The sequence below is a fragment of the Coenobita brevimanus genome, chromosome 77 (assembly GCF_032717465.1).
Source record: "Coenobita brevimanus isolate Jiangsu-jjx chromosome 77, ASM3271746v2, whole genome shotgun sequence".
Classification (NCBI taxonomy): Eukaryota; Metazoa; Arthropoda; class Malacostraca; order Decapoda; family Coenobitidae; genus Coenobita; species Coenobita brevimanus.
Window position 1 is genome coordinate 10,807,947 of NC_137030.1, and position 72,089 is coordinate 10,880,035.

General features: G+C 41.3%; 1 protein-coding gene across 1 annotated transcript; it reads left to right on the forward strand.

The window, feature by feature from the left end:
- The first annotated feature begins 17,299 nt into the window (after window positions 1-17,299).
- On the forward strand, window positions 17,300-34,955 carry LOC145408463 (uncharacterized). The gene is made up of 3 exons (XM_080279192.1): window positions 17,300-17,341; window positions 23,227-23,270; window positions 34,544-34,955. Exons 1-3 carry the CDS (start codon window positions 17,300-17,302, stop codon window positions 34,692-34,694), a joined length of 237 nt encoding a protein of 78 aa, XP_080135318.1. The 3' UTR covers window positions 34,695-34,955.
- Window positions 34,956-72,089: the final 37,134 nt, after the last annotated feature.

Sequence of the window (72,089 nt, forward strand, 5' to 3'; positions counted from 1 at the left end):
CCAGCACCCCTTCATCCCTCTCGTCGATCTCTCTCTCTCCTCTAATCTCCTCACCTCTTCTCCATCCCCCGCCACCATCCTTTCTTCTTCTCCACTCTTCCCCTCGTCCCTCAGTCCCTCAGTCCCTCTTTCCCTTTTCCCTCTTCTCACCATCCCTCTCCTCCGTCTTCCTCTCCCTTCCACTCTCTCTCCACCGCCTCCTCTCCAAACAAACTACTGTATGTTACCACCATCAGCCATGCTCCACGCACACACTCTATGTCTACCGCCAACATGGAGCCTCTGCTTATTCTCATCCTTATGTATTCATTTTGGTGAGTTGGATAGTTTAAGTGTGATTTCTCTCTCTCTTTCTCTCTCTCTCTCTCTCTCTCTCTCTCTCTCTCTCTCACTGCTCTGAAGGGGTTTATGTTGAGTTTCGTAATTTATCACATTGTAATATTCACACTAATTGGATTTTGAAGTATGTGGTAGCTGCATGAGTGAAGGTAAATAGATATACAATCAGTTCTGTGCACAAGTTAATGTTAAGAGTGCTTATGGATATCCTTCCTCTTCTCTGCTGTGCTGTGTGGGTGTCAGAGCAACAAATTGCAAGGTGTGTACACTTGTGTCATACAGCCTCAGGTGTGTGGAGGAGGTGTATGCTTATTTCTTTATCGGTTTGATTTATGTTGTTGTTGTTCCTGTTCTAAGGTGAAAGATTTGATTGAAACCTTCTCTGTCTGCACCTTAAAGGCCTGAATTGCTCATCTTTACGGCTGATTTTTGGGACATGCCTTCGTCGTATGACCCGGAGTGATTTCTCTTTACAGGAATAAACCTTTCGGAGCCTAGAAGAACCTGAAAGATCTCTTGTCAGAACTAAATCATGTACCATATCTCGAAAAAACATTTGTGCGGTAGAGCAGTTCTTTGGTATACGCCTTCTGACGTTACATAAATCGGTCTCTGCTGACCTGGCTCGATTCCATGGATGAGAAACGATGTGAGAGAACTGATCTGACAGAAACAGGTTTTGACCAATGGCACTAAGCTGACACGAACTGACATCACTGGGCATGGTGGAATCTTAAGTGACAATAGTGATCCCGACTGGAGCTAAGTTGACCCAGTGGACGTAGGTGACCCTGAATGGCCCTGGAAGGTCCCTGCCTGACTTGTCATAAATAAATCTGTACTGTCATTTATTCCTCTGACTAAACTGGGTTGGACGTGAAGGGTCTGTATGGATCTGAAGTGATCTAAATGAATTCTGTTGGATTTCAATGAAAGTAATTGGACTTGAATGGCTCTCAGCTAACCTGCACTGAACTGACCTGCATAACCTGACTGGATTGCTAACTAAATCTGAACTGACCTTAATGAATAAAAATTATTAAAGTGACCCGAACAGACGTGATTGGCTCTGACCGGATCAGAACATGAGCCTAATGACTGTAACCCCACTCATATCTATATAAGAACCCGGTGGACTGCAAGCCAAAGCTATGCCTTTTCCAAATTCCATCATCCATACTTCAATCAAACTTCCTCTTCTGGGGGATAGGGAGGGATGTGAGGGACGTGTGTATAACCGGGAAGCTCCACTGTCTGGTCATATCGGTGTCACCACGGAAAAGAAAGAAAACAGAAGTATCTTATGTGATATGATGGTCTGAGAGACGCACTTCTTTACTGTCTGTAATGGGAAGCCTGGACATCCCTTGGTACTAACCCGAGTGAGGCAATATTAATCTGGAATTATACGGGATTATACGGCACCTGGGATTCCCTCCGCTGAACCTTTCCTCTGTCCCTCTCAGTAACTCCATCTACCTCACCATCTAGCCCTCTTGAGCTATCAGAAGAGGCTTGATGACTCCGTCACTGATGCCTGTCCAGGATGCAGCACATCACCCCATACTATTAAGAACATTATGGAAGACTGCACTACACACAATCACCTGCACCAACACAACATAACGTCCTTGAGAGGTCTATGGGAAGCCCGGTCTCGGCCGTGACCTTCCTTAGGGATTCTTGGCTTTCTATAGAGTCTGGCATAAATCTTTAATTTCCAGACTTCCCTTTTACGGTTTCTATTCTTCTATCTGGGTCTTTATCTTAGCTTCCTTTCTGGCCATTCTATAGCAGCTGCCGTAGACGGCCACCATTCTTCTCTTAAAGCTGTCAATCGTGCTATTACTCAGGGCTCTGTCCTATCATAAACTCTATTATTTCATTAAAGACCCTCTATGCTGTACATCTAACCCTATCCACTCATACGCTGTTGATTCCACCCGTCACCTTTCCATTCGCTTCCCTCAGTGTCCATCTCAGCAGTTACGTCAATAAACAAGGGATGAAGCTAAAGCACACCTAATATCTGACTTAGTTCATATCTCTGATTGAGGTAAAACTAATCTTATTGTTTTTAGTGCACCAAAAACTCAGTTTTTACGTGGTTCAACCAGACAAAATCTTCCACATAGTATCCTCAAATTTTCAACAATATCCAGCTTAATCCTGCATCATCTTAAATTATGCTTAGGGTTTCAGTTTCTCAAGATTGATCTTGGGAAGAACATACTACCTCTCGTAAAATCTGCTTCCAAGAGATTAGGTGTGCTAAGCTGACTCCGTATCTTCTTTACCACTGCACGGTTGTTGACTTTATACACGGTTTTTATTCGCCCCTGTTCAGAGTACAAATTATGTGTGGGGAGGCTCCCCACATGCAGCTCCTTTCAACGAGGTCGAGCCAAAAGCTTTTCCCCTCATCAACTCTCCTCTTACTATCTCACTTCAACTACTGTATCTTCGCCGTACTGTTGCGTCGTTGTCTCTTTTCTATCGCTACTTCAGTGATCACTCCTCGTCTGAACTGTCTGCTTGCGTCCCTCCTCTACTATGACGGGCACATAGCACCCGTCTAACAACAAACTCTCATCCCTTTTTTGTCCAGCTCTCTGATGGAACAGTTAAGCGTTGCTTCCAGTCTTTCATGTAGGCAACGGGTCATCTCTGGAACTGTCTCCATCTGTCTGTATTTCCTACCGAATATGATCTCCAGTCTTTCAAACGCAGTGTGTTCATGAATCTCAAAATGAACAGTTCTTGAATTTTGGTACTCTTATCTTGTTTTTTTTTTTTTCTTTTTTTTTTTTTTTTTATCTTGGAGGCAACAATTTACAGGCTCCTGGTCTTTGGTTCCTTCTTCCTTGAATTAAAAAAAAAAGTATATGTGGCTCAAAATTATGGTTTTGTAAAACAACGTGTCACATTGCTCTCAAAAAGTTTGCAGATGGATTTCACAAGGCAAGAAAGAAAGTATTGAAATTAAAGTATTTGGGATGCAACCACAAAGCTTGTAGAATGGCAAACCCTATGACATTTAACCATGTAATTAATTGGCATAAGATACGGTTTGTATATAAAGTTGTTAAGTAACCTTGTGTGTGTTTTAACTGAAGTTTGCTGAACACATATGATGAAATGTTTAGGATAAGGGAAGTAAGGAACATATTTTTAACATTATATATATGATGTTGGGCGTTTAAGTGATAATGCTTTTGATGATAATTTATCTAAAAATATGTTTGTTCAAAACCATGGACCTACCATGAGGTAGTATCAAGATAATTAGGAACAGGTTGTACTTAGTTTTATTACTATCATTTTTTTTTTTTGTGTGTGTAGTAGTATGGATATGTGTTGTATATTAATATGTTGCCAATGTTGGTGCACAATTAAGGATGTATAAATTTAAGCACTGTATAGGTAAAAAGTTGTGTGTTCAGCCTTTTATGAAACAAAGAATTATGTCTGTCTGTCTGTCTATCTATAACCAGACGCCATAATCTTGAAAGGGGTGGTCGTTTGTCTTCGAGTGAATTGTTTTACGGGGAGGACCACTAACCCACCGACAAGCTACCTGCAGACACGTAGGGGTGGTTATATGGTTACCAACCAGTGTTCTAAAGGGTTTCTTCGCATACAGGAAACCAATTGGCTTGTCAGTCAATATAAAGCCAGCTGAAGAAGAAAGAACAGTAATAAAAAGTGAAGGTAAGAACCACAGATTCAGACATTATGACGATATTTGTGTACTTGTAATGCCTCGCGACGCATCCTGTCAACTGGAATTTTTCCCAGTCTCTAACCACCTTTCTTTCCACGTCACGCCACCCCTACCGGTATTTTTTCTTTCTGCTGTGTCACTACTTTAACGTTAATATCTACCGTCCGTATTGACTAATTGCCAGGGCTGCCTCATACAGGACTAGTGTATTGGTATTAGTTGGAGTGTTTTTAGTTGCCCGTGGGTTTTATGGTGGATCAGTAAGGACTGTTTTAAAGAAATACAATTAATTAAACTGCTCCCTGCCTCAGCCGGGAATCGAAGTCTCTGTCACCAGGCCAGTAGACCACCACCGAAATAAAGTGTCAACACAGTCTACATGAACAACATACAAGTTATTTTAAACCCCTGAATCAGATGGCATAGTGTACTGATTTATTCTTGCTCTCTCCAGACGATTTTATGTAACTTTGGATACACTTTCGACCTGATGAGTTAGATTTAATCCTTCATTACCTCTTCCAGAGTGAGGCGAGTTCCTCAGGCTGAATAAAATCGTCTGAAGGTTGCAAAAATAATACGGAAATGCTGTAAGTGGCCTCGGTGAAGGAGTTAAGCGCGTCATATGAGGAAAATTCGCTATTAAAAAATTTAGAAGCCTTCTGAAGTTATGAAAACAAAAACTTTTGTGTATCTTTGCCACCTCCCCCCCTCCCTCAGCTCCCTCCCCCAGCCCCCTTCCTTCTCCTCTCATCCCCCTCCCCCTTTCTTCCCCTCTATCATTCCCCACTCCCTTTTCCACCTTCCCTATCTTCCCCTTCAACCATTTCCTCCGTTATCCTGTTTTTCACTCCCTTCACTTAAACTCCTCATACCTATCCTTCCTCCTCTGCTTCCCGTTCCCCCTCTGTTTCTCATTCCAGTCATACGCTGGTGACTCCACCCTTCTTTTCTCTTCCCCTCTACCACTTTCCTCCCTTCCCCTGTCCTCTCCATTCACAACTCTTCCTTCTCCTTTCCCTTCCCCTTCCACTTCTCCACTCTCTATTTATCCTCTTCATTAATTTCACTGCCCCCTCTCTCACTTTCCCTCAAGGCCACTTCCCTCCCCCCTCCCTCACTCCGCATACACCCTATTTTCCAATCCCTCCATCCCTCTACAGTTCTAGCCCTCCTCTTCCCCCTCCCCCTCATCTCGCTCCCCATGTATTTTTCTGTAGCCTCGACGCGGGGAGTTCTTAAAAATTTTCTCTCCCCCCCCGTCTCTCTCTCTCTCTCTCTCTCTCTATAACTGTTCTGAAAGGGTTTATGTTGAATTTCGTATTTTGCCACTTTTTAATATTCACAATAGTTAGATTTTGAAGTGTTTGGTAGGTGCATGAGTGAAAATAAATGTATACAGAAACAGTTCTATGCTCAGGTTAAGCAGTGTTTCTGGATATCCTCCCTCTTCTCTGCTGTGCTGGGTGAGTCAGAGCAACTAATTGCAAGGTGTGTTCACTTGTGCCATACAGCCTCAGGTGTGTGGAAAAGGTGTATGCTTAAGAATCTATGGTATTGGTTTTTCTTGTTGCTGCTGTTTCTGTTCTTAGGTGAAAGATTGAACTGAAACCTTTTCTGTTTACACATTAAAGGCTCACCCATATGGCTGATCTTGGGGACAAACCTTCCCTGATATGACCAGGAGCGATCTCTCTTTACAGGAATAAAATTGACGGAGCCTAGAAGAACCTGAGAGATCTCTTGTCAGAACTAAATCATGTACCGTAACGCCAAAAAACAATTTTACGCGATAGGACAGTTATTTGGTAAACGCTTTCTGACATTACACAAATCAGTCTTTGCTGACCTGGCTCGATTCCATGGACGTGAAATGGTGTGAGAGGACTAAACTGAGGTTTTGACCAGTGATATTAAGCTGACACGAACTGACCTCACTGAGCATGTTGAAACCTTTTGTGACAATAATGATCATGACTGGATCTAACTGGATCTAATGAACGTAGGTGACCTGAATGGCCCTGGAAGGTCCTTGACTGACATGTCATAAAATAAATTTGAACTGCTATTTATTCCTCTGATTAAACTGGGCTGGACGTGAAGGGTCTGCATGGATTTGAAGTGATCTAAATGAACCCAGTTGGCTTTGAATGGAAGTAATTGGACCTGAACGGCTCTCAGCTAACCTGTGCTGATCTGACCTATGTAACCTGACTGGATTCCTAAATGAATCTGAACTGACCTTAATGGATAAAAATTTAAGAATACCTGAGCAGACGTGATAGGCCCTGACCTGGTCCGAACATGAGCCTAATAAAGTGACGTAGTAGTAGTGACTGTAATCCCATCCTCATCTAAATAAGAAGCCGGTGGACTGCAAGCCAAAGGTGTGCCTTTTCCGTACTCCATCATCCATGCTTCAATCAAACATCCTCTTCTGGGGGATAGGCAGTGTTTTGAGTGACGTATGTAAAACCGGGAAGCTCCACTGTCTGGTCATATCGGTGTCTCCAAGTGAAGGCGTCCCTCTCCAACACAACCGAGAAGAATGAAAACAGAAGTATCTTATGTGATATGATGGTCTGACAGACGCACTTCTTTACTGTCTGACATGGGATGCCCGGACATCCCTTGGTACTAACCCAAGTGAGACAATATTAGTCTGGGATTATACTGCACCTGGACTATATTCTCCCCTGGGATTCCCCTCGTCGAACCTGTCCTCTGTCCCGCGCAGCAACTCCATCCACCTCACCATCCCAACCTCTTGAGCTACCAGAGAGGCTGGATGACTCCGTCGCTGATGCCTGTCCAGGATGCAACACAGCACCCCATGCTATTAAGCACATAGTGGAAGACTGTACTGTACACAATTGCCTGCACCAGCAACACAACACACACTTTTTGAGAGTTCAGTGGGAAAGCCCGGTCTCGGCCGTGGCCTTCCTTAGGGTCCCTTGGTTTTCGATCGAGTCTAGCATAAATCTTTGATTTCAAAACTACCCTCTTACGGTTTCTGTTCTTCTGTTTGTGCCTTTATATCTCGCTTCCTTTCATGTCGTTCTATAGTTGCTGCTGTAGACGACCACTTTTCTTCTCTTAGAGCTATCAATCGTGGTGTTCCTCAGGGCCCTGTTCTATAACCCCCTCTCCTTCTTTTTTTCATCAGTGACCTAAGCTATACATCTAACTCTGTCCACTCATACGCTGATGTCTCCATCCTTCACCTTTCCATTCGCTTCCCACAGAGTCCATCTCAGCAGTTACTTCAACAAACAAGGGATGAAGCCGTGGCACGCCTAATGTCTCTTCCAAGAGACTAGGTGTCCTAATCTGACTCCGTGCCTTCTTTACCCCTGCGAGGTTGTTGACTTTATACCCAGGTTTTATTCTCCCCTGTGTAGAGTACAGGTCATGTGTAAGGAGGTTCCCCACATGCAGCTCTTCTCAATAAAGTAGAGTCAAAAACTTTTCCTCCTATCAGCTCCTCGTTTTTCTATCTCCCTTCAACCTCTGTATCCTCGCCGTAGTGTTGCATCGTTATCTCTTTTCTTTTGCTACTTCAGTGGTTACTGCTCGTCTCAGCTGTCTGCTTGCATCCCCCCTCTACTACAACGGGCATGTAGCAGCCGTCTAACAATAAACTCTCATCCCTTTTCTGTCCAACTCTCTAATGCAAGAGTTCACCGTTACTCCCAGACCTTCATGCATGCAATGGATCAACTTTGGAATTGTCTCCTTCTGTCTGTATTTCCTACTGAATATGATCTCCAGTCTTTCAAATGCAGTGTGTCCAGGCATCTGGAAATGAACAGTTCTTGAATTTGGCTCCCTTATCTTATTTTTTTTTTTTCCAGGAGGGAACAATTTACATGCTCCTCGCCCTTGGTGCCTTTTTCCTTCAAAACAAATAAAAAAATAAAAATAAATAAAAAAAGAAGAACTTATGGCTCAGAATTATGGTATTTGTAATAGAACGTGCAACATTTCTCTCAAAGTTTTAGTTGGAAATCACAAAGCAGTAAAGAAAATATTTAAATCAAAGTACTTGGAAAGCAACCATAAAGCATATAGAATGGCAAACTTTATCATATTTAACGATTTAATTAATTGGCATAAGATACGGTTTGCTTATAAATTTCTTAAGAAACCTAGTGTATTTTTAAACCGGAGTTTGCATAACACATATGATGAATTGTTTCTGGTAAGGGAAGTAGGAAACATATTTTTAACATTATATGATGTTAGGTGTTTAAGTGATAATGATTTTGATGCTATGTTTGTTCAAAACCATGAACGTGCTATGAGGTATTATCAGGGGAATTAGGAACAGCATATACTTTGTGTGTGTGTGTGTGTGTGTGTGTGTGTGTGTAGTTGTATATATATCGGTGTTTGTTATGTACATGTCTGCTATGTTAGTGCACCACTGAGGGTGTATAAATTTACGTGTTGTATATGTAAAGACTTGTGGGTTGATCTTTTTATGAAATAAAGAATTATCTGACTATCTATTTATCTATCTACTATAACCAGACGCCATAATACCGTAAGAGGTGGTTGTTTCTCTTTGAGTTAGTTATTATACGGAAAGGACCACTAACCCACAGCGAACCCACTTGCTGACACGTAGGGAACACCTATGGATTGGTTATATGGTTACCACTCAGCGTTCCACATGGTTTCTTGGCATACAGGAAACCATTCGGCTTGCCACTTAATGTAAAACCACCTGACAAAGTAAGAAGAGTAATAAAAAAGGAAGAGGCTAAGAAGTGCAGATTCAGACTATGGGACGATTTACATATACTGGCAATGCCTCGCGACGCATCCTGTCAACTAGAACTTTTCCCAGTCCGTAACCACCTTCCTTTTCAAGTCACGTCACCCCTACCGGTATTTATTTCTGCTGTGTCACTAATTTGGTGTTAATACCTACCGTCAGTATTGACTAAATGCCAGGGCTGCCTCATACAGGACTGGTGTATTGGTACTAGCGGGAGTGCTTATACTTGTCGGTGGGTCTTATGGTAGATCAGTAAGGTCTGTTTTAACGAAATTCAATTAATTAAACTGCTCCCTGCCTCAGCCGGGAATCGAAGTCGCGGTCACCAGGACAGCAGACCACCACCGAAGGAGTAAGTGTCAACACAGTCTACATAAAAAACATGCAAGATAATATCAAACCCCTGAACCAGATGGCATAGTGTACTGATTTATTTGTGCTCTCTCCAGATGATTTTATTTAATTTTGGATACACTTTTCTACCAGAGGGATTAGGTTTAATCTTTATTATCCCTTCCAGTGCGAGAGGTGTTTCTCAGGCTCAGAAATTACCTGAAGGTTGCAAGAATAATGTGGAAAATGTTGTAAGTGGCCTCGTTGAAGGAGTTAAGGTGTGTGATATGCGGAAAATGGACAAGTAAGAAAGAAGTTTGGAAGCCTTCTGAAGTTATGAGAACAAGAGCCATGATGTATCATTGCCACCTACCCCTTCCCTCTGCCCCCAGACCCTAACCCCTCCCTTCTCGTCTTCTCCCTTTCCCCCTTTCTACCCCTCTATCATTACCAACTCTCTTTTCCACTCTCCCCATCTTCATCTTCAACCATTTCTCCTGTTTCCTTGTTCATCACTCCCTTCCCCTAAGCTCCCCATGCCTTTCCTTCCCCCTCTGCTTCCCCTTCCCCCCTCCTTTCCCACTGTCTTCCTCTCCCTACCCCTCTATCACTCTCGTCCACTCCCTTCCCTCTCGATCCACAACTCTCCCTTCCCCTTCCCCTTCCCCTTCCTATCTCTCTATTAATCCCCTTCATTAATTTCACAGCCTTCACTCTCACTGTCCCTCCAAGCCACTTTCCTCCCCCCTCCCTAACTCCCTATACATCCTATTTTCCTCTCCCTCCCTTCCACTATAGTTCTATCCCTCCTTATCCCCCTTTCATCTCCCTCCCCTTGAAATTGTCAGTAGCCTCGATACTGGGAGTTCTTATAATTTTTCCTGCTTCCCTCCTCTCTCTCTCTCTCTCTCTCTCTCTCCCCTTCCCATTCCCCTGTCTTCTCCGCTCTCCTTTTTCCCCTCCCTTCTGTTCTTTTACTGTGCCCAACCTCTCTTTCATTTCTCCCTCTCTCCTCTCCTCCTTTTCTTCTCCATCCACTCCTTTTCCCTTGGTCTTCTGCAACATATTCAGTATTTGATGAGACCAGATCTGTTGACATTATATATCTCCATTTTCAAAAAGAATTTGATAAATTCCCCATAAAAGACTACTTCAGAAGTTGAATGCGCATGGGTTCAGAGGCAATGTGCTCGGGTGGATCGATATTTGACACATCTTTACAGAGGCAGGCAATACAGAGTGACCTCGATCGACTGTTTAATTGGGCCCAGACATGGCGGATGGACTTTAATACTAGTAAATGCAAAGTGCTAGGCAACGGAAATAGAAATGGAAAAACCAGTTACACCATGAACAGTATTCAAATAGATAATGTCAGTCATGAAAACGACTTAAGAATTATAAAAACATATGATCTTAAACCAAGCAAACAATGTACAGTGCCTGTTAAGAAAGAAAACTTAATCGGACTCATTGGCAGAGCCTTCGAATATTAATCAGATAATATCATCCTAACCTTATATAATTCTATAGTCCGCCCACACTTTCAGTATTGTGTCCAGTGCTGGTCGCCTTATTAAAAAAAAAAAAGTAGAGAAACTTGGAAGAGAACAACGAAGGGTGACCAAAATTATAACCAGATCGAGAAACAAATCGTACGTGGAGCGTTTAGAAGGCCTGAATCTCAATACTCTAACTAAACTCAGATTATGAGGAGATTTAATTGAAGTATTTAAAATATTCAAAGGACTCGATAACATGGGTCTCGATAAATACTTCACAGTTGTTCACTCGAATTACTCTAGAGGCAATGGAAATAAAATATCTAGCAAACGATTCCAGTGGCATGGAGCTAAGCATTTCTTCTTTAACACAGTTGCAAATATATGGAACATATTGCCCTCCATTGTAATAAAGTGTGATACAGTACTAACCTTTTAAAATATCTTGAACATGTATTTATCTTCTAACCCCCAACCTAATATGTTTACTTCTCAATCAAATATATATATATATATATATATATATATATATATATATATATATTGTTACATAGGCTATAATTTCATCATCCTTTGTGTAATTTTAACGCACAGTTGCTGCATGTTTGATCACGAGCGTGTTCTGCCTCAGTCCCCCCCTTCTACCGTTATAGTAGAGTAAGTCGTTCTCTCTGTTATTCAGAGCGGGATTTTCAGCTCTCTGTCCCCATGGCTTCATTTGTGCGTCCTTCTTACAAGTTGTATCAAGCTCTCCTGGCCCCTATATAATGAGCTCAGTCTCTGCATCATTGCCACTTAGATCTGCTCCTCATTTTGTTCACATCTCTGTCCTCCCCTGTACAGTTATTATTATTGTGAATTTCTCAGGAAGTCTCCAACCATCTAGCAGCTGTGTGATTTGAGTATAAGTGTTGTTGCATTTTTTCTTGTACTGTGTAGCATAAAGTTAATGCTTAGGCCTAGTGAGGTTTTTGATTAATGTTGGGTTTTATGTCAGTCATTTTTGATAATAGTTTGTATCTGTAATAATTTATCTGGCATTCACTGAGTATTATCTGGTATCTCATTTTATCAGGGCTGACTTAGATAAATTTACTCTTGCTAATTTCGTGTTAATAGAGGCTATTGCAGTTAACCATATATTTAACCTGTTTATTTGCCATTACATTATCCTTATGAGTCCTGAATGTATTGTTGTTAGTTTGAGCATTAAACTTTAACTTGTAATTTTACCTAACATCTTTTGTTTTGAACCTGGAACTTTACGGGACAGTAGTGATTTTTAGTATTCTCACATAAAATGTGTACATTATCTTTCTCTGTTCCGTAACATAAATTTGGCGACCTCGCCAGGATATTCAGGATATTATCATAAGGATATTGCTTGATATTTTGTGACTGTTACTTATTCATGATGTCTAGTATTACTACACTTGATAACGCCAAAGATTTTTTGTCAAATGTGCAAACAGTGTGTGATATAGAAAACAGAACAAAGAATGAACTTAAGCTTGTTGCTCAACAATTGGGAATTGCTGTTCGCTCTCATCATTCTAAAGATCAGATTGTTGACATGATTAATGAAAGCTTGTTTAATGTAACTCCTCCAAATGAGCAAACGCAGATTGAATTAGCTAAGTTACAGCTAGCCCTGCAGGAGGCTCGTGTGAAAGAAGCTGAATTTCAAGCACGTGCTAAGGAGGCTGAGTCTCAGGCTAAGGAGGCTTGTGTTAAGGAGGCTGAATTTCAGGCAAATGCTCGTATTCAAGAGGCACAGGTACAGGCTCAGGCACAAATTGAACTTGCCAGGATTCAGGCAGACCATGAGTATCGCATGAAACAAGGTGGAACTGGATCATCTAGCTCTGATGATTTTGATGTGGCTAAAAATGTTAAACTTGTCCCTCCTTTTAATGAATCTGATTTAACAAAGTATTTTCAGTTGTTTGAGAGGGTAGCTACAGGTTTTAATTGGCCCAAACAGAATTGGCCAGTACTCCTTCAAACTGTTCTCACCGGTAAAGCTCAAGTAACTTATGCATCTTTGCCTCAGGATCAATCTGATAATTATGATGTAGTTAAGAGCTTGATTCTTAAGGCCTATGAGCTTGTTCCTGAAGCCTATAGAGTAAAATTTAGGACAACTTACAAGCAAGATAAGCAATCCCATGTTGAGTATGCAAAAATCAAAGAAGATCTGTTAGAGCAGTGGTTAAATTCTAAGAATGTGGATTCTGATTTTGACAAATTTAAGCAGATGATTTTGCTGGAGGACTTCAAAAGGTGTATTTATAAAGATGTAAGCCTATATCTTGATGAGAAAAGAATAGATAATTTGTCTGATGATGCAGTTTTAGCTGATGAGTATGTTCTCACTCTCAAGAGATATTCTAGAGAAAAAGGGAAAGCTGAGAGTAAGTACGTTGCCTCTACTCAGAGTACAGGTAACAGGAAAGAGAATAAGGATGATGTTTCTCAGGAAGTAAATACCAGCTTCACCTCTAGATTTCAGAAAAGTAAATGTACTTATTGTAGTAAGCTTGGTCATACTACGGAGAGATGTTTCAGGAGACAGCGTGATGTGAACAAAAAGGAGTCTTTAAATATTCAGTCAATTGGTCTAGTGTCCACTCTTGAGAGTTCCCAGAATTCTTTAACTGAGTTAACTGAACCTGCTTTGAGGGGTAACTTAAATTCTCATGATGGAGCTCCTCTTTTGAGCAGTAACGTGGGTGACACTCTCATGAGTTCATGTGCTAATTTCCTGTCTGATGGTTTTGTCAGTCCTCTGGACAGTAATGACAGGAAATCAGTTCAAATATATCGTGATACAGGTGCTTGCCAATCTCTTATGCTGACCAGTGTTCTAGGCTCTAATGTTAATTCCTCTGATGAAACTGTAATCTTACAAGGTGTAGGGAATAATTACTTCTCTGTCCCTCTGTGCAGAGTGAATTTAGAGTCTGGTTTTGTTAATGGTTCTGTTATGGTTGGGTTGGTTGAGACACTCCCAATGTCAGGTGTAACTTTCTTACTTGGAAATGATATTGGTGGAAGTCAAGTGTGTCTAGCTCCTCAGTTGTCTAGTGAGCCAGTGGCTGCGTCCCAGGATTGTGATGTCCCTGATGTGTTCCCTGCATGTGCTGTCACTAGGGCTAAGTCTAAAGTTACTGGTGATTTAGAGGATAATGATGATGATGATGTTATCCTAGCTGACACTTTTCTTGCTAATTTGGACCACTCACCAGATGAGGCAGTACCCCGTAGTGTTGATAATTTGTCTCGTCAAGAGTTGGTTGAGTTGCAGGTTGCTGACCCTGAGTTGAAAGGTCTAGCTAACTCTGCTTACAGTGAAGAAGAGTCAGCCGGTGCTTCTACTTGTTATTATGTAAAGTCAGGAGTACTTATGAGGAAGTGGAGACCCCCAACAGCATCAGCCGACTGTGAATGGGAGGTTGAACATCAAGTTGTCATCCCTCGTGTTTGTAGGCAGGATATCATTAGAGTGGCTCATGATTCCAGTTTGGCAGGACACCTTGGAGTGAGGAAGACTGTGGCACGCATTTTGAAACACTTCTACTGGCCAGGTATCTTCAGGGATGTTTCCTGGTATTGTAAGTCTTGTCACACCTGTCAAGTTGTGGGGAAGTGTAATCAGACCGAAAAGGTTGCACCTCTAGTTCCCATTCCTCCTTTTGAGGCGCCTTTCACCCGTGTGTTGGTGGATATTGTGGGCCCTCTTCCTAAGACTTCTTCAGGATTTTCTTATGTGTTGACCATGATTGATATGGCTACTCGTTATCCTGAAGCCATTCCACTTAGAAACATCTCAGCAAAGAACGTGGTTAAGGAAATGCTAGGGTTCTTCACAAAGTTTGGTCTGGCCAAGGAGGTACAGTCAGACCGGGGAAGTAATTTCATGTCAAACGTTTTCAAGCAGTCTCTGAAAGAGTTGGGCATCACCCAGATCACGTCTTCAGCTTACCATCCCCAGACCCAAGGAGCGTTGGAGAGATATCATCAAACACTCAAATCGATGCTCAAGAAATACTGTTTGGAACATCAGAAAGACTGGGATAAAGGTCTTCCATTCGTTGTGTTTGCTGCAAGAGAATCTCCAAATGAATCACTGGGCTTCTCACCTTTTGAACTACTGTTTGGCCATGAAGTAAGAGGACCCCTTAAGCTACTCAAGGAATGCTGGCTGTCGGAGGAAGATGACGTCAACCTGCTGGAGTATGTGATGAAGTTCAAAGAACGGCTGTCCACTGCTTTACAACTGGCGAGAGAGAATTTAGGAGCTGCTCAGAAGAAGATGAAGACTTGGTATGATAAGAAGTCCAGGTTACGCCACTTTCAGCCAGGAGATCAGGTTTTGATTCTGCTACCAGTTCATGGGCAACCTCTTCAAGCCAAGTTTAGTGGTCCTTATTTCGTGGAGAAGAAACTCAGTGATGTCAACTATGTCATCGCCACACCAGATCGTAGAAAGAACAAGCAACTATGTCACATCAACATGCTAAAGTTATATCACAGGCGGGACGAAAATAATCCAGTCTGCATTGTAGCTGTTCCACCCGAGTCTGCAAGTGAAACTCTCCCATGCAGTATGAGCCTGAGTGATAGTTTGGGGAAGAATCCTGATATCATGAATGATCTCCAGACTAAGCTTTCTCATCTACCTCCCGAGGAAAGGCAGGAGTTTTCAGCATTACTGCAGGAGTACCCGCAAGTGTTCCGTGCCACTCCAGGAAGAACTACTGTGTTGATGCATGATGTCGAGGTTGGAGACGCAAAGCCAATTAAACTGCCTCCTTACCATGTGAACCCAGTGAAAGTTCCTCTCATCCAGAAGGAGCTTGGCTACCTGTTGGACCACAAGATGATTGAGCCCTGTCAGAGCGAATGGAGTTCTCCTGTCACTCTAGTCCCTAAGCCAGGTGGGTCACAGAGGCTTTGCATCGACTACAGACTTGTTAATCAGATAACTAAAACAGACACTTACCCTCTCCCTCGTGTGGAAGATTGCATAGACAAGATCGGAAAGGCTAGGTACATAAGTAAGTTTGATTTGTTAAAGGGATACTGGCAAGTACCTATGACTGAACGTGCTAGGGAGATCTCGTGTTTTGTAACATCAGGAAAGACTTTTGCATGTTCTGTAATGCCATATACAGATTGTTTTAAAGTAATAAGAAATTTCCTTTGTAAATTTCTTTTTTCTTTGTGGGGAGGTGTTACATAGCCTATGATTTCATCATCCTTTGTGTAATTTTAACGCACAGTTGCTGCATGTTTGATCACGAGCGTGTTCTGCCTCAGTCCCCCCCTTCTACCGTTATAGTAGAGTAAGTCGTTCTCTCTGTTATTCAGAGCGGGATTTTCAGTTCTCTGTCCCCATGGCTTCATTTGCGCGTCCTTCTTACAAGTTGTATCAAGCTCTCCTGGCCCCTATATAATGAGCTCAGTCTCTGCATCATTGCCACTTAGATCTGCTCCTCATTTTGTTCACATCTCTGTCCTCCCCTGTACAGTTATTATTATTGTGAATTTCTCAGGAAGTCTCCAACCATCTAGCAGCTGTGTGATTTGAGTATAAGTGTTGTTGCATTTTTTCTTGTACTGTGTAGCATAAAGTTAATGCTTAGGCCTAGTGAGGTTTTTGATTAATGTTGGGTTTTATGTCAGTCATTTTTGATAATAGTTTGTATCTGTAATAATTTATCTGGCATTCACTGAGTATTATCTGGTATCTCATTTTATCAGGGCTGACTTAGATAAATTTACTCTTGCTAATTTCGTGTTAATAGAGGCTATTGCAGTTAATCATATATTTAACCTGTTTATTTGCCATTACATTATCCTTATGAGTCCTGAATGTATTGTTGTTAGTTTGAGCATTAAACTTTAACTTGTAATTTTACCTAACTCTTTTGTTTTGAACCTGGAACTTTACGGGACAGTAGTGATTTTTAGTATTCTCACTTAAAGTGTACATTATCTTTCTCTGTTCCGTAACAATATATATATATATATATATATATATATATATATATATATATATATATATATATATATATATATATATATATATATACGGGGACGGTTAAACTGAGTGGTAAATACTGGGATTCCACTAGAATTCGCAGTTTCCCACCGAAGTTTAATGTCACGAGTTTATTCAAATATAGGACGCGCCGACTCGTGACAATATATATATATATATATATATATATATATATATATATATATATATATATATATATATATATATATATATATCCTCCCTACGTCCCTCCTTCATTTTTCCCCAGTCCCTCTCTCCCTTCTCTGTTCCCTCCTACCCTCCATCCCCTTCCTCCATCTCTCTCTCTCTCTCTCTCTCTCTCTCTCTCTCTTTTCACCACCATTTCTCCATCACCAGCCTCTATCCCTTTCCTCTTCTCCACTCTCCTCCTCCTCCCTCAATCACTCTCTCCCATTTCCTCCTTCTCTCCATCCCTCTCCTCCCTCTTCCTCTGCCTTCCACTCTCCCCCTTCACCCCTTCCTCTCCTAATAAGCTATATTACCCCCTCAGCCATGGTGCACGCACACACTCCACGTCTTCCGCCAGCATGAGACCTCTGCTTATTCTCATCCTTACAGCATTCATCTTGGTGAGTTGGAGAGTTTACGTGTGAGTCTGTCTGTCTGTCTGGCTCCCTAATTGTACTGAATGGGTTTATGTTGTTTCGTATTTTGCCACTTTTTAATCTTCACATTAACTGGATTTTGAAGTAGCTGCAAGAGTGAAGATAAATAGATATACAAAAAGTTCTGTGCACAAGTTAAAGTTAGGAGTGCTTATGGATATCCTTCCTCTTTGCTGTGCTGTGTGTGTGTCACAGGAACGAATTGCAACGTGTCTGCACTTCAGCCATACAGCCTCAGGTGTGTGAAAAAAGTGTATGCTTAATTATTCATCGTCTTGGTTTTTGTTATTGTTGCTGTTCCTCTACTAGGGTGAAAGATTTGACTGAAAACATTACTCTCTGCACCTTAACTGCCTGAATTGCTCACCCATAAGGCTGATTATTGGGACACACCTTCCCTGGCTCGACCCGAAGTGATCTCTCTTGAAAGGAATAAAACTAACGAAGCCCACAACCTAAGAGATCTCTTGTCAGAACTAAATCATGTACCGTATCGCCAAAAAAAAAAAAAAAAAAAACAATTTTACGCCATAGGACAGTTATTTGGTACACGCCTTCTGACATTGCACAGATCGGTCTCTGCTGACCTGGCTCGATTCCATGAACGTTAAATGATGTGAGAGGACTGAACTGACAGAAATATGTTTTGACCAATGGCACTAAGCGGACACGAACTGACCTCACTGGGCATGATGGAACCTTTAGTGACATTAATGATCATGACTTGATCTAACTGGACCTGTTGAACGTAGTTGACCCTGCATGGCCCTGGAAGGTCCTGACCTGACTTGTAAATAATCTGAACTGCTATTTATTGCTCTGACTAAACTAGACTGGACGTGAAGGGTCTGTATGGATCTGAAGTGACCTAAATGAACCCAATTGGATTTGAATCGAAGTAACTAGACCTGAATGGCTCTCAGCTAACCTGCGTTGATCTGACCTACGAAACCTGACTGGATTCCTAAATGAATCGGGACTGGCCTTAATGGATAAAATTTAAGAAGACCTGAGCAGACGCGATTGGCTCTGACTCGGTCCGAACATGAGCCTAATAAAGTGACCTAGTAGTAATGACTGTAACCCCACCCACATCTAAATAAGAACCCGGTGGACTGCAAGCCAAAGCTGTGCCTTTTCCGTACCCCATTATCCATGCTCCAATCAAACATCCTCTTCCGGGAGATATGGAGGGGTTTTGTGGACGTATATACAACCGGGAAGCTCCACAGTCTGGTCATATCGGTGTCGCCACGTGAAGGCGTCCCTCACCAACACCACCGAAAAGAATGAAAACGAAAGTATCTTATGTGATACGATGGTCTGACAGACGCACTTCTTTACTGTCTGACATGGGAAGCCCGGACATCCCTTGGTACTAACCCGAGTGAATCAATATTAGTCTGGGATTATACAGCACCTGGACTATATTCTCACCTGAGATTCCCCCTGTCCAGCCTGTCCTCTGTCGCGCTCATTAACCATCTGCCCCACCATCCAGCCCTCTTAAGTTATCAGAAGAGGTTGTATAACTCCGTCACTGATGGATATCCAGGATACAACACAGTAGCCCATATTATTAGGCACATTGTGGAAAACTGCATTACAAACAGTCCTCTGCGCCAACAACACAACATACCTGTACACTCCTTGAGAGCTCTGTGGGAAAGACCGGTCTCGGCCGTAGCCTTCCTTAGGGACTCGGGGCTGTTCGGCCAGACTGCCTAGGGGGCAACTACTACTACTATTACCTCACCAATACCTATTACTTTACTGTCTCATAACATATCTCTCTCACATACTTCCACCCACATGTATACTGTATGTACACTTACACCAAAAAGTATCGGTGCACACTTGACGCAATGCAATTTGAGACACGGCCGATGGCTACTGGGAACTGGATTTTGTCCCCACGCTGATAAACTTGCTCTCTCAAGGATGCAATATATATAGCTTGTTTATGACATTATCTAGTTCGTATTGTTATTATATGTATAGCAAAGTACTTACAAATAAATCTTACCGAGAATTCATGAGCAATAATGGCCATTTCAGATACCATCGTGCCTTACCTGCACGATACTTTTTGGTGTGACTGTACATGTAGATAGACAGATCGATTGATAGAAAGGTAGATAGACAGATAGACAGATATGTATACATTAATGGTCAGTAATACGGGCCATAGTGTTATCCGCTTCACTCCCCTCCCCCCCTTGCCCCATACGTGCCTGGATCTCAAGGTGACAGGCACTCCATTAAGGGGTTGTGGTGTTAGTGTTGGGGATATTGTGGTGGGGTGGGGGTGTTCGGTGGAGGTGTTGGGTGTGTTCTGGTGAGGTAGAGATGTTTGCTTGGGGTGGGGGTGGAGGTATTTCTGTGTTGTGGTCTGAGAGCTGGGAAAACCAAAGCAGCGCAGGATGAACGGCTGCCTGTAGAGGTCATACAAGTACATTACACTCGTCACAGCATCAAAAAGTGGGTGCCTGTCTGTACACATACATTCGCACATACATACATACATACATACACAGATACATACATACATACACATAAAATGTGTGTGTGTGTGTGTGTGTGTGTGTGTGTGTGTGTGTGAGGATAACCTGTGAATATAGGAGCTGGAGGATTAATGATTTGTCTATAGTGAATGTTTATCCTGATTTTATCTGCAACAACAACAACAACAAGATATTTTCGCAATGCTTCCATAAACCTGGCATATTTCGACGCAGGTAAAATCCCCACAACATAATTTCTGTTTTGTGGGTAAAATTAACTAGTGTAACGAGGATATGCATAAATAGCCCTGAGTTAACGGTCACTACTCATACTTTCGACCTGTGATGGGCTGTGGATCACTGAGGGTCCCTGTTAGTTAAGTGGCCACCGTTGGGATTTTTTTAATGTACCAGGGGTCACTGCTTCAGGAGGTGACTTGTGTGCTTGTCCCACATGGGAAAGTTCCTAGCCTCAGTGGACTGAACGGAGCTGGAGCATGATTGACTGCTGCCTACCTTCATAGTGCCAGGGAAGGCTGCCGCACCACCCCTGAACATCCACACTGTGCACTGTGCATATTCCATGCTGTGTCCGCAGACGCCCCGTTAACTCAACGTACTCGTACATAGTGTCATGCGTTAGTTAGTTATTTATTCGATTATTCATTTTACTTTACTACTTTCTTTTTCAGGTTATTCATACATATAGCTTACAGATAATGTATTATAGAATGTAACTTTTCCTTTCAGTCTTTCCTATGAAATTTCCATGTCAGTTTTTCCATGCTGCATGGTAGTTTTTCTCAAGTTTTCTTGCCAGTTTTAACTGGAGGGTTTGGAGGCGGGGGAAGCCTTCTTGCTTTACTATCCTTATCCTTCAGCATGTAGAGTTAAATCTCGTAGTCATAGTCTACTCTGTAACAAACAGCCTCGAAAGGACCATAAGGTCTGTTCCTGTTTGCTTTCCTTTGTACTCATTTGTACTCTACACCACTGCCCTCCCCCTCCACCCCAAGCCTCTAGCACATCTCTGTATTAAGAGGGTTGCTATATAAAGGAAAGAGTTGAACAGTAACATAATTTCTGTTTTGTGGGTAAAATTAACTAGTGTAACTTTGACTCAATATAAAATCTTCAATTTTGAACGAAGACAAAGCTGCCATTATAATTTGCAAGGTGAAGGATATTTACGTGGTTGAAATTACAGGCAGCTTTTTGTGTGTATTACTTTTATGATAAAGGTGGAGGCGAAGGACAAGGGGGGTGACGGGTTGCATGTCACCCTCACTCCTCTCTCCCTTCCTTCTCCCTCCTTCCCTTCCCCCATCATCACCTCCTTCCCGTACCTAATTACCTTACATTTCTCTCTCTCTCTCTCTCTCTCTTTCCTTGGTTTTTGGTAGGTGGAGGCACCCACCGTCCTTCCTGCATTTCGATCCTTGCCCTTAACTAATAGAATTGATTTGTTAGTTACAACCTATACCAAACAGCAACGACAGGACCAACAGGTCTGTTGCTGTTCGCTGTCCTTCATACTCCTTTGTACCTTTGTACTCAGCTGATGTAGTCTACAAAGGAGTACAGAGGAAAGCGCACCGAGTAACAAATCAAATGTTTTCTGGTAACCACACAACACAGTGGACGCCTGGTGGTCTAGTAATTTAAGGCGCTCCAACCAAATGTGACCCAAAAGGATTTACATCCGAGGAAAGGTTAGGGCTTATTGCTCATATAATGCCACTCAGGGTGTAGTAACTGATCACACTGGTATTAAATGTCGGGAATAAGTAGCTTAGTCCCGGGCACTATGCTTATAGGGTAATATAGGACTGGATGATAAACAGACGGAGATTTTTCCTCTTGGTGTTGTTTTCATTCTTCTTACTGACGCTCGTGGTGTCGGATGGTTTAATTCATCTTATAAAAGACTTACTTCCCTTGAAGGGGGGTCAGTAGGAGCCTACATCAACACCTTCAGGTCTACACCAATAAGGGTCCTTCCTAAGTTGACTAAAATTGTATATTAGCAAAAATATCATTAATAGTAGACCGTTGGACTGAGTTTGGACATTATTATTATTATTATTATTATTATTATTATTATTATTATTAAGTGCTTGAAAGGGTACAACAAGGAGGAAAGGTTGCTGGTTCCTTGAAAGCAGTGATAAGAAGCAGGGAAATGAGCATGGAAGTGAAAAAGTTACTACATGACAGTATTGTGATACCAACTCTAACGTATGGAAGTGAAGCTTGGACGTTCTTGGAAGGACATAAATCAAGAGTGAGAGCAGTGGAAATGAGTTATTTAACAGGAGCCTGTGGAGTCACATGGAGAGACAGGCTGACAAATGAGGATATAAAGGAGCGTTGTGGTGTGGATGTGGATGTGATAGGAAGCGTTAGGAGGAATACACAGAGGTGGTTTGGCCATGTGGAGAGGATGGAGGGTGAGAGACTGACGAGGAGAGTGTATGTGAGTGAGGTGGAGGAGGGGAGAGGGAGGGGGAGGCCGAGGATGAGATGGAGGGATGGGGTGGAAAGGTATATGTGAGAGGGGGGGGTGAGCTGGGAGCAGGGCAGTGAAATGGCGGGGGACAGGGCGACGTGGAGGCGATAAGTTTGTGGCCACCCCTTACGGGATTGAGGCGTCTGGCAATAATAGATAGATAGATTATTATCATTATTATTATTGTTATTATTGCTATTATTATTATCATTATTATTATTATTATTATTGTGGTAGGTGGTGGCGACCATCATCCACTCACTTGATGTAGTGCTGTGTACTTCCTTAGCTTTTATCATTCTTTTTCTCTGCCTGCCCTCCTCTCTTCCTATTTCTCCTATCTTTCCTGTCACTTCTTATTCCTTTTCTTTCCTTTACAGGTGGCTTTACATTGAGTGACAAGCCAGATGGTTTCCTGTAAGCCAAGAAACCATTTACAACGCTGGGTGGTAACCATATAACCAAACCATACGTGCTTCCTACGTGTCAACAAGTGGGTTGGTGGAGGGTTGGTACCCCTCCCTGTAAAACAACTAACTCAGTGTCAAATGGCCACCCTTTGCAGGATTATGGTGTCTGGCAATAGATAGATTATTATTATTATTATTGTTATTATTATTATTATTATTATTATTATTATTATTATTATTATTATCATCAGCAGTAGTAGTAGCAGTATTAGTAGTAGTAGTATAGTAATTGGTGTTGTTGTTGTTAGTAATGGTGGTGGTTGTGTTGTATTTATTTATTTATTCATTTATTTACTTCATGCTGTTATTTTCTTATCTGTCCACTTTTCACACAACGGCGTTAATGTGTTCCCTCTCTCCTTGCAGGGTATGGCCGAGGTGGGTCGTCCGGCAAACATCACCGATCCCACGTAAGTCAGTCAGTCGTCAGCAGGAACAAACACCTTACCACAACTTATATGTCCTTGAGATGTATCTGTAAACATTCTTGAGCCTAAGTTGTGTATAAGATTGTTTATACATATTCTTGCCTTCAGTCATATAGCTATAGTCTGTTTTCATACGACAATAATCTATCACCCCGTTTCAGCTCAGCAAAACCACTCTAGGAACAGCTTTCCAACGATTTGCGTAGATCCGCTGTAGCTTTGGTAACTTCCGAGATAACTTCATTTTTTTTTTTTTTGAGGCAGAGTTTGGGTCTTTTTTTTTTTTTTTTTAAAACTATTGTGGCGATTTTTGAGAAATTTCACTTACGTAATGCTTGTTTTTATTTTATTTCTCTTCTTTTTCCAACAATGTGAGTAGCTCCACTGTAGCCTTAATAGTCTCCGAAATAATCCACTTTTGATGTTTGGTGCTGAATTTGCTTTTTTTTTTTTTTTTTTTTTTTTTAGGTGGCGAATCGTCAGAAATGTCACTTAAATAACGAGTATTCCGGAACTTTTCATAAATTTTTCAAAGATGTACATACTGTATATTCCCTATAACTTTAACAGTGTTCGAAATAGCGTCTTTTGCGTGATGTGAGTGGTATAGCTGAAACCTACCTTTTTTATTAGTGTTCTCGTTCCCTTCGCTCGCTCCGGCAAGATGATCTCCCAAGTTTTACACACAGGGGTTCAGAACTAACAAAGCAAGATTCCAACCTTTTCATCTCGCTAGAATATTGCTGGTTAAGTAGGAAGATTCTGATTCTGATGCATTTTCGGAATGTCAAAGAACTGCTGACCGGAACTATACATTATTGCACGATGTATAAGTGTGAGTTGAGGGTTTTGGCGGGATGTCACTGCTGGGATGTCAGGCGGCTTTAATCTGTCTATATATATGATGTCTCTTTCTCTGCTTGTTTATGTATGAATGTATGTATGTATGTATGTATCTGCGAGTATGTTTGTATATATTTATGAATTTACGAATATGTATTGTTACATAGCCTATGATTTCATCATCCTTTGTGTAATTCTAACGTACAGAATGCTGCATATTTGATCACGAGCGTGTTCTACCTCACCTCCCCCTTCTACCCTTATAGTAGAGTAAGTCGTTCTTTCTGTTGTTCAGAGCAGGATTGTCAACTCTTTGTCCCCTATGGCTTCATTTGCACGTCCTTCTTACAAGTTGTATCAAGCTCTGCCGGCCCCTATATAATGAGCTCAGTCTCTGCATTAATTGCCACTTAGATCTACTCCTCATTTTGCTCACATCTCTGTACTGTATAGCATAAGGTGTTGATTCGTAGGCCTAGTAAAGTTTTTGTAATTCATATTGTCAGCCAGTGGTAATAATATTTTGTATCTGTAATAAAATATCTTGCATTCACTGAGTATTATCTGGTTTTCTCATTTTATCAGGGCTGACTTAGATAAATTTACTCTTGCTAATTTCGTGTTAATAGAGGCTATTGCAGTTAACCATATATTTAACCTGTTTTTTGCCATTACATTATCCTTATGAGTCCTGAATGTTTAGTTGTTAGTTTGAGCATTAAACTTTAACTTGTAATTTTACCTAACTCTTTTGTTTTGAACCTGGAACTTTACGGGACAGTAGTGATTTTTAGTATTCTCACTTAAAGTGTACATTATCTTTCTCTGTTCCGTAACATAAATTTGGCGACCTCTTATCAGGATATTCAGGATATTATCATAAGGATATTGCTTGATATTTTGTGACTGTGATTTATTCATGATGTCTACTATTACTACGCTTGATGAAGCCAAAGATTTTTTGTCAAATGTGCAAACAGTGTGTGATGTAGAAAACAGAACAAAGAATGAACTTAAGCTTGTTGCTCAACAATTGGGAATTGCAGTTCACTCTCATCATTCTAAAGATCAAATTGTTGGCATGATTAATAAAAGCTTGTTTAATGTAACTCCTCTAAATGAGCAAACGCAGATTGAAATAGCTAAGTTACAGCTAGCTCTGCAGGAGGCTCGTGTTAAGGAGGCTGAGTTTCAGGCACGTGCTAAGGAGGCTGAGTTTCAGGCTAAGGAGGCAGAGTCTCAGGCTCATATTCAGGAGGCTGAGTTTCAGGCACGTGCTAAGGAGGCGGAGTCTCAGGCTCGTATTCAGGAGGCACAGGCACAGGCTCAGACACAAATTGAACTAGCTAGGATTCAGGCAGACCATGAGTATCGCATGAAACAAGGTGAAACTGGATCATCTAGCTCTGATGATTTTGATGTGGCTAAAAATGTTAAACTTGTCCCTCCTTTTAATGAATCTGATTTAACAAAGTATTTTCAGTTGTTTGAGAGGGTAGCTACAAGTTTTAATTGGCCCAAAAAGTATTGGCCAGTACCCCTTCAAACTGTTCTCACCGGTAAAGCTCAAGTAACTTATGCATCTTTGCCTCAGTATCAATGTGATGATTATGATGTAGTTAAGAGCTTGATTCTTAAGGCCTATGAGCTTGTTCCTGAAGCCTATAGAGTAAAATTTAGGACAACTTATAGGCAAGATAAGCAATCCCATGTTGAGTATGCAAAAATCAAAGAAGATCTGTTAGAGCAGTGGTTAAATTCTAAGAATGTGGATTCTGATTTTGACAAATTTAAGCAGATGATTTTGCTGGAGGACTTCAAAAGATGTATTAATAATGATGTAAGCCTATATCTTGATGAGAGAAGAATAGATAATTTGTCTGATGCTGCAGTTTTAGCTGATGAATATGTTCTCACTCACAAGAGATATTCTAGAGAAAAAAGGAAAGCTGAGAGTAAGTACGTTGCCTCTACTCAGAGTACAGGTAACAGGAAAGAGAATAAAGATGATGTGTCTCAGGAAGTAAATACCAGCTCCACCTCTAGATTTCAGAAAAGTAAATGTACTAATTGTAGTAAGCTTGGTCATACTACGGAGAAATGTTTCAGGAGACAGCGTGATGTGAACAAAAAGGAGTCTTTAAATATTCAGTCAATTGGTCTAGTGTCCACCCTTGAGAGTTCCCAGAATTCTTTAACTGAGTTAACTGAACCTGCTTTGAGGGGTAAATTAAATTCTTACGATGAAGCTCCTCTTTTGAGCAGTAACGTGGGTGACACTCTCAAGAGTTCATGTGCCAATTTCCTGTCTGATGGTTTTGTCAGTCCTCTGGACAGTAATAACAGGAAATCAGTTCAAATATATCGTGATACAGGTGCTTGCCAATCCCTTATGCTGACCAGTGTTCTAGGCTCTAATGTTAATTCCTCTGATGAAACTGTAATCTTACAAGGTGTAGGGAATAATTACTTCTCTGTCCCTCTGTGCAGAGTGAATTTAGAGTCTGGTTTTGTTAATGGTTCCGTTATGGTTGGGTTGGTTGAGACACTCCCAATGTCAGGTGTAACTTTCTTATTTGGAAATGATATTGGTGGAAGTCAAGTGTGTCCAGCTCCTCAGTTGTCTAGTGAGCCAATGGCTGCGGCCCAGGATTGTGATGTCCCTGATGTGTTCTCTGCATGTGCTGTCACTAGGGCTAAGTCTAAAGTTACTGGTGACTTAGAGGATAATGATGATGATGATGTTATCCTAGCTGACACTTTTCTTGCTAATTTGGACCACTCACCAGATGAGGCAGTACCCCGTAGTGTTGATAATTTGTCTCGTCAAGAGTTGGTTGAGTTGCAGGTTGTTGACCCTGAGTTGAAAGGTCTAGCTAACTCTGCTTGCAGTGAGGAAGAGTCAGCTGGTGCTTCTACTTGTTATTATATAAAGTCAGGAGTACTTATGAGGAAGTGGAGACCCCCAACAGCATCAGCCGACTGTGAATGGGAGGTTGTACATCAAGTTGTCATCCCTTGTGTTTGTAGGCAGGATATCATTAGAGTGGCTCATGATTCCAGTTTGGCAGGACACCTTGGAGTGAGGAAGACTGTGGCACGCATTTTGAAACACTTCTACTGGCCAGGTATCTTCAGGGATGTTTCTTGGTATTGTAAGTCTTGTCACACCTGTCAAGTTGTGGGGAAGTGTAATCAGACCAAAAAGGTTGCACCTCTAGTTCCCATTCCTCCTTTTGAGGCGCCATTCACCCGTGTGTTGGTGGATATTGTGGGCCGTCTTCCTAAGACTTCTTCAGGATTTTCTTATGTGTTGACCCTGATTGATATGGCTACTCGTTATCCTGAAGCCATTCCACTTACAAATATCTCAGCAAAGAATGTGGTTAAGGAAATGCTAGGGTTCTTCACAAAGTTTAGTCTGCCAAAGGAGGTACAGTCAGACCGGGGAAGTAATTTCACGTCAAATGTTTTCAAGCAGTCTCTGAAAGAGTTGGGCATCACTCAGATCACGTCTTCAGCTTACCATCCCCAGACCCAAGGAGCGTTGGAGAGATATCATCAAACACTCAAATCGATGCTCAAGAAATACTGTTTGGAACATCAGAAAGACTGGGATAAAGGTCTTCCATTCGTTGTATTTGCCGCAAGGGAATCTCCAAATGAATCACTGGGCTTCTCATCCTTTGAACTACTGTTTGGCCATGAAGTAAGAGGACCCCTTAAGCTACTCAAGGAATGCTGGCTGTCGGAGGAAAATGACGTCAACCTGCTGGAGTATGTGATGAAGTTCAAAGAACGGCTGTCCACTGCTTTACAGCTGGCGAGAGAGAATTTAGGAGATGCTCAGGAGAAGATGAAGACTTGGTATGATAAGAAGTCCAGGTTACGCCACTTTCAGCCAGGAGATCAGGTTTTGATTCTGCTACGGTGCATGGGCAACCTCTTCAAGCCAAGTTTAGTGGTCCTTATTTCGTGGAGAAGAAACTCAGTGATGTCAACTATGTCATCGCCACACCAGATCGTAGAAAGAACAAGCAACTTTGTCACATCAACATGTTAAAGTTATATCACAGGCGGGACGAAAATAACCCATTCTGCACTGTAGCTGTTCCACCCGAGTCTGCAAGTGGAGTTCTCCCATGCAGCATGAGCCTGAGTGATAGTTTGGGGAAGAATCCTGATATCATGAGTGATCTCCAGACTAAGCTTTCTCATCTACCTCCCGAGGAAAGGCAGGAGTTTTCGGCTTTACTGCAGGAGTACCCGCAAGTGTTCCGTGCCACTCCAGGAAGAACCACTGTGTTGATGCATGATGTCGATGTTGGAGACGCAAAGCCAATTAAATTGCCTCCTTACCGTGTGAACCCAGTGAAAGTTCCTCTCATCCAGAAGGAGCTTGGCTACCTGTTGGACCACAAGATGATTGAGCCCTGTCAGAGCGAGTGGAGTTCTCCTGTCACTCTAGTCCCTAAGCCAGGTGGGTCACAGCGGCTTTGCATCGACTACAGACGTGTTAATCAGATAACCAAAACGGACACTTACCCTCTCCCTCGTGTGGAAGATTGCATAGACAAGATCGGAAAGGCTAGGTACATAAGTAAGTTTGATTTGTTAAAGGGATACTGGCAAGTACCTATGACTGAACGTGCTAGAGAGATCTCATGTTTTGTAACATCAGGAAAGACTTTTGCATGTTCTGTAATGCCATATGGTATGAAGAATGCACCAGCCACATTTCAGAAGCTCATGAATGTTGTAATAGAGGGTTTGGCAGGGTGTGTTGTTTATATTGATGATGTACTAATCTTCAGTGACAACTGGAAAGATCACCTATGCCATGTCAGTAAATTTCTTGAGCGTTTGGTTCGTGCTAATCTTGTAGCTAATTTATCAAAGTGTGAGTTTGGTCAAGCTAAAGTTCAGCACCTTGGGTACGTAATTGGTGATGGACATGTTGTACCAGCAGCAGCTTAGGTTCAGGTTATAAGTGATCTTCCCAGACCTAAAAGTAGGAAAGAGCTACAAAGATTTTTGAGAATGGTAGGTTATTACAGGAGATTTGTTCTTAACTTTTCTATTCTTGTATCACCACTTACAGACCTACTGAAAAAGGGAGTTAAATTTGTCTGGACCGATAACTGTGAATCCTCTTTCAGCAAACTTAAAGCTATCCTATTAAGTCAGCCAGTGCTCACTACTCCAAATTTTGCTAAGCCTTTTAAGATGGCTGTTGATGCAAGTGATACAGGAGCTGGGGCTGTTTTGCTGCAAGAGGATGATCAGGGTATTGAACACCCTGTATCTTATTACAGTAAGAAGTTCACTTCACCTCAAAAGAACTACTCAACTATTGAGAAAGAGCTTTTGGCCTTGATTTTGGGTTTACAGCATTTTTCACTTTATTTGTGTTCTGGTTTTGACCCCATAGTCATTTATACCGATCATAACCCACTGAAATTCCTTAGTAAGTTTAAAGACAAAAATCAGAGATTGACAAGATGGAGTCTACTTCTTCAGAAGTATTCATTAGACATGCAACATGTCAAGGGGAAAGAAAATGTTATTGCAGATTGCTTATCTAGACTTTAGACAGATTGTTTTTAGAGAAATAAGAAATTTCCTTTGTAAATTTCTTTTTCCTTTGTGGGGAGGTGTTACATAGCCTATGATTTCATCATCTAACATACAGTATGCTGCATGTTTGATCACGAGCTTGTTCTACCTCACTCCCCCCTTCTACCCTTATAGTAGAGTAAGTCGTTCTTTCTGTTGTTCAGAGCAGGATTGTCAACTCTTTGTCCCCTATGGCTTCATTTGCGCGTCCTTCTTACAAGTTGTATTAAGCTCTGCCGGCCCCTATATAATGAGCTCAGTCTCTGCATTAATTGCCACTTAGATCTACTCCTCATTTTGCTCACATCTCTGTCCTCCCCTGTACAGTTGTTATTATTGTGAGTGCTCAGGAAGTCTCCAGCCATCTAGCAGCTGTGTAATTTGAGTATAAGTGTTATTACATTTTGTTCTTGTACTGTATAGCATAAGGTGTTGATTCGTAGGCCTAGTAAAGTTTTTGTAATTCATATTGTCAACCAGTGGTAATAATATTTTGTATCTGTAATAATATATCTTGCATTCACTGAGTATTATCTGGTTTTCTCATTTTATCAGGGCTGACTTAGATAAATTTACTCTTGCTAATTTCGTGTTAATATAGGCTATTGCAGTTAACCATATATTTAACCTGTTTTTTGCCATTACATTATCCTTATGAGTCCTGAATGTTTAGTTGTTAGTTTGAGCATTAAACTTTAACTTGTAATTTTACCTAACTCTTTTGTTTTGAACCTGGAACTTTACGGGACAGTAGTGATTTTTAGTATTCTCACTTAAAGTGTACATTATCTTTCTCTGTTCCGTAACAGTATATATGTATGTATCTACGAGTATGTATGTATGTATCTGCGATGGTGTATGTATGTATGTATATATCTACGATTACGTATGTATGTGTGTATGTCGGGTTGATAAGTGTAAAAACTGAGTCTTTGATGCATTAAAAACAACCAGATTATTTTTACCCCAGTCAGAGATACGAGCCAAGTCAGACATTAGGTGTGCCATAGACCCATCCCTTGTTTGTTGAAGTAACCGCTGAGATGGACGTTAAGGGAATCGAATGGATGGGTGAAGGGTGGAGTCAGCAGCATATGAGTGGATAGGGTTAGATGTACAGCTTAGAAGGTCAATGATGAATAAAAGGAAGAGAGTAGGTGATAGGACAGAGCCCTGAGGAACACCACTGTTGATCAATCTAAGAGAAGAACGATGGCCATCTACAACAGCGGCTATAGAACGACCAGAAGGGAAGCTATAGATGAAGGCACAGATAGAAGGATAGAAACCGTAAGAGGACAGTCTGGAAATTAAAGATTTATGCCAGACTCAATCGAAAGCCTTTGAGATGTCAAGTGCAATGGCAAAGCTTTCGCCAAAGTCCCGAAAGGAGGATGACCAGGTGTCTGAAAGGTAGGTGAGAAGATCGTCAGTGGAACGTCCCTGACGGAACCCATACTGACGATCAGAAAGAAGGTTGTGATAGGAAAGATGCTTTAAAATTATTCTATTAAGAATTGACTCGAATTTTGAGATACAGGATGTTAAAGCAATTGGACGATAGTTAGAGGGTTGGATATGGTCACCCTTCTTTGGGACTGGCTGAATGAGAGCAAACTTCCAGCAAGAAGGAAAGGTATAAGTTGATAGACAAAGGCGAAAGAGTTTGCCTAGGCAGGGTGTAAGCACAGAAGCACAGTTCTTGAGAACAGCAGGAGGGACTCCATCAGACCCATATGCCTTGTTAGTATTGAGGCCAGTGATGGCAGAAGAAACATCAGCTGAAGAAATTTTAATGTCAGCCATGAGGAAGTCAGAGGGGGGAAGTGATGGAGGAACAGCATCGGAATCGTCTAAGGTGGAATTGGAGGAGAAAGTCTGAGTGAAGAGATCTGGTTTATCAGTAGAAGAAATAGCTACAGAGCCATCAGAGTAGAAAAGAGGAGGGAAGGATGATGAGGTAAAGTTGTTAGAAAGGTTTTTGGCAAGGTGCCAGAAGGAGCGGGAAGAATTCGAATTGGAGAGTTGAGAGCATTTAGTACGGATGAAATTATTTTTAGTAGAGCGAAGAACAGACTTAGCACGATTCCGGACAGAAACGTATAAAGGTATATAAAGGTATAAAGGTATACCCACTAATGTTTAATAATATTCAGCTTAATCCTGCATCATCTTTGAACATGCTTGGGGTTTCATATACTCAGCAATTATCTTGGAAAGATCATATTAAATCTCTTGTAAAATCTGTTTCCAAGGGATTAGGTGTGCTAAGCCGCCTTCGTTCCTTCTTTACCCCTGCACAATTGTTGACTCTATACAGAGGTTTTATCTGCCCCTGTGTGGAGTACAACTCTCATGTGTGGGGATGCTCCCCTCATACAGCTCTTCTCAATAGGGTGGAGTCAAAGGCTTTTTGTCTCATTAACTCTCCTCCTCTTTCTGACTCCCTTCAACCTTCCGTCAGGGACGCTCCACTGGCGATCTTCTCACCTACCTTTCAGACTCCTGGTCATCCTCATTTCGGGACTTTGGCGAAAGCTTTGCCATTGCACTTGACATCTCAAAGGCTTTCGATCGAGTCTGGCATAAATCTTTAATTTCCAAACTGCCCTCCTACGGTTTCTATCCTTCTATCTGTGCCTTCATCGCTAGCTTCCTTTCTGGTCGTTCTATAGCCGCTGTCGTAGACGGCCATCGTTCTTCTCCTAGATCTATCAACAGTGGTGTTCCTCAGGGCTCTGTCCTATCACCAACTCTCTTCCTCTTATTCATCAATGATCTTCTAAGCTGTACATCTAACCCTATCCACTCATGCGCTGATGACTCCACCCTTCACCTTTCCATTTGGTTCCCGCAACGCCCATCTCAACAGTTACTTCAAGAAACAAGGGATGAGGCTATGGCACACCTAATGTCTGACTTGGCTCATATCTCTGACTGGGGTAAAAATAATATGGTTGTCTTTAATGCATCTAAGACTCAGTTCTTACACCTGTCAACCCGACAAAATCTTCCACAGGTATACCCACTAATGTTTAATAATATTCAGCTTAATCCTGCATCATCCTTGAACATGCTTGGGGTTTCATTTACTCGGGACTTATCTTGGAAAGATCATATTACATCTCTTGTAAAATCTGCTTCCAAGAGATTGGGTGTGCTAAGCCGACTCCTCTCTTTCTTTACCCCCTCACAATTGTTGACTATATACAGGGGTTTTATCTGCCCCTGTGTGGAGTACAACTCTCATGTGTGGGGAGGCTCCCCACATACAGCTCTTCTCAATAGGGTGGAGTCAAAGGCTTTTCGTCTCATTAACTCTCCTCCTCTTACTGACTCCCTTCAACCTCTGTCTCTTCGCCGCACTGTTGCATCTTTATCTCTTTTCTATCGCTACTTTAATGGTCACTGCTCCTCTGAACTGTCTGCTTGCATTCCTCCACCTCTACGACGGGCGCGTAGCACCCGTCTGGCAGCAAACTCTCATCCCTTTTCTGTCCAACTCTCTAATGCAAGAGTTAACCGTTACTTCCAGTCTTTCATTTATGCAACAGGTCAGCTCTGGAACTGTCTCCCTCTGTCTGTATTTCCTCCTGCCTATGATCTCCAGTCTTTCAAACGTAGTGTGTCCAGGCATCTCAAAATGATCGGATCTTGAATTTGGCTCTCTATTGTATTTTGTTTTTCTCTTGGAGGGAACTGTTACTGCGGGCTCTTGGCCTTTGGTTCCTTCTTCCTCGCATTAAAAAAAAAAAAAAAAAAAACCTCTGTCTCTTCGTCGCACTGTTGCATCTTTATCACTTTTCTATCGCTACTTCAATGGTCATTGCTCCTCTGAACTGTCTGCGTGCATTCCTCCACCTTTACGACGGGCGCGGAGGAACCGTCTAGCAGCAAACTCTTATCCATTTTCTGTCCAACTCTCTAATGCAAGAGTTAACCGTTACTCCCAGTCTTTCATTTATGCAACAGGTCAACTCTGGTACTGTCTCCCTCTGTCTGTATTTCCTGCTTCCTATGATCTCCAGTCTTTCAAACGCAATGTGTCCAGGCATCTCGAAATGATCGGATCTTGAATTTGGCTCTCTCTTGTATTTTGTTTTTCTCTTGGAAGGAACAATAATCGCGGGCTCGTGGCCTTTGGTTCCTTCTTCCTCACAAAAAAAAAGTGTATCTACGAGTATGTATGCATGAATATATCTACTACTATGTATGTCTGTACACGTATCTACGAGTATGTATGTATGTATGTATGAATCTAGGAGTGTACTGTATGTGTATGCATGTACTTATGTAGCCTCTCTCTCTCTCTCTCTCTCTCTCTCTCTCTCTCATCCAATCCTCTTTTCTTCCTAATTACAAGCGTAGAGGTCCAGGGCTAGGCTACAATGTCACCTATATTTATGGTGGTGCCAATCATCTCTGAGCTAAGGATATTAAAATAAACATTTACTGAATGCTATAAGGAGTGTTCTAACGTTTGTTGTAATTTCTGAACGCTCTAAGGAGAATGTTTAAAATCGATTGTGGAGCCAGGATCTCGTGGGCGTGAATGGTGAGTGGATGGGAGTGTTGTTAATGGGCACAATTTGATTATGTAATTTTATCGATTTTTTTTTTATCTCTGGCCCTCTAAACACTACTTCACACAGCTTGCGGGTTTGTGGGTGGGAAAGGTCTGGATGATGATGATGATGATGATGATGATGATGATGAGGAGGAGGAGGAGGATGTTCTCTGCACGACAATTTCTGAATGCTATCAGGAGATTATTTCTATGCTTTTCTTCTCCCCAGGTATGGTCTGTGTCCCGACCCTTACTCCTATGGAATCTACTGCATTTGGTACCACGACCAGTGCCAGTGCGACAGTGAGTGTTCCGACAAGGGGCCCGGGTACCGATGCTGTCTGGTTGCTGGGTGTGGCAAATGGTGCAGGGAAGTTTAGTAAGGTGGGGTATGATGACCCGCCTACGAGAAAGTATCCATGGTATCGAAACTATTCTTGTCACAGATATGGGACTATTATATCTTGAAGCACTCATGTACTCCCTGTCTATGCTGCATGTTTTCTATGGATGCCGTGATGAAAATTTAAAATTAGAATAATAGGGGAGCTTTTAATACCGTGGGTGGGCCAAAATGCCCTTTAACCCCTCACATCCCGAGGTTTTCCGCACCCCCAGTCCCGAGGTATTTTCGAAAAAACTTTTTCTTGGCTAAAACCTTCGCTTTTGGTGAGAAACATCGAAAATTCATAGAGAAATCGCTCACCTGAGGTTTAAAATACCGAATCCAGGTAGGAGTTCCTCCTTACCTGACTGGGTTTTCTAACATGCTGGCACCAAAGAAAACGAGTTCTATGGGAGGATAACTATTTTATCCACTCATAAACCGTATTTATTTATTTACTTGGTACGAATGTATATGTAGTATGAGAGTATATTGGTTTTCAAGCAGTAATAAAGGCATTATAAGCATTGTTTCACTCACTAACTAATCACCATACCTGACCTTTTTTTGCCATATTACCTGATCATTATTTCTGGCTGTTTCTTCTTCTAATGCTATGTAAACATTGTCCTCCACATTGTCATCGATTGGGGAATCATTCTGGCCCTGAATATCTTTACTAGCCAGGTCACTGGTAACAGGTCCTTTGCCAAGACAATGGCGTGAGGGGGGGAGGGGGGAGGTTATGCGGTGTAAGGCATTGTCCCTGCTTGGCATCTTGTAGAGGAATAGAGGAAGGTGTCCTGTGTATACATATGAAAAATCACGCACGAAATTTGAAAATTGTGCAAATTAGGGACCTTGCAATTGCACGACGTACTGGTACGTCGCCGGGACTGGCAAATGCAAATCGTTGCAATGTACCCATACGTCGACGGGATGGGGCGGGTTAAGGCCTTTTACCCCATCTTTCAAATTCTATGATTTCATTCAAGGAGATGGGTAAAAAATAGTGTCATCAACAAAATAAAGTTTTATTGACTCCCTTGGAAACTCCCCCCCCAAAAAAATAAAATCATATCCATTTTGGCTGAATGTGAAAATAAGCAACTGAAAAACACCCCATAATTAGTGATGAAAGTTGATAATGATTAATCTTAAGACAATCACATGAGTACGGCAAGTTTTTCTTATTTAATGAAAATCTACCTGTTTATAGCTTGGTGGAGAAGCCCTTTGAAATTCAGCAGGTAACAACAAAACCCCTAAATGAACAAAGAGAAAAGCCTGTGCTGTGATTAGGTTTATGTAAAAAAAAAAGGTTACAGTCCCTCAGGGAAATTCATGTAATCATGGTCATCACACTTGATGTGGACTTTCCTTGCTATTCCGCCATAAAGATGTACGCTGCTGATTTCAAGCAGGGCAGGGAGAGCACCGAAGATGACCCGCGCCCAAACTCAACTATGGATAATCAAGTGGAAACCATTCACCTCATGGTCTTGAATGACAACCGTTTGTCTGTGCAGCTAGTAGCTGACATCATAGGCATCAGTGCCGGCTCAGTGCACACTGTTTTGACTAACAACTTAGGTATGAACAAGCTGTCTGCACGATGGCTGCCCAGAATGTTGACACCAGACCAGAAATTGACCAGTTTGGAAACTCCAGAGACACTTTTGGTTCGTTTCCAGGCCGATGCAGCCAGTTTCTTCCGGAGATTTGTGACCCAGGTTGAAACATGGGTTTACCACTGTGAACCTGAACATGAGAACCAAAGGAAGCAATGAAACACCACGATTCTTCACCCTTCCCAAAAATCAAGCAAGTGCCACCTGTTGGAAAGGTGATGGCCTCAGTGTTTTGGGACACTGAGGCAGTTCTCACAACGGACTACTTTCAAATGGGTCAAACCATTAATGAGGCCTATTATGCATCAGCGGCAGTCAAGGAGAAATGGAGAGAAACGCTGCGAGCGGGCGTGCTGTTGCTCCAGGACAATGCTCCTGTCCACTCGGCACAGGTGGCAGTGACTAAAGCACCCAACTCTGACTTTGAACTGTTGCATCATGCTCCTTACCCACCCAATCTGGCTCCATCTGACTACTAACTGTTTCCCAAACAAAAATCTCATCTGCGTGGTCACCATTTTCGGAGTGACGATGAAGTCATCCATATTGTTGAGGCATATTTGGAAGCTCAAAATGCGACCTTCTTCCGCGACGGGATAGACATGCTTGAACGTCGGTGAACAAGTACTTGGAACTTAGGGGAGACTACATTGAGAAATAATACAAGAACGGTCGTTCTCCTATGACATTTTTGGGGTGAAGCAGAGAACATTTTGAAGGACACACGTTGTAATATGAAACAGACTAGAAGAGAGTATGAGAAGGAAGTATGTCTTTTGTCTCGTCTGGGAAGGAATGAGGAACATGGAAGGCAGAACACACTGCTGGCAGAAGATTGTCAGCAAACTTTTGCTCATGGCTGTATGTTTTATGATTTTTTTTTTCCTCAGCTTCTTTAAAAAACTGTCTTTGTGCCATTATCCTACATTAATTTCTTCCTATTATTTGTTATTTGTATTTTCTTTGGGCGTCTGAAACTAACCCCTTAGCATTATTTTCATTTATCTGAGTTCGTACAGTTATTATTATTATTATTATTATTATTATTATTATTATCATCATCATCATTATTATTATTATTACTATTGTTGTTGTTTCTTCATTAAATAATTCCGCGGCTATAAAAATAAACTTTGAAATTAGATCACCATAGGGATGGGATTCATAACCAAGGATTTTCAAGGGTACTTCAGATACATCCTTCATAAAGCCGATCAGTACGAGACATCTCTCCTTGACTAAGTACACCCCCTTAATGTGTCGCGCTGCATGAAGTACTTAGTATTTTGAAACGTAGACGAAGACCAGTGATATATTTGCTACCCTAGTGATAGTAGATCAAATGTTTTTTTCTTTGTATTTATTTTTACCCTAAACGTTCATAAAACGACGCAATGCAGGATGTTATATACGCAGAAATACAGCCACAAACAAAACTTTGCCGACACTTTAATCAAGGCTGTGGCAATGGAATGAATGCATGGCCAACTCTGACCTATTTTTCTGTAACATAAGAATGGCGTACAGTAAAAGACTGCGAAAAGAAAATAGTCTCTGCCGCTTGGGAAGGAAGGAGAAAATAATAAAGAATACAGGACACATTGCTGGCAAAGGATTACTGGCGAACTTTTGCTCATGGCTGTAGTGACGTACTTCATCCATGTGAAGGAATTTTATTCACTCCCATAACCATCCATCCCCAGTGGCGCTACTATGTTTTTTCCTTTTGCTGCGAGGTTTAGAGACCTCCCCCCTCTCTCTCTTTCTCTCTCTCTCTCTCAGTTAGTCCGCCACTCGTCGATCGTAGGTAAATCCAAAGTCCTGGGCGATATTGCGGATATGTATTTACACGACTACAGCACAAGTCTTGCCTCCACCACGCCACCCTTGTCTCTGGCATGCAAGCCGGCCCGCTCCTATCTCTCTCTCTCTCTAGAAAAAGACTGTAGGCAGAATCTCAACTAGACCAGACCTTAGCTAAGGTAATTAGATCACTCCCTACTTAGAACACACATACTACTAGTTGACAAGCGGTTTCAATTTTCCCTTCCGCTATGGAAAAAATGTGTCTCCTGACACAATGGTGTGAATATTATACAAGTAGCTTATGTATGCTGCGGGTGGAGACATGGAGACAGGATGTAACTGGATAGATAATATTGTCAACTGACTACAGTGGAGTATAACAATGAAAGGGGCAGAATGCTGTAATGCAAGTAGTTGGATCCAATAAATAAGGAAATATATTTGCAGTACATATCCATGTAAAAATTCAGTGAAAAGTTACAACTACTGCTGGGTGTAAAATTAAAAGGTAATTAATGTATTAATGTAAGTAAATAATTAAAAATGCATGGCGCATGTGATAAGTATAGTAACTATAGGAACACATAGCCTATTATCCTCCACAAGTTCACAATTGAAGTTCAATATATTGGGTTAGTACTGGAAACTATAATACATGGAATAATGAACATATAGCAGTTGAGAACACAACAGTTGATTTAACAGAAAATGTCATTGAGGGTAATGGCTCTTAGTTATTAACTTCCACACATTTGCTGTTCTATTTTTATGTCTGCTATACCGTTCTTTATGTTATTGATTCATAGTTCAGAGCTTATGTCAATATTATTATTTACCTTTGTTTCCTTTGCAACTATTTTCACTTACAACTGGTTTATGTGATATCCTTTTATCATCATATTACTTATTTTTTATTTACTATTCTGAATTGGTAGAGTTATCACTTATTTACAGTTATCTTTCTTTCAGTATAAAGTTACATGATCTTCACATCTTCAGCAGTCACACTGAGTGCCAGTAAGAACTGCTAGTATCCAAGTCTCGTTGTTGCCACACTAATCTTGTCGCAATGCGGATCTCGTGCAGTCTTTTATCTATTCGCTTAAAACAACAGTAAAGTATACATATAATAACAAAAAATCCGATTAGAGAAACTACCACTTGGGGAAACACAAAGATCGAATATACCCATGAACGGTTAAAGGCGGAAGAAAACTGGTCCATAACAAAATCACTCTCTTTAAGAAAACCCAACATGCGTAGGTTGTCTGACGTGATAGACCGTCAGCAGGCAGGTGGAATGTCACATAAATGGGTTGGAAGATTTCATATTTGTGGGAACGGAGTACAAAGTGATGATGTATAGTATAAGTAAGCACGGATTCTGATTTTACCGTACAATAATGAGGGACCTTGTACAAACCAGTTGCTGATACTGAGCAAACTAGAGTTCCAGGACAAATAGGACTAACAGGGATTGGGGTACTAAAGAAGAAATAGCGGATATGATTCAGACGAGGATGAAGCACTGGGAGCTTGGGGGCTGGAACAAAGGGACAGACAGATTGTACCAAGATTTTATGAATTAAGGCAGATTCGTATGGAACAACGCTACCAGGAAAGGTTGTGGGGAGATAGGCAGCACAAACTCGCAAGTTAGGTGTAAGAAAGCACACCTGCTGAGATCATTCGAGGATGTGAAGTCAAGAGAGATATGATCATGAGATAAGATGAAGCACTCCGAGGAAACAGTGGCCTGTAATAGGGAATTATTGTACAAGAAAAGAAAAGGAATCATGCGGGAGAAATCGAATGTGATAGAAGAATGAAGAAGGACATGAACAACAATATCATTAGTGAGGAAAGTGGCCTCACGTATTGGGTAGCTGTATTCTATCTATCTATCTATCTATAGCCCGACGCCCTAATCCCGCAAAGGGTGGCCGCAGACAAAACGCCTCCAAGTCACTCTGTCACCCACCATTTGACTCCCCTCCCCCCAACTCACCCCCCCCTCCCTCATATACCTCTCAACTCCATCCCTCCACCTCATCCTCGGTCTACCCCTCCCTCTCCCTCCCTCCACCTCACCTACATACACCCTCTTAGTCAGTCTTTCATTCTCCATCCTCTCCACATGTCCAAACCACCTCAGTGTATTTCTCCTAATCTTTTCAACCACATCCACATCTACCCCACAACGTTCCTTCACTTCTTCATTCGTCAACCTGTCCCTCCATGTCACTCCACATGCTCCTCTCAAGTAACTCATTTCCACTGCTCTCACTCTTGACTTGTTCCCCTCTTGCAAGGTCCACGCCTCGCTTCCATACGTCAGGGTAGGGATCACAATACCATCATGCAGTGACTTCTTAACTTCCATACTCACCTCCCTATTTCTCATCACTGCTTTCAGTGTGCCAACAACCTTCCTTCCCTGCTGTACCCTTTCACGTACTTCATCCCCCAAAGTTCCATCCTTACTCATCACACTACCCAAGTACTTGAATGCACTCACATTCTCCATATCCTCACCATCCAACCTCACTGCACACTCTGTGACTTCATTCCTCTCAAACACCATAACTTTACTTTTGTTTACATTAACTTTCAGCTTCCTCCTCCTACACACTGTCCCAAATTCATTCACCAAACCTTGCAACTCCCATTCATCTTCACTCAACAATACTGTATCATCAGCAAACAGCAACACCGGAAGCTTCCAAATCTCACCCTCATTCATTAGGGCCACCCCCACATCCACTGCCCTACCTTGTACCTCCTTTACGACCCCATCCATATATATATTAAACAGCCATGGAGACATTACACACCCCTGTTTCAGTCCCACATTGAGATCAAAGAACTCACTCAACTCACCATCCACTCGCACCGTAGCCCTAGCTCCCTCGTACATACTCTTCACAGCACTCAACAATTTCCCCTCCACTCCATATATTCTTAGTACCTTCCACATACCTTTCCATAGAGGAAAATAAAAGCACTGGAGACATGTCGAAGGCAGTGTGGGCCCATTCCAATGTAGAGTGGAGGTCAGTGACACGACCACCGACAGCATTAACTAGAATACGAACTAAGGTAGTAACCTGGGAGAGAAGAGAGCCCAGGGAAACTTGTAGCTGCTCCATGTGTAGTTTGACATACTGTACAACAATTCTGAGACAATATTGAGTTTTGACATCTCCTTTGTTAGAATTCCTGTGATGTTTAATGTGTGATCGACGTCATTTAACCTGCTAAAACTACTCGTACCTGATTGAACTCCCAGCCTTGTATAACCAACCATTACGTTACCACACTATACGCTGGCTTGGTGATTTAACCCCTCACATCTCCAACCGTCCCCACTACATTCAGCCACCATAACCTCTGCCACGCTCGGTAAGCCACCGCCATCCCACACCAAGCCGCCCTGATGTCACGATGGAAGGGGTGTGGCCAGTCATGGTGCTCTACATCACAGTTTTCCTCTCCTATCAGCTTCACGCACTGCCTGGTGCATGAGAGTCTCCCGGCTACGTCACACTCTACTCTGCCCAATCAACGCTTTCCATGGGAGGAGCAGTTTGCCCCCACATGCTACTGTCAGGACTCTAAAATATCATAAATAATAGCTAGTAGCACAGATGTAATCTAGAAGGTTAAATCAAAGTCATGGCTAGGGCCTGCAGGAACATCGTTTGCAAATTTCCCCTGAGGAATGCTGCATTCAGCACCTCGTGACACTTGACTGGAAAGCCATGATACATACACACATACACACACACAGGCATCTAGAACATTTCGACGACAGTATAGCCCACGTGATGGAAGTTCTTATATCCGGACAGAAAGAGGAGGAGAGTCATAAAGAATTAGGAGACTGGAGCGGGGAGAGAGCGAGATCGGGGGCCTAGCGAGAAGCTGGGAGAGAAATTAGCAGGTACAAAACCGCTCTCACCTCAAGACACTCTTGTGAGACAAACTTAGTATAAAATCTTGAGCTTTTTCCTTTTGAAGACAATAAAACTATAGTCAACCCCAGACTCATCTTTTATCTTCTCCCATCATCGACTACAAGTGAACTGAGGCTATTTCCTCACATATTTACTCACTATTTACCACATCTCGGCTACAAGTACTATATAATCTATCACACGACTGATATATATTTTTGGTGGCGTGAACGTATGAACCACGTCTACAGTTCTACAAGCCCAAAAGCCTACAGACCAACAAGTCAACGAACCAACGATTATAAGTCTACATTACCGAGACTGATAGGAAACAACAAAGCAAGATATAACCATTCTACAAGCAACCTTCAGGTAGGTGCGACGTATTCAAGATCTACTACAGTTCGCACCATACAGAAAGAAACTATAAGTAAACGCAGTAGAAGGAACCACAAGCATCTCAACAGGTCTACAATTCTGCGACCAAGTAACCACAGACGAGTATCCAGTAATAAGAACGAGAAACAAGTGAGAAAAAACAAGCAAATGAAGAGCGAGAGAAGACTAACTACCCACAATCACAACAACAACCACCTGACCCAACCCTTCTCTTCAACCTACCCTCCACCTCCACCAACATCATCATGCTGACGCAGGAGTGGGGAGGTCAACATGACGGCAGCAAATACCAGAGCCTTCACTCACCACTCACCATTACTCATCGTTACTCAGCTACTCAACACAGCTACCAGTGTGGGAACTCGACGTTATGGAGCTAAGCGTTGCTAAGGACACCGTCTCGGCAATGAACCCTGATCTTTCACCACGACCCTGAAGTGACCCAGAGTGGCATCAATCTCCCACGTTCGTGAGTGAATATACTTTTTACTTATTTCTTTCCAGAGCTTAAATTTCGTTACAAACACCACTTCTACATAATACGTTAGGTACACACACCTTCTTCACTTATTTGTATTAGGTCCATCATTCATTACCATTACAACCATGAACAATTATTATCATATATATACTTTATATCTTCCATTTATTAATATTAATTTTAGCTACCTATTCAGTTAACATATATATTAAGTGTTTCATGACAACATTTCCTAGCATAATGAGTTTTTATTTTAGTGCTTAGTGACATGACAGGAATATTATCACCACCGAATTTATTGCTGAATGAAACAGCATCTGCAGTACCTAACGCCGATTCCCAAATAGTAGAGGAAAGAGAAAACGTAACAAACACACTTATTTCTCCACGAACTAAAGGTAAGGAGACAAATACTTCACGGATCTTTGATGATGATGATGCTTCGATACCATGCCCAGATATAAACAGTGACGATTTTAGCTCTGTCTTACACACCTATGAAAATATTTTCACACGAGTTCATAGGTCAGGAAATAATTACCCAACTATCCTTTTTCCATAACGACAAGGGACTCCAAGTGAATTTAACGAGACAAACAAGTACCATGGCTAACGAAGGTAATTCAACATCCCCTCCCCATGGCTATGTTTATCATGAGGAAAAAAATCTCCCAAAATTCTCAGACACAGAAATGGATCGCAGTGACGTCGAGTTTGCTATCAGTAAGTGCGAGCAACTGTTTGTTAACCCTTACACCGCGGGCTTGTTTTGCTTTGACATGCGGCTCCCGCTGGCATATTCGCGCTCCGACAGACTCTCTAAAAATATTTGCCAAAAATCAGTTATTAGTCCTAGAATATTAAAATCATATATACTTATGGCACATAGCTTCAGCTTTCTCCTTGGGTGTTTGTTGAGCCACAAGTTTGTTGAGCCACAAGTCCTACGGTACTCGGTCGAGTACCGTAGGACTTGTGGAGACCTCTGAAGTTGGGTAACGAAGTCTCCACTTTACACTTCCCGACAACTCGTAATATGATTACCACAGCCTGATATTATCACTAGAAACACTAATCTATGATTCTCAAATAGTTTGGAATCCATACTCCCCCCAAAAAAACACTGTGAAAGCAATGAAAATTACGAGGGCGTATGACCATTCCACTTCCGATCGTTCGCCGCTAGTGTTGTCTATTATTCATAAAAACACTCACAGTTTATATGTCTGTTACTATATAACACTTATATATATCTACAGTCTTTATCCATAAGTTTCCTTCAGTAATAGTAGTTTATTGTCACTGTAGGGATTCAATTTCTATCAGTAAAATACGTAGCATTCACTTTCTCGTCCTGTATACTAGCATTGAGAGTGAATGTCACTTTCACCTTCACTCTCATAACTCATAGTATTCATACATGCTAGAGTGATACTTTCACTTTCATTACTCCTAGGGTATATACTCGTATTCTTATAATACTACTCATTTACATTTCTATTTACGTTCTCTATTTTATTTACGTTATTTACATTTCTATTTTATTTACACTGTTTTATGCACTGTCACTTGAAGTAACTTATAAAACTATTTTCCACTGTTCACGTATATTTACATTCATTACTTTCATTTGCTGTTTACACATTATTTACACATTATTTACAATTCCACTTGCACTGTTTTACTCAATAGAAAGATCGTAGTCACTCTTTTATCAATTGTCAGCCCTTTACCTCTTTCCACACGAGGTTTAGTAGGGGGTAAAGGTCACAAGGCCCTTTGCATGGGGGTGAAAAGTGGCTGAAGTTAGCAGGAGCAAACAGACGTACCTTCACATTGGAAGATGACAGTAAACTGATAGGGGTGGGCCGGGGTGGCCTACCTAGGGAAATGCATTACTGCCAACGTCAGCCTCTTGACAGCTGCTAATATATAGCAGTGAAATGATTGGCAGGAAATCTAGACAATACATTATAAATTAGGTAGTTCCAGGTGAATGTAAATATCACTTAAGCTTCTCCCTTCCCTCCTTATATGTATATTTATTACGAAAATAGATTATACGGCATATTTCAAGAGGAAATAAACAGCGAAAATTAGCGAACGAGTCCACGTGAGGTGTTGTCAGGTGATAATTAGCCAATTCCAGGTGTATGGCACTATCACTTACCTTATTTCTTTTTTGTATATATTATTTTGTATAAGAATAGGGCATAAGGCTTATTTCAATGGATGAAATCAGTGGAAAATTCCAGGGAAGATTTACTTAGTGTAGAATACAGTGTGGTGGCCTGCAATAATTAGGTAGTTCCAGGTGAATGTAAATATCACTTAGGCTTCTCCCTTCCTTTCTTATATACATTTTTATTACGAAAATAGATTATATAGCATATTTCAAGGGGAAATAAACAGCAAAATTAGCGAACGAGTACACATGAGGTGTTGCCAGGTGATAATTAGCCAATTCTAGGTGTATGGCACTCTCACTTACCTTATTTCTTTCTTGTATATATTATTTGGTATAAGAATAGGGCATAGGGCTTATTTCAATGGATGAAATCAGTGAAAAATTCCAGGGAAGATTTACTTAGCATAGCACGGCCGGGCAGGCGAGCGGATAGGGTAATGGAGGGGGGGTAGGGAGAGGAGTCAAGAACGGGGAGAAATGGCTAAATTGTCAACAATGGATGGGAGTACAGATGAGATTGGGAGTGCTGACTAGTGTTGGACATTGGCAGTACTGATAGATGATACAAGCCACCACTTGAAAGCCTGGGTGAATTCAAAATAACACAGAATCACAAAAGTGACGCCCCGCGGTATGATCCCTTGCTCCCAAGCGTCACGAAAGTGACACCCCACGGTTAAGGGGTTAAGAGACATATAACAGATGAAAATGAGAAAATAGCTATTTTTTCCTCATGGATTAACCAGGAAAGATGTCCAGCCAGTGACCTCAGATCCGATAAACTCTTACGAGCTCAGACCTATGAGGAGTATAAAACAGAATTCCTGAAGAAATTTTCTGGAGACATAAATTTCCTGCCAGGTATAATTCCAGAATTACATAAGATTGTGTATCTTATAAGAGAAAATACAAATCATGTATTAAGCGAAATACCGGCAGATGTATCAACAATTAAGAGAACACTTTTAGCTACTTTAGAGAACTCAAATTGGGTAACAGATGATGGGAAGATGTTGAAAGTCGTAGACATCCTTGGTTATGAAGCTGCCCTGTGTAAATTACCTGATAGGGTACTAAAGATTGCTAAAACAATTCCATACACCCCAGGAATGTGTTTGTTAGATTTTATGAGTGAGGTAGAGATGAATTGTAGCAAAGCAGGGGTGAGTGAATCACAAACCAGTACAACCAAAATGGGGGTTGTAGACACAGTGGTGGCAACGAACACTTGTACCAAAGAACAAAATCGATTGTGGCCCGAAAACAGACAAACCAAGCTAATCCAGGCGTCGAGACAACGTTCCCAAACACCAGGGTACAGACTTGCTCAAAAGTTTTCACATAGTCCAAGTGGAAATCGCACCCAGGGAAAACCTAAAAATGGAAAGTCATCTCGAGAATCACATTGGAGAGAGAGGTCCACACTATGCTAATATTGTGCAAATCCTGGTCACATACAAAAAATTAATGTTATATTAAGAATTAGAAGGACAAACAAAAGGCAAAAGGATATGACCCATACTATAGATATCATAGGTCGCCGGGCCACTGGACATCAGAATGTATGACAATGGAACAATTGGTTTATGTGTTTAGGGAAATGGACGTTGTTACTTATGAAAGTACAATTGTTTTTCTTAGTTTTGTTTGATTTTTTATTTGTTTAGTTACTTTATGTGAGCAGTAACATCCCAAAGTTTGAGTAACTTTGGCTGATTAGTTTTTACAGAAAAAAAAATAATATATGCGTAATACGCATAAAATAAAACACGCGAGAAATAGGGAACCAGGGGAAGTGGGTTCATCTGATCTCTATGTTATTTCATAGTTTTACTAATAAAACTCTCATTAATAAATTGCCCTAACAGTTTTTTTTTTTTTTTAATATTCTTCACCATTTCTGAATAAAAAAACAAAACAAAATGCCTCTGTCTTTATCCCTAATTTTATCCCCTTTTTGCCATGTTCAAAAAGTCATTACAGTCATGTTTGTCAGTCTCTGAAAAGAATATATGCACAAAATGTTCCCACTTCATTTCTCTTTTTGTAGGTATTTTGTTTTTTGTCTTATGTTCAAAACTAATGGAGTTATATCACTCCAAAGGACAATAAGCTTAGTTCCGAGATATCACTCGTTTTCTGTTGATTTGCAGGGTCTGTAAGATTAGAAACACGATTAGAAACAGCTTAGGTACTTTTTTTATTTTATGAGTTAGGATTAGGGATGGTTATGAAGAGGTAGAGGATGTTGGAGAAGACAAAGTTGGAGTAAAAGATGTAGAAGGTTGGGGGTAGTCAGGTGAGGTGGAGATGGGGGAGGAGACAGGTGAGGAGGGAGGCGGCGATGGTGGAGAAAGAATTGCTGCTTCCAACACGTTTTTCTCCCCTCGATATGGCGTAAAAATCTTCTCTGCTGATTTCCAACGTTGCAGTAGCTTCTTAGACCGTTGCCCCATCTTCAGAAAGTGTCTAAAAATGATGAGAAATGGCCAAGATTAGCGCAGACTGAGAACAGGTTGAGACCAAGGCTGGTGTACATCTTACCCCTCCCAGTGTCGCAGCATCTCTGGGCCTCTGGAGTTTCCTGCTTCGCAGGCTCGCTGCCATCCTCTACACACACACACACACACACACACACACACACACAACACACTCCCATTACCAGATGTATGACATAATATTTGCAGAATAAAATGGAAAAAAAATGGAAAAAAAGGGGGTCATATTATACATTGCATAGAAAACGGAGATTTCTGCAGGTAAATGACCCCAAAATTGGAATTACATAATAATTTTTTGGAAGGGGAAAGAATGGTCGTACGGCTGCCAAATTTTTGCAAAGAACGAGTGATACTCGGAGCTATTTTATGGCGTAACTTTCGCAAAATACCTTTGTCAGTCGAAAATCGGTTCCTGCTGGTGTCTACTCCCCTTTAATCGGGGGAATCACAAACCACGACAAAAAACGACCAACAATAAATAAACCTAAAGTGAACATAGGTTTGATTGGAAATGAGTATCTTAGTACCCGCATCATGTGAAGATCAAATTATTTCATTATTCTTAGATACAGGCTCCCCAGTGAATTTAATAACAAGAGGAATTACAGAGCATTTTTGGAAATAAAAAGGTAACTTTTTTTTAGAGGAGTCTGATTTAGACTTATATGCAGAAGATGGCAAACAAATCACCGTTAAGGGCATGATACAGTTACATATCAGTTTTGCAGAGACCACAAGACCGATATCTGCTCTTTTCTATAGAGTGGAAAATTTAGCTACTGTATAAGAGCCGACATATTAGTAGGTTTGAATACTATGAGAACAGAGAATATCATTCTACTCCCACATATGACTGGAATACATTACAACAATGAATTCATAGAGGAATTATCATCAGAATTATCACGCACCAACAGTAGAAAATCAAAAAGAGTTGGAATTATCAAACGACTAAACAGAACCACTCAATCGAACGAGGGTACACACACACTCACAGCACCCCTTCCAACCCCCTCATCCTCTCTGCCTAGTGACAGAACTGACAGCCAAGCAGTATTGTTTCCTGCCCATCTCACCAATGTTGTTGTTATTCCACCTAAGTCATATATGAAAGTCACCAAAAAGAGTAAATTGAAGAATAGTGCGGTCCTTGTCTTAGAGGAATTATGTAGAGTGAAAGGATTGTCGGTGGAAAACGCATAACGTCAAGTGAACAACGATGGGGAAACTCATGTGTTCCTCATTAATCAGATGAATGGGGATGCAAAGATGTAAAAAGGGACTTGTCTTTGTAGTTTAGAAACATGTCCTGCCCCTGTAAGAGAAACCGTAGCAGGAACTACAAGTAAGACAAAATCTACAGACAGAGAATGCATAAAGGAGAATTTGATTCACTCAGGACATTTTAACGAAGAAAAAGATCTTTTAGATTTATTAGAGAAACATCGACAAACGGTAGCATTACCTAGGGAACAATTAGGATGTACTAACCTGACTACACACAAGACTAACATACACCCGGGCACACAACCAATATTTATACCGGCCTATAGAGCTGCGCAATCACAACGCACCCTGGCAAATCAGCATGTTGAGGAAATGCTAAAACTAGGAATTATTGAACCATCTGTCTTCCCATGGAATGTCCCATTTTTTTTTTCGAGTCCAAACGAAATGCAGAAACGCATTACTGTAAATTAAATCAGGACACAATCCCTGACCGGTTTCCTATGCCAATTGTTAGGTGATGTCTTACAAAACATTGGACCAGAAAATAATGTATTTTCCACAATCGATTTGCTCAGTGCTATTACCATATAAGCCTTTAGCAAGAATCACGCAAATACACTACTTTCTCCACGAATATAAACGAATGCCATTGGGGTTGAGTACAGCACCAGGCACATTCCAACGATTAGTGAATTATGTATTGTCTTGAATAAAGGAATATTTGTCTATGTAGTCGACATTATTATCGCTACTCAAACTATAGATGAACATCTACAGAAATTAGACCAACTCCTACAAAAGCTTGCTGATGCTGGTTTAAAAATTAAGTTGTCCAAATGCTAATTTTGCTTTAAGGAAATAAAATTCTTAGGCCACAGACTAGATGCCCAAGGTATTCACACGTCTGGGGACAAAATACAGGCAGTAAGGGATTTCCCAGAACCAACAAATATAGACGAAGTAAGACAATTCTGGGGGCTAGCAGGATATTACCGCCCATTTAATAACCAATTCTCTCATATTGCACAGCCGCTATTCATTCTGCTAAAAAAAGGATGCCATATTCCAGTGGGGAGAGGAACAAATAATAGCATTTAATGAATTAAAAGACAAACTTACAAATGCACCTTGCTTGGCCTACCCTAATATCACAAAACCATTTATAGTTTGCACACATGCATCCCTTAAAGGACTAGGAGCCGTACTTATGCAAGAAGATAATCGTGCAAAAAATCAGCCAATTGCATTCGCTAGCAGACAAATAAAAGGTGCGGAGAAAAATGATTGCACCACAGACCTAGAAGCACTTGCAGTGGTCTTTGCATTACAAAAGTTTTGAGATTTGGTATCTGGTCACGAAATTCACTTATTCACCGACCATAAACCGCTCGTGGGTATTAAAATGCAGCAGGACATCGAAGTAGACAGCAACAATCCACCAGAAGGAGCCCACGGAGGAGTCTACACGGCGCAAATGAACTCCGGGTGGAAACGGCCCAAGTCCACCTGGGCCACACCCCTGTGAAACGGAACTCGCCCGCCACCACCATAGCAGGAATACAAGACGACCTGCCAGGCGACCTGCCCATCAATCAGACCAGGGTGGAACTGTTTCTCCAGTTCCAAACAGTACCCCTGAGATGGCCAGTAGCTGCTCATCCTTCTACAGGAGACGGCCTGAAGCCACTCTGGAGGAAACAAGGAGACAGCCTGAAGCCGCTCCTGCCTTCGTCAGTAGACGGCCTGCAGCCGCTCGGAAGGTGCCATACAAAGAGACAGCCTGTAGCAGCTCACCCTCCTACAGGAGACGGCCTGAAGCCACTCTGGAGGAAACGAGGAGACGGCCTGCAGTCGCTCGGAAGGTGCCCCTCGGAGAGACGGCCCGTAGCCGCTCACCCTCCTGCAGGAGACGGCCTGAAGCTGCTCCGGAAGTCAATAAGGAGACAGCCAGTAGCCGCTCCCGCCTTCGTCAGGAGACGGCTGGAAGCAGCTCTGAAGGTGCCCCTGGAGAGACGGCCTGTAGCCACTCATCCTCCTACAGGAGACAGCCTGAAGCTGCTCCAGAGGCTAATCAGGAGACGGGTGGTAGCTGCGCCCTCCTTCATCAGGAGACGGCTGGCAGCCACTCTGAAGGTGCCCTTGGAGAGTCAGCCTGTATCCTCTCTACCCTCCTGCAGGAGATGGCCGGAAGCCACTCCGAAGGTGTCCCGAGACAGCCACGGCCAGTAGCCGGGCCCTACAGCCAGACATGGCCTGAAGTCGCTCCTTTGTCAAGTGCTGAGCCCGGTCCACCCACCCATGATGTGGAGGGAACCCCCAGCCTGGAGGAGTTTTTTTTTTTTTTTATGTGTCTGACTCTGGGCATAGGCTTCACAGCCTGCTTTCAAGGCCCAGTAGTCCTCCCACGTACCGCACACCTCTACATGTCACCACTTCAGCGCTAACACCCACCATCCATATTGAATACATGCTAGGGCTGTCTCATACAGGACTGGTGTATTGGTATTAGCGGGGATATTTTTACTACATGTCGGCGGGTCTTCTGGTAGATCAGTAAAGTCTGACTTTTATGAAATTCATATCCTTAAACTGTTCCCTGCCCCAGTGGGATTTGAACCCGGGTCCGTTAGGACTGCAAGCCACCTCTCTACCGATTGAGCCACCACCAGGCTCTTCTCCCTACAGCCAGTGGAGACGCCCCTGATGGACCCTGATGCCAGCTGACACCCCAGCTCACTCCTAACGGTGTCCCCGAGCTTCAAGGACCACAGCTCCCGCAACTTCACGACTGCCCCTCAGACTCCCGGGCAGGACCTCCCTGCACCTAGACACCGGAGATACTCATCCTTCGTCAGGTGCTTGACTCAAAAGTTCAGGTGACTGTTTGGCCCCAGCCCAGAGGGTCAGACTCCCACCCCAAGCCTAGAAGCCTCAGACCCCTACACCCCCAGCAGCCCCAAACTAGAGAGGACACCCCTATGCACTGTTCCCTGCCCCCGGGACCTAGCAGCCCCTGGCGGATCCCAGCCCCGTCAGTAGGGAGGCTGACACTCTGCGGCCACCCCTGTGCCTGACTGTGACACGTCCGACCTGACAGTGAGTAAAAGTGAACACACACAGCATAAAGACAGAGTAGGAGTGACATAATAAAGTGAGCCAGTGGTTAGAGCATAAAAGAAAGTGGTGGAAAAAGATAGTGCAATAGTGAGACAGTGAAGGATGGGTCTACCATAGTGAACAGTGCAGCTGTATCACGTGAAGATCATACATAGGCCCCTGTGTTGAAATTCCCGTACCACCAGCTCCACCCGGGTACATAATGAAGTAGTGTAATAGTGATCTACGGGCCGAGGTAAAGTGAACACTCTATCCAACAGCAATGGCACATCTCGGTAAGACCACGCTTAGGCCCAATGTAAAATATTAACGTTACCCAGGGAAGTCAAACAACCACCACCACCAGCCTAGGAAATTAAACTCCCCCACTAACATAAGCGTCTGGCTCAAGTATTGTTCTTACTAACCAATCTGGTCCTGTACAGTATCCTGCGTGATACTATTATTCCATATCTGCAGCCCAAGAATTATAATTGTCCAGTTTAGTTGTATTTGTGACATCTGCTCGTTCCTGTGTAAAATTTAGTAATACACATGTAAGGTGTTGCCTTGAGTTTTGTGTCCTGCCTCTTTCTTATTTGCCTAAGCTCCGGTCTAGAAAAAGAACCCAGCTATTCCCTAGGTGCTCTAGGGACGGGAGGCCGACCCTAAAACACCTAGCATTAAAGAAACAGTGAAGCAATGGGAAAAACTGAGTATGAGTATGTCCAACCCTGTAAATATTGTAAATCATATATCTATCTATCTATTGCCAGACGCCTCAATTCCGTTCGCGGTGGCCACAAACAAATCGCCTCCACGTTGCCCTGTCCCCTGCCATTTCACTGCCCCACTCCCAACTCACCCCCCCCTCTCTCTTATACCTCTCCACCCCATCCCTCCATCTCATCCTCGGCCTCCCTCTCCCTCTTCCCCCGTCCACCTAACTCACATACACTCTCTTCATCAGTCTTTCACCCTCCATCATCTCCACATGGCCAAACCACCTCAGTGTATTCCTTCTAACGTTTCCTATCACATCCACATCCACACCACAATGCTCCTTTATATTCTCATTTGTCATCCTGTCTCTCCATGTGACTCCACACTCTCCTCTTAAATAACTCATTTCCACTGCTCTCACTCTTGACTTGTGTCCTTCCAGCAACGTCCAAGCTTCACTTCCATACGTTAGAGTTGGTATTACAATACTGTCATGTAGTAACTTTTTCTCTTCCATGCTCACTTCCCTGCTTCTTATCACTGTTTTCAAGGAACCAGCAACCTTTCTTACCTGCTGTACCCTTTCAAGCACTTCACCCTCCAAACGTCCATCCTTACTCATCACACTACCCAAGTACTTAAACGTACTCACATTTTCCATTTCCTCACCATCCAACCTCGCTGTACATTCACTGACTTCACCTCTCTCAAAGACCATCACTTTCCTCTTCCGTACATTCACCTTCAGATTCCGTTTCTTACACACTTTCCCATACTCATCCACCAAGCCTTGCAGCTCTCGTTCGTCTTCACTCAACAACACAGTATCATCTGCAAACAACAGTACAGGGAGTTTCCAAACACTACCCTCTCTCACCAGGGCCACTCCAACATCCACTGCCCTACCTTGTACCTCTTTTATTACCCCATCCATGTACAGATTGAACAACCATGAAGACATGACACATCCCTGTTTCAACCCAACCTTCAAAGAGAAAAATTCACTCAGTTCACCATCCACACGCACTGCAGCCTTAGCACCGTCATACATACTCTTCACAGCATTCAACAACTTCCCATCTACTCCATAAATTCTTAACCCTCTCAGTGTCAGTCACACGATTCGCGTTTGATGTGGATTGTTCTAAAGATCTTCAGTGACTCGAATCGCGTTCCTAAGCTCAAAAAAATTCGCCAAAAATTAAGTTTCTGGCAGATTTGCGTCAAATTTTGAAGCATCCTAGCGAATGCAGCACTTTCCAATGGCAAGGCATTGGCAACACTGAGCTGCCTCACGGGGCCCAGCACGTAGTGATAAACCTCAGTCTCTTCCAAGCAGCCAGGCGGTGAGGTTGCGTTGAGTGTACTGTCCCTTTAAACCCCTACTAATTCTCCCCTCCTGCCTGAGCTGAAGCCCCTATGGACTCAGTGTGATAATGCAATATTTGTGAACATATTTGTATGTGATATTGTCGATGGAACATAGATATATGTCACAAAACGGAATTTTGTCTGTTATCAAGCGTTAGGCTTAGAGGCGATATGCGTGTTCACTGTTGCGGTGTTTCTCCTCTCGCCCTCCCCAAGGCCCTGTGGCGTGATTACAAATACATATATAATGAAGCCAATGCCTAAACTGTATTTTGTGTGAAAGATATTGTGGCTGGCTTGGTGAAATTATGGAACCATAGTGTGGAATGGGGCAGGCATCACATACAGTTTTTATTGTCAGGAAGGAAGAATTAGAGGTGTTTAGGGATGGAATTATTGTGATTCTGATAGTGAAAATGCGTATGGAATTGTGTAAAATCTACGTCAAACATGCTGCGGGTGTTTGTGAAGGAGTGTGGTGTGTGCCAGTACAATAAAGTCGCAGCGAGTGTTCACAGAGAAATATTTCATGCATTGACTGACTTAGCTAAAACAAAGCACAAGTGTCAGAGACAAGAAATATGCCACAGCCACATATACATACATATGTCGTGCAGAGAATGTTCATGGAGAAATCTATTGTGTGCATCGCATGTGTTTTAGGCCAATGTATCACAAGGAGAGAAGAAAATACGCCACAGCCACAGACACACACACACAGGCACACACACTCACCCACACACCACCCACCCACACACACACACTCACCCACACATGCACACGCTCACCCACACATGCACACGCTCACCCACACATGCACACGCTCACCCACTACATAACTCCTCATCTTCAAGTTACTGCCAGCATCTCAACATCTCTGGAGGAAGTGAGTTATCCGTATTTTGTTGATCTGCATATTGACCTATTTCTATAGTTCAATATTTTTTACACAAATAAGTAATGTTTTTTACATACACACATATGAGATGGAAGAAAGTTCAGCTTCAGTATCAGAACCTAGCAAAAAGACTAGTGGTCATGTCGAGTTTCTGACAGCACTATCAAAAACCGTATGATATTTTACATGTATATTTTGAGTAAAAAAAGAAAATAGTAAAACATAACGAACGAAAATGTGTAGCCGTGGGTGAGGCAGGGAAAGAATGTTTTTTTTATCTTGCGTGTGGGTGAGGAATAGTATTCAATGGTTGTCATCCAGTTGCAGTACTCCAAAACTATTGGATGTATCGATTTCCCGTAAGAACCCTGATAAAGAGCAGTAAATTCTACGTATGTTTATTTGCAGAATATAAGCCTCTGGGAGCATTTTCTGTTGGAAAAGTTGGGGGAACAGACTGTTTTGGTAAAGTCGAAAGCACTCGGAAGAGTAATCTCACTTTGTTGGCCAATTGCTCGAAAACTATTGGATGTATCGATTTCCTATAAGAACCATGATAAAGAGCAGTAAATTCTACGTATGTACAAGATATAACAATGTAATATCCATGATAAGAATTCGTTGTTTCATTGACGGGAATATTGCATATGCTGTGCGCACATCACGAAAGTGACGTACGGACGTGAGTTCCAAGTCGTTTTTGACTTTCAGTTTTTGGCTATTTTCTCGAAAACCACAAATCGTATCAACACCGTATTTTCTCTTTAGAAAGCTGATGAAATTCTCTATCAAAACTTCTAATAACATTTTCCTGTTTGATGGAAAACATTCGAATGGTGATGTTGGGAAGTGAACGTGACATTGCAAAATGTTTATTCACGGCCGCCTAATGTTTTATTCGTGTTTTCCTGTTTTTTTGTTGTGCTAATCAGCTAGAACAAACATCGACGAATAAGATGACATAGGTTTCATGGCAGTATATTGATGTTTGGGTAGCGAAAATAAGGAGAGAACACATGTTATTTGCCGTGCATGGGCAGCTGGGCTGGGCAGCTTCCCTGAAAAAATTGTGCGCCAGAAAACTTACTGAAACTTTCCGTGCGCAAGAGGGTTAATACTTTCCACAATCCTTGTCTATCCACCCTGTCATATGCTTTCTCCAAATCCATGAAAGCCGCATACAACTTCTTCCCTTTTCTAGAAACTTTTCCTCTAAAGATCTAAGAATGAATATCTGATCTACACAACCTCATCCCTTCCTAAAGCCTCCCTGTTCTTCTCCAACTAATTCCTCTGTTCTTTCTTTAACTGTCAATAAGTATCCTACCATACACTTTTCCTATTATACTACGAAGACAGATGCCCCTATGATTACCACACACTTCTTTTTCCCCTTTCCCTTTGTACAAAGGGAATAATTATACCTGACTTCCAATCTTCCAGGACTCTACCTTCCTCCCAGGCCAATCTGCACATTTTCCACATCCATTCTACTACTATCTCTCCCCCATACTTCAGCATTTCGCCACACACTCCATCAATTCCTGGGGCTTTCCCCAATTTAACTTTCTTCATTGCTTCCACAACTTCTATCCTACTGATTTCTTCCTGTCTTCTCACCTCCCTCCTCCTCCCAGCCATTCCCCAGCCACTTATACTTGCATTACTTCCATCCTTTATGTTCAACAATTCCTTAAAGTGTTCTCTCCATCTGCTCACTTTTTCTCCCTTCTCCACTAGTAATCTACCATTTTTATCTTTCACTCCTCTGCTAACTTCCCTTCCACCCTGTCTTACTTTTTTCACCTCTTTCCAGAACATTTTCTTACAGTCACTCCACTTTACACTCAAGTTCCTTCCAAATTCCTCATCTGCTCTCTTCTTACTCTCTCTTACTAATCTTTTCATCTCTCTCTTTCTTTCTACATATATCTCTCTCTTCCGCCTCTCAACTTCTTCCACGCCCCTATTTCTCAGCCATTCATTGTATGCTTTCTTCTTTTGTGCCACAGCCTGTCTTATCTCTTCATTCCACCACGCTGTCCCTTGCACACCCCTCCGTCTTCTCTTCATCCCACACACCACATCACATGCTGCACATATTTCTTCTGTAAATATCCTGCACAGACCTTCCACGTCTCCCATCTGCTCCAATTCATATTTGCCCAATCGTTCCTCCACTTCTTTCTGATACTCTGCCTTTTTCTCATCCTCTTGTAACCTTTCCACTCTCCTTACAAATACTCCTTCTTCCCGTCCTTCCCTTCTTCTATTTCTCCATCCTAATTGGACCTTGATTCTGGCCACCACCAAGTAGTGGTCAGAAAGGCCACTCCCCCAACCTCTATAAGCTCTTGCATCCATTACACATTTTCGCATCCTTTCATCCACAAACACATAATCGATCATTGCCTTCCTTTCATTCAGTTCACCACCCACCTTTCTCATCACTCGCCATGTATACCTGTGGATTATCTTGTGCCTGAAGAGGGTATTGGCTATCACCAACCCCCTCCCAGCACAAATGTCCACTAACGCACTGCCATTCTCATCTATCTCAGCAGGCATACCACACTCACCAACTATTCCATCCACCTTCACATTCCCTACTTTACCATTCATATCACCAATCAAAAACACTCTCTCATTCCTTCCAAACTTTTCCATGCACACTTCCACATTTGTCCAGAACTCTTTTCTCACTCTGCTTGCACGATCTTGCATTGGCGCATACACACACACACACACAATCGCCCACATTTGTATTCCAACTTTCAATCTTACCCACACAATCCTTGACCCAACTGATCCATACTCTCTTATACCCTTCTTTCATCTTTTACTCACAACTATACATACTCCTTCTTTTGTCCTCTCATTCTCACCTACTCCTGCACATATACCCCGTCGATACTCCCATTCTCTCACACTCTCACCTCTCCATTTCGTTTCAGTTATTCCACATACATCAACTTTCGCACCCTCATATATATATATATATATATATATATATATATATATATATATATATATATATATATATATATATATATATATATATATATATATATATATATATATATATATATATATATATATATATATATAATAATAATTTATATATAATAAGAAAATTATGGGGTATCATATATATAATATTAATCTGATAATGAAGTATTGTTAACCAGTATACATCTAACCAATTGATATAACAATATTATATATATATATATATATATATATATATATATATATATATATATATATATATATATATATATATGTGTGTGTGTGTGTGTGTGTGTGTGTGTGTGTGTGTGTGTGTTCTTACCTAATTGTTCTTACCTAATTGTATCTTTACAGGAATGAGTCAAGCTCGTACTGTCCCGTGTCTTAAACCATATTTATCGTACATATCCTTAAATTTGTGAATTGTTTTGGCACACACTATTTCATTCGGTAGGGCACTCCATTGATCAATTGCTCTGTTTGGGAAACTGAATTTCCTTACGTCTTTATCACCTCTTTTCTTATGCAGTTTTTACAGTGTCCTCTTGCTGATGCTTCTCCATATGTTAAGTAATCATTTATGTCTATTTTCTCCTTCCCTGATATGCACTTATATAGGATTATCATGTCACCTCTTTTCCTTCTCTCCTGTAAAGTTGGTAGATTCAGTTTATTTAGTCTTTCTTCGTAGCTTAGGTCCCTTAAGCTTGGTATCCATCTTGTAGCGGCCCTTTGAACTTTTTCAATCTTGTCTATATGCTTTTTGAGATGAGGACTCCAGACTACTGATGCATATTCCAGGGTTGGTCTAATGAATGATGTTATTATCCTTCTTAGCATGTCTTCATTTATGTATGTGAATGCTATTCTCATATTTGCAAGCAGTGTATACATGTTCCGTACCTTCTCGCTGATGTGGTCAGCCGGAGATAGTCTGTTATTGATAATCACACCTAGGTCTTTCTCTCTTTCTGATGTGTATAGGGTTTTATTACCTAACTTATAATCCCAATCAGGTCTTTTTCCACCTTTACCAAACTTGATTACATGACACTTGTCCACATTGAATTCCATTTGCCATGTACTACTCCATTCATGAAGTTTATTTAATTCTTCTTGTAGCTCTTTGCAATAGTCTGTGTTAGTAATTCTCCTTTGTATTTTTGCATCATCTGCAAACATATTCAGATAGCTCTCATTTCCAGTGTTACTGTTTATATCATTTATATACACTAAAAACATGATTGGTGCCAGCACTGAACCCTGTGGTACTCCACTAGTCACTTCTGTCCATGATGAGTAGTTTCCTCTTAGTACTGTCCTCATTTCTCTTTTTATGAGAAAGTCTTGCATCCAACAAAACAGTTTGCCTCGAATTCCTCCTTGATGGTACAGTTTCCATAAAAGTCTTTGGTGTGGTACTGTGTCAAAAGCTTTCTTGAAATCTAAATAGATACTGTCCACCCATCCTTCCCTTTCCTGTATTGTGTTTGTTACTCTGTCATAGTAGCTCAACAGATTAGTAACACATGATTTTCCTTTTCTGAAACCAAACTGTCTTTCTGTTATCATGCTGTGTTCTTCTACATGATTTACCCAAGATTTTCTTAAAAGTTTTTCTAATACCTTGCTTACAACACTGGTCAGTGATACTGGTCGGTAGTTGAGTGGATTTTGTCTATTTCCTTTCTTGAATAAGGGGACAATATTTGCTTTTTTCCAAATATCAGGTAGTTTACCTTGACTCAAGGATTTCTTGAAAATTATAAATAATGGTTTACTTAACTCCTTTGCACATTCTCGTAATACCCAACATGAAATTTCATCAGGACCACTTGCTTTTCCTCTGTCTAATCTACTTAACTCCTCCTGTATTACTTTTTCTGCTATTTGTATATCTGGTAGTATGTGTGGACATGCGTGTTCCACATAGTCCCTCTCAAAATTTTTTTCTTCTGTAAAAACTAATTGGAAATTCTTATTTAGTGCTTCACAAATATCTTTCTCTTGTGTATAAGTGATTCCCTCGTCCGTATTGGATTGTATTATATCTTTTTCTTTGGTTTTGCTTCTGATATAGCTGTAAAACAGCTTTGGTTGATCAATACTTTTATTTATTATATCCTCCTCAAACTGTTTTTGGGCTTCCCTCCTTATTCTTGTATAGTCGTTTCTTGCCTGTTTGTAATTATTATACGCCCTTTCACTATTGTGTCTTCTGTATCTATTCCACAATAGATCTCTTTCTTTTGATTTTTACATTCTGTATTGAACCATTTCTGTATTTTCTTATCTGCTTCTTTGTGCTGTGGGATGTACTTCTGGACTCCTATTTCATAAAATTCACAAAATTTTTTATATACAGCATTCAAATCTTGTCCTCTAAGTTCATTTTCCCAATCAACTTCTAAGAAAAACTTCTTTAGGTCTTGATAATTTCCCTTTTTATAGTTTAGGCTCTTTTCATAACTGTCATTGCTGTTTACTATGTCATATGTTATCCTGAAGTTATAATTTAGTACTGCATGATCGCTTTTGCCGAGTGGAGGGTGATATATTAAACTGTCAGTATCATTTTCTTGCCTAGTTAATATGAGATCTAGCACTGAAGGTACATCAAGTCCTCTTTTTCTGGTGGTTTCCCTCACATGTTGCATTAAGAAAAACTCTTGTACGAGATCCAGGAGCTTTTGGTCCCAACAGCTTTCTTGGCTATTTATATCTAGAGTATTCCAATTTATATTTGTATTGAAGTCCCCAGTTAGTATAATTCTTTCCGATTTCTCTTCCATTTTATGTAGCAATGATCTTATACTCTGAATTGTACTCTCAGCCAGGTCCTCATATTCGTCTCTTTCCCATGTGTTTGATCTGGGTGGCATATACAAATTGGCTACAATTACTTTACCTTCAGATGTGTCGATTTCTACTGTAATCAGTTCTACTTGTGATGGTATATCTAGTTTTATTTCCTTGACTTTTAAATTTTTCTTAGTTAATATTATAATTCCTCCTCCTTTTTTTAAATTTCTGTCTCTTCTCCATATATTGTATTCCTCTAAGTTTAGTATGTCATTGGATATCCTTGGTGTTAATTTTGTTTCAGTTAGGCATATTATTTGTGGTTCATTTTCTCTGACATAATCATTCATCTCTAGTAATTTAGATACCATTCCATCCACATTTGAGTACATCAACTTTATCATCTTGTTTATATACTTGTCATGACATGGTTCTACTACCTTCCTCCTTTTTCTTCCATCCTGTTTGTGTACCACTTTCGTACCTGCAATCCTATTACTTTGTAAAAAAAATTCTTCTTCTCCTCTTCTGATCTTCCCTCATTTTTTGTTTTTGCTTCCTCCCTTTTCTCTTTCAGTAATTCCAGTTCCTCTTGTGTTAGGCATCTTTTTATCCATACATTTTTGAACTCCTCTTTTTCCGTAAGATTCTTTGCATTTTTTAGTATCTCTTCCACAGTGTATACACTCTGGAAAGTCACCTTTAGAGGTCTTGTCTTGCTTTTCTCGTATTTCCCTAACCTTTTGTGTTCCTCTTTGTCTTTACTACAGATTTTCTCTGATACTTCTTTCAGTAAGTTCATTACATTTGTCATCTCCTTTTTGTCTCTTGTGATCTTGTTTTTAACTTCTTCCTCTTCTATACCAGTGATTACTATTGATTTGTTTATCTCTACTGAATCTCTGACTAACTTTGGATTGTTTTGGATTATTCTTTTCACCTCCTTTTTGATGCTTTTTTCCTCCACCCTTGTTTCTAAGTCTTTCTTTACTTTCACCATTTCAGCATACGTGGTTTCTACATCATTTTTGTAGCTTTGCACAGCTTCATTCACTTGTGTTATCTTCTCCTCAATATCACTGCTCTGGTTAATAAGACTGCTAACTTGCCTAATTGTCTCTGTGTCAATTTTGAACTCTTCCATAACACTCTCGTGATTGACTACTGTACTTGCCATTTCACTCATTTTCTTCCTAAGTGTACTCAATTCCACTGTTAGTTCACTTATGGTTGTGTCTTTCTTATTGGCCTCCCTTCCTAGTTTTTCTATTTCTTCCTTTTGCAAGTGCATCTGCTTCTTTATTTCATCAATTTCATTTTTGAAAGCCATTTCTAGTTTGTTTACATGTTCGACCAGTCTATTGTGAGTCTACTTCAACCAGTTCTTGGTAGAAATCATCATTTTGCTTTTTACCTTTATCCCTTTTCTTTTCCAAATTTGCTTTACTAAAGTATGTATCCATTTTGCAATACTTAAAGTGCAAAGCATGTACTTACAATCTCCGTGTTGTTGTAGTCTAAACAAACCTCAGAGATGACTCAGCATATTCTTTCGTCTTGGTTCTATTTCCTGTTTGAACAAGTCTTGTTTAAACTTATTATTTTTTTCCTTTTAATAATGAACAATCATTTAGTCTAACCTGGTATTGAGCTTGACTCATACAAAGATACAAATTTAGGTAATGCCACTGGCCGTGATGATTTGGTACGGAGCGCCGGTGACGCACGTCCGCCTAAATTGAATCCTTTGTGTGTGTGTGTGTGTGTGTGTGTGTGTATCTCAAAGACATAACTCACATTACAAATATATAAATGACTCTCAGTTTAATATACGGCATGGAACTGCCATTAGTGAGTATGTCTCGTGTACAAACACATCTGTGCCATTTTATTACTACATTATGTTATTCTGTATTCAACTTTACTACTATTATACTACAATGTATTACTACATTATGTTATGTATTATTTTACTCCATACAATGTATTACTAGTTTCGACAATATTGTTATAACTGTACAATGTTATCATAAATTTTATATCTACAATATTATAATGAATACTATGAATTTATATATTAGCAGTAATTGCTACATGCTGTCGTTGGTCGCCAGCAGGGTGTGACCGAGCAATGTCAGGACTCTAAAATGTCATAAATAATAGCTAGTACATCTAGAAGGTTAAATCAATGTCATGGCTAGGGCCTGCAGGAACATCGTTTGCAAATTCCCCCTGAGGAATGCTGCTTTCAGCACCTCGCGACGCTTGGCAGGAAAGCCACGATACACACTCACACACACACACATACACACACACACACACACACACACACACACACACAGGTTTCTCGAACATTTCGACGACAGTATAGCCCACGTGAAGGAAGTTCTTATATCCGGACAGAAAGAGGAGGAGAGTCATAAAGAATTAGGAGACTGGAGCGGGGAGAGAGCGAGATCGGGGGCCTAGCGAGAAGCTGGGAGAGAAATTAGCAGGTACAAAACCGCTCTCACCTCAAGACACTCTTGTGAGACAAACTTAGTATAAAATCTTGAACTTTTTCCTTTTGAAGGCAATAAAACTACAGTCAACCCCAGACTCATCTATTATCTTCTCCCATCATCGACTACAAGTGAACAGGTTATTTCCTCACATATTTGCTCACTGTTTACAATTTCTCGGCTACGACTACTATATAATCTATTACAAGACTGATACTACGTTTGCCTTCGAGAGAATGCCCTTTTTGTACCAACAGTATACTGTGACTATTATTCTCTTATGTGAATATTCATATATTTCCTTATTTCATCTAACCATTCCATTCCTTTCTGTAGAGACTGGTTGCATTCTATACAAATCGTGATTATATTATTCAGTTTTGTTTGTTAAATTACATTCTTCATTTATTTTTTCGTTCACTCACTCCTGCTTCGTTCCATTTTCTTCAAGTTACCTTCAGGTTTGGCTGTATATAACTGATTTACTCCCATTCACATTCATTACATACAAATCATATTTATTCAAATACTGCCCATTGTTTTTATCATTCATAAGTATTTTCAATCATTCATTTATTTATTCATTCATTTATTTATTTTCCTTCTCCCTCTATTAATGAACATTTTTAAGAAACTATCTCTCTCTCCAGTTGAATATGATGGTGAACATGATGATAATGTAAGTGACGATGAAGTAACTTGCCTCCGTCGTGGTAAATCGTGCGCTAAATCTCAGGCAACTCCTTTGACTACGTCAGGTGTTACTGTTACTACTCCTACCACACCTACTGTACTACCGCTTATACAAACCCTACATCTGTTGTAGAAAATCCCAATAATTTGACACCAGGTACTCCAATTTCATCTTTCCCAGCTGATTCTCTAGAACTTCAACAATCGTCATCACTGCCTCTGTCTATATCTTCTTCCACAGCTACACCACCACTATCCCCGACACACACCACTACCACTAGAACAGCCTCTTTCCTCACACAGTCTCAATATAGTGACTACTCCCACACTTTTGCCACCTCAACTTTACACCATAATGGCAAATCAAGTCTTCTTAGGCGATATTAACCGGCCAAAATTCACAGCTGAGGATTCTTCTAGTTTTGTTCATGACTTTCTCTGCGAAATCGAAACAGACACTGCAAACAAACAGTACAACAACGAATCACTAAATATCACTTATCTTAAAGACAGATTAGATTAGGGTTGGGGAGCGTCCGGCTTCTGGGCCATATAAGGCACCTCAAGACCATTTGATCAGGCCCTCAAGGCAATTCATAAATGCAATTTCATAAACTCATAAACGAATATATATATATATATATATATATATATATATATATATATATATATCAGCCGTAGCTCAGTGGGTTAGAGCTCTCCGCTCTGACCGAAGGGTCGGATGATCGAATCCACCCAAGGGTCATTGGTAGACATCAGGAAGGGCATCCGGTCATAAAATGCTATATGCTCCAATCCAAAGGTCCTCTACCCAGGGGCAACGCCTTAGTCCTTCAGGGATACCAGGTGTAAAACCATATTTTTTTTAATTATATATATATATATATATATATATATATATATATATATATATATATATGTATGTATATATAGGAGGATGGATGGTGAACTTGTTGAACGAAAGGCAATGATAGACTACGTGTGTGTGGATGAGCGAATGAGAAGACAAGTGTTGGATGCAAGGGTGTGGAGAGGGTGGGGGAATGGAGTCTCGGACCATCACTTAGTGATGGCCAAGGTAGAGCTGCAAAGAAAGTGGTTGAGGAGACGAAGGGGAAGACAGGAGGAAGCAGCTCCTGTGAGAAGAGTGGAGAAATTGCAAGATAGTGAGAAAAGGACAGAGTATAAGAGCATAGTGGAAGAAAGATTGGGAAGGTATGAGCTAGAGCAGATGGAAGGGGTGGAAGACGTATGTAAGATATTCACGGAAGAGATAAGCGCAGCGTGTGAGGCGGTTTGTGGAGTGAGGAGGAGATGCAAGGGTGTGCAAGGGACAGCATGGTGGAATGATGAGGTGAAACGAGCTGTGGAACAAAAGAAGAAGGCATATGGTGAATGGTTGGCGAGTAGAGGTAGGGGAGAAGATGAGAGAGAGAAGAGAGAGTTATATGTGAGCAGGAGAAGGGAGGTTAAGAGACAGGTGAAGGAGAGTAAGAAGAAAGTGGATGAAGAGTTTGGGAGGAATCTGAGTGTGAAATGGAGGGAGAGTAAGAAATTGTTTTGGAAGGAGGTAAAGAAAGTAAGGCAGTGTGAAAGGGGAAATAGTAGGGGAGTGAAAGATAGGAATAATAGATTGTTGGTGGAGAAGAGAGAGAAATTGAGGAGATGGAAGGAGCACTTTGAGGATTTGTTGAATGTAGAGAGTGAGAACAGTGTGAGTATAAGTGGTTGGGGAATGGCTGTGAGAAGAAGAGATGAGAGGAGGGAGGAAGAGATCAGTAGGGCGGAAGTAGTGGAAGCGATGAAGAAGATTAAGCTGGGAAAGGCCCCAGGTATTGATGGAGTGTGTGGTGAAATGCTTAGGTATGGGGGTGAGATTGTTGTGGAGTGGATATGGAAGTTGTGTAAATTGGCTTGGGAAGAGGGAAGGGTTCCAGAAGACTGGAAATCAGGTATAATTGTTCCTCTGTACAAAGGAAAAGGGGAGAGAGAAGTATGTGGTAACCATAGGGATATTTGCCTTCTTAGTGTGACTGGTAAAATTGTCATAAAGACTTTGTAGTTACTTGTAGAGGCGTATATTTTAGACTTGTGGTCGAGCGGCTTTTATATCTTGTAGTAGTTTCCCCACCAGATGTCATGTAGTGACGGGAGAGGTAAAGAATAGTATGGGACTATTTTTATTTGTCTTGGAAATATTAAACAGGTATAAGAGTATAAGTCCCGGGTAGCTACCTCCCTGTCTCGCTATCTCTCTCTCTTTCTGTTCTAAGGCTAATCTCCGTCTCGACCTCTCTCTAGGGTCGCTTGTCTCCTTCTGTCTAGCCTGTTCGGTGGCTAATCTCCGTCTGAGCTCTCTTTCCTAAATTCTGGTATAGCAGGGGTGGACTAGATCTTTGTTCACGAGAGGACTGCTGACAGCTAACTGCATCATCTCCTTACTGGGCGCTGTCGTCAGCTTTCCTCAGTGTTAAGAGTGTGTAAGCATGCTTAGCACTGCTCGATTCTCGCAGACACAACACCTTCTCATCATTTGACTTCCTGCTTCTATTTGTCTCTCTATCTATCTATCTATTATGGTTTGCAATTATAATATGGAGACCTACCACAAAATATATGGTAGAATACTCATTGATAGGGTTATGCATATGACAGAGGAGCTAGTTGGAGAAGAACAAGGGGGATTTAGGAAGGGAAAAGGGTATGTAGATCAGATATTTGTTCTAAGATGTTTAGTGGAGAAGTATCTAGAGAAGGGAAGGAAAGTGTATGCTGCCTTCATGGACTTGGAGAAAGCTTATGACAGAATAGATAGGCAAGGTATATGGAAGGTATTGAGAATATATGGAGTGGAGGGGAAATTGTTGAGTGCTGTGAAGAGTATGTACGAGGGAGCTAGGGCTACGGTGCGAGTGGATGGTGAGCTGAGTGAGTTCTTTGATCTCAATGTGGGACTGAAACAGGGGTGTGTGATGTCTCCATGGCTGTTTAATATATATATGGATGGGGTTGTAAAGGAGGTGCAGGGTAGGGCAGTGGATGTGGGGGTGGCCCTAATGAATGAGGGTGAGATTTGGAAGCTTCCGGTGTTGCTGTTTGCTGATGATACAGTATTGTTGAGTGAAGATGAATGGGAGTTGCAAGGTTTGGTGAATGAATTTGGGACAGTGTGTAGGAGGAGGAAGCTGAAAGTTAATGTAAACAAAAGTAAAGTTATGGTGTTTAAGAGGAATGAAGTCACAGAGTGTGCAGTGAGATTGGATGGTGAGGATATGGAGAATGTGAGTGCATTCAAGTACTTGGGTAGTGTGATGAGTAAGGATGGAACTTTAGGGGATGAAGTACGTGAAAGGGTACAGCAGGGAAGAAAGGTTGTTGGTACACTGAAAGCAGTGATGAGAAATAGGGAGGTGAGTATGGAAGTTAAGAAGTCACTGCATGATGGTATTGTGATCCCTACCCTGACGTATGGAAGCGAGGCGTGGACCTTGCAAGAGGGGAACAAGTCAAGAGTGAGAGCAGTGGAAATGAGTTACTTGAGAGGAGCATGTGGAGTGACGTGGAGGGACAGGTTGACGAATGAAGAAGTGAAGGAACATTGTGGGGTAGATGTGGATGTGGTTGAAAAGATTAGGAGAAATACACTGAGGTGGTTTGGACATGTGGAGAGAATGGAGAATGAAAGACTGACTAAGAGGGTGTATGTAGGTGAGGTGGAGGGAGGGAGAGGGAGAGGTAGACCGAGGATGAGGTGGAGGGATGGAGTTGAGAGGTATATGAGGGAGGGGGGGTGAGTTGGGGGGAGGGGAGTCAAATGGTGGGTGACAGAGTGACTTGGAGGCGTTTTGTCTGCGGCCACCCTTTGCGGGATTAGGGCGTCGGGCTATAGATAGATAGGAGATAGATAGATAGATAGATAGATAGATAGATAGACAGGTAGATAGATAGATATTATGTACTGGGCTACAGTTGATTTTAAGTTGATAATTTTGTATGGCCCATGAATGATGTTAAAAATATCCTAATGGCCCTTAATAGGGGAAATATTCCCCACCCCTGGATTAGATCAAAGCAAATCAAGCATGGGTGTCGAGTTGCGATCAGGGTACTTTGACCTTTGCATCACATTAGGTGATTTTTGCAAGAAGTTATTTAAATTCCGTTGTGCTCATTCAAAAGTGGGTTCCCTCACTGCTTTCCCTACTTTCCTAAAAAAAAAAAAAATGCTCGGCTACATGCTTATACCACCTAAAGAAGCCACTTTATAATTATGAGGCAGCCACCGTCGTGGATGCAGCCACTTCTTAGATAACCCACCTATTGTGGTTTCCATCTAGAAATCAATAAATTAATTAATGATCGGCAGTATGGATTTAGACAAGAACGTTCAACTGTAGACATTCTGTGTAATCTGTGCCTTCTTACCGATCAGATTAACAAAACAATAGACCAACACGATGAAACACACACAACAGCACTTGATATTTCAAAAGCATTTGACAGAGTATGGCACCGGGCCATATTGTCTAAGATGCCATTCTATGGCCTTGCATGACTAGTTCCTCTAATTTCTTCTTACCTTCATAATTGAAAAATACGGGTCATGGTAGATGTAATTTATTCCCAGTTTCATCCCATAAATGCTGATGTAGGGTAGGGTGGGGTATAAAGCCCCCCTTAAGGCAAAAGGCCTGCTGCATTTAAGCTATTTGAGCTATTCATCTGACACCGGTTTTGCTAGAAACCTTAGTTAATGGACTACCATTGCTGAGATTTTTATTCATCTATTACTATTTTGTAGGGGTGAAATTGTGTATTACAATGGAAAAAAGAAAAGGGCCTTTTACCCCAGGCCAGGGGTAAAAGGCCCAGGGGGTGGGCTTTTTACCCTATACTAGGAATTATATTAGGTATCAATAAAACAATACTTTATATACTGAATTTCTAATCTATTTTGTTGTGAGACGTAGAAGATAATATTTAGTGCCCAAACAATTAGAAAATCATTCATTTTGAAATAAAATTAAAGCTCTTAGTTTCTTCTGAACAGTATGAAAGCAAAAACCTGCTCTATGTGAAAGAAAATGATTTTGTATGAGCCTTGGAGAAACATTCTTTGTTGCATCCACACTGATCCTTACTCTCTACAAATATTTTTCAAATACTGAGCCTACTTAATAACAAATAAATGGCCTTCTCTTAAAATATTTTTCAATTACTTACTGATACCAAATAAATGAGCAAACTGAATTGTAGTTTCCGTTTTATAAAAACCATGTAATTAAGGAAAATTGTATTTCTAAATCTCTGCTAGGACATTACATAATCAACATAATAACTTAACATTATCAATCTTCGTCAGATTCACAGTTGTGACAAACATACCAATCAAAGCCAGGTGTGCAGTCTTCATGTGACCACTTCTTGCATGAATTACACCGCACCCACTTTTCAGAGGGTCTGCTGCTACCATAAGATGCTCCACATACTAAGCAAGGCCATTCTTCATCATCAGAAGAAACTGGGCTTGGAATTTTCTTCCTTTTCTTTGGTGCTTTTCCTTTAGCTGAGGTTTTAGAAGTTGCATTCTTATCAAGCAGTTGTTTTTTGTAAGGTGATGATGTTATGACCTCAGAATTCTGTGTTTTCCTTTTCCTAGCTCGCTTCTCACTTGGTTTGGGGGGGCTACAAAGACTTGTAAGTAACCTCCTGGCTTCACCGTCTTTGGACGTTCCAGCTTGAGGCTCTTGTGTGTTGGAATCGCAGGGATCATTAAGTGATACATCACCAATGTTACTGTTAGTAGGAATGTCTTCCACATCTTGATTCTCATTTGGAGGATCATTGTTGTTATTCTTGTCTTTGCTAGCAGCAGTGGGTGGTGGTTCTTCTGTTAACTGTGCTGCTACGAAGTCCTCATCTGTAAACACATCATCATTAAATGGCCAGATGCCTGTTGCTCTAAAACCATTAATGGCCTTGTCAATAGTGGCTGTCTTCATGTATGCAGTGCCAAATATTTCTGCCACATTAAATTGGGAAATGCGCTTGCCAGCATTTGCAAGCATCCAGTTGTCTGCTGCTCTGTTGTAATCAGCCTTTAATGACTTGAAATATGATACATCAAGAGGCTGCATCTTGTGAGTAGAGTGAGGCGGCAGAGTTATCAAACCTATGAAATTTTCTCTTGCAAAGTCAATGGCAGCTAGAGTTTTGTGACTGTGGTGCCCATCTAGAATTATAATGTGCCTGTCATCTTGAGTTGGTTTTGCATGGGTAACAAAATGTTGCAGCCATTGTAAGAAACAATCATCATCAGACCATCCATTAGCAGTGCATCTTGAAATAGATCCAGGTGGGCAACCAGTCATTAAAAGTGGTGTCATCCTTTTACGGGCAAATACAAACATTGGGGGAATATATGCTCCAGCTGCATTAACTGCACAAAGAACGGATGTTGTCTGTCCACGTTCAGCACTAGTTATACGTCCAATTGATTTTGCTCCTTTTGTTGCCACAATGTTACATGGACTCGGCACATTCTTTATACCTGTCTCATCCATATTCCACACCTGTCTTGGACTGTAGTTACCCTTCGATAATTCATCACGATAAACTTTGAAGAATTGGTGAACCTGAAGACGATTAAATCCTACCGCTCGTGCCATACTAGTAGCCTCTGGTTTCCTGATTGATAGTGTTGGATTTCTTTGGAGAAATCTTGCTAGCCAATCTTTTCCTGCCATCTTTGAAGTCTTACAAAATCGATGGTCGATCTTCATTTTTTCAGCAAAATCAAAAGCAAGCCGCCGTACATCAATAGGTGTGAGGCCAAACAGAGCCTTTTCCATTGCAAGGATATGAGAAACTAACATAGCCTCAAGATTTTCATCAAAGTCTGGTCTGAAACGACCTAGCAATGCTGCCCCAGGATTCTTGACTTTCCCATCCCGATGTCGTCTAAGAGTTTTGCAAGGGATGCCATAATTTTTGGAAACAGTTTTTAGTGGTGTTCCATCCCGAATTGCTTGCAACGCATCCTGTAGAACTCTGGTCCCATACGAAGCACGGTTTGTCTTCCTTTGGTATACACGTGGCATCTCTTACCTGAAGCACACACACAAAAAAAAAAAAAAAAAAAAAAACTATAGTTTGTTTAATTAAGCTGAAGAAAATAGACAACAAGCATATAAGTTATCATACAATAATCTGTAATACGGAACATAGTATAGTAAAACCAATAAAGCAAGTAATTATAAACACCCAATACTGATGAGGGTTAAAAAGACCCCACGTGGGGTAAAAAGCCCCCTAGTGGGCTTCTTGACCCACAACACAGTAGGCCTTTTACCCCAAACGCCATATTGGTGTAAACGAAACACCACAACTAAACAGCACTATATTCAATTGTGAATTGTACTGCAAAGCAATCTTACGTTCCTAACCTCTCTATCTATACCCACAATGTTAATATTGCATGCAAAGCATATGCACAAGATATCACAAACATATCCCTATACTTACATGAAATGTGGTCAAAGGAGAAAAACACGTGCTGCTTCCTTCCCCGGTCATCTGCTACTGATTTGTTAGTGTAGGGAAATGCCACCAGATGGTGTTGATCCCTTGATCAGCTGACTAGGATGAATAAGTAGATAATAGAGGAGGAACAAGGGGGGGGCCTTTTACCTCACATGGGCCTTTTACCCCACTCTACCCTACCTCAGGGATCAGTTTTGGCCCCAACCCTTTTCCTCATTCATATAAATGACCTCCTATCTGTCACTCACAACCCAATACTGTACACTCTTATGCTGATGATTCGACCTTCATAGTTCTTTCACATTTTGTACCTCCTTTACACAATCTGAAGTTATAAATTCCCAAATAAACACAGCAATTTCCCTGAACCAGGACCTTTCTGAAATTAATTAGTGGGGACAAACAAATCTGGTCTCATTTAATGCTCAGAAAACTGAATACATTAATTTCTCCAGCAGAAAAAATTCCTCAGACTCACATAATTTTAAATGATGTCAGGATTCCCATATCCACTACAACTGATATCCTAGGTGTTACCCTAAACCCGAACCTAAGCTGGACAG

What these genes read in the sequence shown, in the direction of transcription:
- LOC145408463 (XM_080279192.1), top strand. Translation starts at nt 17,300, where the DNA reads ATGAGACCTCTGCTTATTCTCATCCTTACAGCATTCATCTTG. An exon ending in TCCTTACAGCATTCATCTTG is followed by an intron (nt 17,342 to 23,226) that starts GTGAGTTGGAGA and finishes CTCTCCTTGCAG; the next exon opens with GGTATGGCCGAGGTGGGTCG. An exon ending in GCAAACATCACCGATCCCAC is followed by an intron (nt 23,271 to 34,543) that starts GTAAGTCAGTCA and finishes TCTTCTCCCCAG; the next exon opens with GTATGGTCTGTGTCCCGACC.